The 72,089-nt window shown below is 47.3% G+C and overlaps 1 long non-coding RNA gene across 1 annotated transcript; it reads right to left on the bottom strand.

Annotated features, from left to right (window-relative positions):
- Nucleotides 1-22,214: 22,214 nt before the first annotated feature.
- Nucleotides 22,215-36,751, bottom strand: LOC144333534 (uncharacterized). Its single transcript, XR_013402247.1, has 4 exons — nucleotides 35,961-36,751; nucleotides 31,745-31,947; nucleotides 27,978-28,465; nucleotides 22,215-24,422 (listed from the first exon to the last, which is right to left on the bottom strand). It is a non-coding gene; the product is annotated as an uncharacterized LOC144333534 (long non-coding RNA).
- Nucleotides 36,752-72,089: the final 35,338 nt, after the last annotated feature.

The raw sequence follows: 72,089 nt of genomic DNA on the forward strand, positions 1-72,089 counted from the left end.
ATTTGTTGATGTTTGATCGCATGTAGTGGGGGCCTTAGTGACTGGCTCCTTCCCGAGCTTTCTGGGACTTGTGAAGATCTCATGTGTATGTTCCCATGGGAACTTTGACCCCTGGGGTCATCTATATAGTGAGAAAACTTAGCAGTGGTAACATTTCTATAAGGTTCTAGAGTTATTTTATGCAAAGACCTTGTTTCACCTTCAGCTGCTTTCTCCATTGTGCCCTGAGCTGAGGAGGCTAAGAAGTGCCAGCCAGGACTCTGGGTCTGAGAGATGCTGCCTGTATGGGGACTTGTGCTCTGCTATGTGGACAAAAGGCCACTGTGAAGCATGCCCCTGGAGGCAGAGTGCAGTGGAGGTGGGGGCTCAGTTTAGGGGTCCAGACCTGCTCATTGCATCCTTTCTGTGCCTCTGCTCCTATGGAACTGTGTGGCCCAGGGAGAGTTGTTTAACTGTCCCCAGCCTCAGGTGTAAGATGCCCAGTTGCCTGCTGCCAACACACGAAGTTGACACCTGCTGTCAACTTCGCCCTATCCCACAGCCAGTGGCTGATGCACCTCCACATCCTTTTCCTTGCGATCTGAGGTCACTCTTTTGTAAAACCAAAAATTGCTTAGTCATAGAAATAAAATGCAAGTTCCAGTCCCTCCCCATGCTGGACTCAGATCACTGCTGCTTCAGGCTGCTGCAAAGGAGCCAGGGTGGGAGAGAGGCTGGCTGGTCTGTGCTGTCCACTTCCTGAAGTTCATGCTGGATGTCCCCTCCCCTGGGGCCTTGCTTGTCCTGCACCTGGCTTACAGATGCTGGGCCCACAGCCAGAGGTCAGAGAGCACAACTAACCGGCATCAGGGTCGAGATTAAAACCCATCTCCTGGTTCCTGGGCCAGTGTCACCTGTGGAGGCTGGGAAACAGGCTCAGAGAGAAGAGCCAGAAGGAGAGCTCCCCACCAGCTCTCTCTCCCCCTTTCTCTCTCTGCTACCCTGCCTCTCTTTTCCTCTTTCATCTGGTGCTAAGAAAGCTTTGTAGCTCCCACAGGATGACAGTGCTCAGAGGAATCACAGGCTTGGGGGCTTCCAGATTTGTTTCTAGAACTCCACGTTTGAGCCCCATGAGTGTCTGGGATTTGGGAGTCAGGAATTTTAAACTGACTCCCAAACTGACAGGGTATCCCACCTCAGTCATCGTGGGATACCAATGAGTTAGAAATTTAGTTATGTTGTGTTCATAGCTCAGAAAACAGCCCTTTGAGCTGCAACTCCTCTTCTCCAACCTCTGGGAGCAGTTCTAAGGCGGGGGCACCTGCGGCACACCCCACTCCTGATGCTCACCCAGTCCCCAAGCCTGCTCTGCGTGGGGTCTTTTTGCCTGGTTTTGCAGGCGAGAAGTGGGATGAGGTGAGCTAAGCAGGGCTCCCACTGTTGGTATTACCGATGGAGGGTGTCCACGTTCTTGGTGTTTTGAACAAAGAATTGGACAAAATGCACAAACAAAGCAAGGAAAGAATGAAGAAGCAAAGGCAGAGATTTATTGAAAATGAAAGCACGCTCCACAGGGTGGGAGCGGGCCCGAACACCGGGGTTCAAGAGCCCTGTTACAGAATTTTTGGGGGTTTAAATACCCTCTAGAGGTTTCCATTGGTTACTTGGTATATGCCCTATGTAAATGAAGAGGATGAAATAAAATTAGAAAATCATTGACTTGGTGTACACCCTATGCAAATGGAGAAGATACTTCCTGTCATAGCTGAAGTGTTTCCCTTTGATTTAGTTCTAGAAAGTCAGCGTGAATCGGCCTTGTGTTCCCTGCCTCCAGGCCCTATTTTCCTGCCTCATTTGGGAGAAGATTCTAATCCAGATCCTGTGGCTCTTCACCCGAGCAGAACCAGCTCCACACAGAGACCCCAGAAACCTACAGATGGTGCAGTCTCGGGAAAGTTTGTGAACAAATAGCGAGAAAATATCAGTGCCAGACAAATATGTGGGTGAAAGACCCTGTGAGTTTTGGTGATACTATGATATGGTTTTGATTTACTGGTATTGACTGAGAATAAAAGAGGGCATGGATCTTTTTTGAAAGTGAATTTTACTTTTGTCTCCATGGACTTGAGAAAAAGAAAGTCACTACAGAGACACGCTCGCATCTGCCAAATTCTGGGAAGCAAGAAACTGTAAACTAAGTTGGCCGTGCTTCAAAAACGAAACAAAGCAACTTCATAAATCCTGGGGTTCGGGCTGGTGCTTGTCATCGGAAGAACCACGCTGCCCTCTCTAAGATGTGCAAGGCTCCGGGACAATGTGCTGGGGGCTTAATCTGACCTGAGAGGTGGGCGGGGCCAATCACCTGCCTCAGTCTTGCAGCTGAGCCTCAGTGCAGAGGGGACCCCACCTCCCTGAGGGCATGCTTGCCGGTAATTGGCGGAGCTGGGATTTAACTCTCAGAGTGTCTATCTCCAAAACATTCACCTTGTCTAAATTAGGGAGAAAGAGGGAAGCCAGTGTCATGTAAGCACTGTGTGCCCTCTTCAGTTTCTAAATCTTTCTTCCTGTGAATCCTTCCCAGTTTGAGACCCAACAGGCAACCTCTCTCCAACCTCCCTCCCCATGAGAATCCGCTATCATTTCCTGTGCAGTGGACAGGGCCTGATAACTCACTCTTGTGGCCACCATGGTGGTGAAAAGCAAGGGGTTTAGGGAGTCTGTAGGAGCAAGTTCTTTCCCAGTTCTTTCCCTGCATCAGGTGATGGCCAAACTCTCTAAGCTCTCTGTAAAGTGGAGACCATAGCATCTACAAGGAATCCACTATTTAATAGCTATTATAATAGATTAATAATATTCGTGTATTTTTGCCATTATTTTGCCTAAACTTGACATCTGTACTTTAAGCCTTTCTCCTCTACCAGGATTAAAAGACCTTCTGAATCTGACCCTCATGTAGCAGCAAACGTGTAACTGGAAGGACCCCACTATCACTCTTTGAATGAGGCTGGTCCCATGGTGATAGTCAACTGGCTGGCGCGGCCCAGTCACTGCCCCAGTACTACCCTGTTGTAGCAAATGCTGGCTGGTGCACTGTTCTGGTACATTCCTGCTGGAATGCCAGGGTGTCAGAGTGGTGGACAGCCCAGGGTGTCTCCCCTCCTGCAGCTGCCTCTCTGTGCCTCATGTAAGATGAAGACACCAGAAGCCTGCCTTCCTTGGCTGCAGCAGACCTAGTTCCAGAAGCTTCTGAGGTTTAAAGAAGGCTGTTCTGCTAGCAAAAGGAGTTTTCTTTTTTTTCTGTTTTTTAAGAGTTTTTGAACCAAGTCCCCTTCTCTTCCTCGAATGAATCCTCTTTGTCTAACCTTTCTGGTAAGATGTTAAATGCTGGTTTTGTGCTTGCATGTATGTTTTTATTAGTGGTCGATTTTTTGACATGGTAGATTCTCTTTTCTGGAGGTTACACATTTGCCCCCTATGTTTCTACCCTGAGTAAAAGATTCTCTGGAAACAAATTGCATCCTTGCTTTTAGTAGTTGAAATGCTTGATATGAGCTGTCTCCTTCCAAATCTAAGTCAATTATGATCCCAACCTTGAGTGCTCAGGACAGGAGAAAGTCTGTGCATGTGCCCTCACCGGCAGCAGTCTCTGCCAAGGAGATGCTTTGGCCAGCCCTGGCCTCCTGCCCTCTGAATGAGAGAACCTCTGCCAGCCCTAGCCTCCCCCTGGGGTCTCTACCCAGACATCCAGGGGGACGAGGGGGCCCAGCCTCCTACCAACCGCACCCCTGCCTCCCTTGCTCATGGTGTTATCACGGATCGAGCCTCTGGTGCTGGAATTTCCCGTGTGCAAATGGCCTTGGTGTCATCCTCCTCTTCCTATGTTCTGGGCGTGTCCCAGGGCAGTGGGGCATTTGCTTTGGCCTCCCTGCCCACGTTGCCCTGCAGTCTTCCTGAGCCCACCGTCCACTCAGCGACTCCAGCCAGAGGCCTTGGAACAAACCATGGTCCCCCCTGTTCCTCACACCCCGCATCCACCCCCAGATCGACCTTGTGCCCTTCCACCTTTCTCCATGTGCCCGGGATCCCTGTCCTACTATGTCCTGTCTCTGCACGATAGCCAGGTGACGCCTTGCAACAAAGCCCATCATCTGCCCCCATCCCCAAAGCCCTCCAAAACCTCAGCATTGCATTAAGAATAAAATCCCAACTCCTTGCTAAATCCTGTCCCTTTGGGCCCCTGCCCCCTTATCTGAACATCCCATGGGCCCCTCTTCTCACTCTTTCTGTTTTGAACCTGCTGGCATTCTCTTTATTATTGACCATATCCAGCTGTTTCCTGCCCCAGGATCTCTGCACATGAGGCTGGTGCTCCGTCTGCCTCAGCTCTCCCTCCAATGAGCAGGATCCCTCTTCTCCACTTCATTCCTCGGTGGAGGCTCAGCAGTCCCTCCAGACAGGGCTTCCCTGCCCCTGGGTTTTCCACCACTTGGCTCCCATCTGTTTTTCATAGCAGGTAGTGGGTTTAGTGACTGCCTGTCCAGTGAGCCTGGAAGGGCCACGAGGACAGGGCAGACCCCTTCTGCTCACCAGTGGCCCCCCAGCCTGCACAGAAACTGGCTTCCAGCAGGGCTGGTCATCATCTGTTGATAAAGACACATCACCCTCTGTCCCTGGAGGTGTGGTCAGGGCACATCGACCCTGCTTTGCTTCTGTCCTTCTCACCACAACACGCTTCTTATCACTGTGTCGCTGGAATGACAGGATAGTGGTGATGGGAAGGGACTGAAACACACCTGACCCGGTGGATGTAGCACTCCACTGTCACCCCTCATCTGTGTATGTGTGCATGTGTGTGAGCATGTGTCCATGTGTGTGCATGTGTGTATACGCGTGTGCATGTGAGGACAGCGTTTTTGGCTCTTTAAGTTTGACCTGGAATGTCCACTTTAAAATAACTGACGGCAAACCCAGTTGGTTGCAAAAGCAGGACCCGGTCCCAAATGCCAGCGGGGGTTAGGAGGAGGTGGGACTTGTGCATCCTGGGTGGACAGGAGTCCTGAGATGTGAGCCTGGGGCCTATCTGATGACCGTTCTGAGACCCCAGCCCCACAGCAGCCCCCAGCTGACCCGCCTTCCTCAGCCTGTATGGAAGCTCCTTCATTCCCTCCAGGCTCAGATGGAAAGCCGTTTCCAGACAGGAAGTGGAGAAGGGGAAAACTGGCCATCGCATCAGGCTTTTTGGGTGCGTGGGGCTTGTCAGTGCTTGGATGGGGGCCCAGGCGGCTGGGGCATCCTCCTCAGGAACTGGCAGTCACAGGGTGGCAGCCAGAGCTGGAAGTCAGGGCAGAGGGCGGGACAGTGTGAGGGCCGGGTCAGAGCCAGGGCAGGCCAGTGCGGTGCCAGCTCACTGCAGGCTCTGCCCAGAAGTGTGTGGCAAAGATAGATTTCAGGTGTGGGTGTCTCGGATGAAGGTAGAAAGCATGGAGAACTCAGATGGAAGATTCTGGAATAGGATTCACAGAGTCAAGAGTCTGGGGTTCTCAGTGTAACTGGTGAGGGCAGCAGGGAGGGAGCCTCCCTGGGGACGGGGGTGGGTACAGAGCAGACAGGCCACACCCTGCTGGGCACAGATGGCTTCCTGTGGGTCACCAGGGAGGTTGCAGGAGAGAAAATTACAGGGCTTGCCCAGAATATGACACCCTCTTTTTGGGCTTTTATGGTGGTAAAGCTAAGTCTGCACATTGCACTTAGAATAAATGCAAAGGTATCTGGCAGCATTTTGTTTGTCTCTCATTGCCAGTCTCCTGGCATCAGGGCTGTTGTGTGTTGATCTGGGACTCCCGGGCCCCGCCTCTGCCCCTGGCATCAGCCCGCTGGCTTGTGTGGGGCCTGAACTTCGGAAGCTGTGTGCTGCCTCCTCCCGCTTCTCTATCTGTCCTGTTCTGCAGGATGGGAGGCCTGGGGGCTGGGAGTGTGTCCCCTCCCCTCCTCCCTTGGAGACTGAGCTTGGTCCTTTCAGGAGCATCAGGGCAGGGCCCCATTGAGATAGAGCCACTGCTGACACCTTTTGTGAAATGACCCATAAGCCCCTGACTTCTCTGTCCTGAGAATTTGGGTTCTTACTTTTCCAGGCTCGTTTAAAAGGCGGCACAGTGGCAATTCAGGTTATTATGGAAACTCTTTACTGCAGCAAACACACTTGCTCTTTCTCTTCTAGTTTCCTCATCTGTAAAAACAATCACAATTGTCCCCAACACATCTCCACCGAGAGTTCCTGAATGCCGTGGGAATAGTGTGCTGTTAGGGGAATTATTCTGGTTTCCAGGGCAATGTGTGTGCTGGGAGGGCCCTGAAATGGTGGTTGGGGGTGGGGTGGGGTGGGAAGGATGTGGGGAGGCACCCAGTTTCTCAGGAGCTGGTGCGTCTCCCTGCCCTCCCTCCCACAGGAGGAAGCAGCCGAAACTTGATAAGGGTTGTATTGCTTTTACCAACGAAGGGTTTCTCCTGCCGCCGCATGCTGGGTCTGTCATGGCTCTGCAGACATCACACACACTCCTTCTTTGCTGGGCCCCGCAGGGACTCAGGAGACAGGGCAGTGGTGGACGCTGTGCCAGCAGAAAGGACCCTGTCCCTGCCCATGGAACTGCTGTCATGAGGATGCTCCTCCGGGCTCCTGGTGGTGATTCCAGGATAAAAGAATGTCTTGTTCTCAAGTGGAGAGGGCCCTAGAATGGGGATTTGAGGTGGAGCATTTTGAATTGGCTTGAATCCAGATGATTGCATACTCCAAAATATGACCTGTGTTCTCCTGACAGAAATGACCATTTCCAGGCCTGCACCACCCCATCTCTCTTCTTATTTGAGATACTGATATATGCCCGTGGCCCTTCTAAAAGGTGAGGTCAAAATGCAGCAGTGAGCTGCAGATGCGAGTCGGGGAGCCACAGCCCCAAATCACACTGCCTGGATTCCAAAGCAGCCACAGCACACGGCTGTTTTCCATGAAAAACATTCCATGCCATTCTCCTCCTTCTTAATTCCAATTGGAAATAATCTGCCTTATCCGTGAAAGTCTTCAAAAAGACAAGCAAATCTGATATTCAAATAAATCCCTGCAAAGATGTTTTTCTCAGTGTTTTTTATATGAGTAAAGGATTATCAACAGCCTCATCCAACACGTCCTGCGATACATTCCAACCATTAAAATAAGCTTGTGTGGAGAGATTACAACATGTTCAAGTGACTAAACAATGGGTGTAAAATTAGTCTGAAAACCATGCACAAACATGCTTCGAATGCCTCAATAAGTCAAAACAAACATCTATTCAGTGGCCACCTTTGGGTGACGGAATTCTCTATTATTTAATTCTCTATTATTTTTATTCTATCTTTTTCCCTTTTCTGCATTTCCCAGTTATTATCAATAAATAGGTATTGCTCTTTAATCAGCAATATAAATATATTTTATATTTTAAACACTTAAACGCTCCAGCAACTGTATTCTGGGGATCTGAAAGACAGAAGGAGAGGTATGAGGAAGAGGAAGGGAGGAAGCGCGGGAGGGAGAGAGCAAAGCCACTCCTGCAACGCCAGTGCTTTGGGAGGTCAAAGCAGGAAGACTGATTGAATCCAGGAGTTCAAGACCAAACTTGGGCAACATGGTGAGACCCTGCTCTACAAAAAGTTTAAAAATTAGCCTGGCATGGTGGTGCCTGCCTGTGGTCCCAGCTACTCAAGTGAGGAGGGAGGATCACTTGAGCCTGGGTGGTTGAGGTCAGGCTCAGGGAGAGAATTTCAGAGATGGCTTTCAGCTGCAGACTGTTCCTAGAATGTATGACCTGTGCTATAACAAGCAAAACTGGTTTAAAAAAAAAAAAAGATCCCCTAGTGTAGTGGAGCTCTGGGTATCGCTGGCAGCAAAATACCCACAGTCTCAGAAATGGCACAAAATAAAGAAGGAGGTGCTTGCCAGGGCTGCAGTAAGGGCTTGCGGACAGTCTGGCCATGCATTCACTTCCCAGAGGGGAGGCCAATTAGAATTTAGAAGGTGCTTATGAAGGGGTTAATTATGCAAGTTTTTTTTTTAAACTAATATTGATGGAAGGCTGTTCCAACTGAACGTATATTAGGAAGATGATACCTAGATAAAGATCAAGTCTGGCCGGGCACGGTGCCTCACGCCTGTAATCCTGGCACTTTGGGAGGCCGAGGAGAGTGGATCTCTTGAGGTCAGGAGTTCGAGACCAGCCTGGCCAACATAGTGAAACCTATCTCTACTTAAAAATTAAAAAAAAAAATACAAAAAATTAGCTGGGCGTGGTGGTGGGTGCCTGTAATTCCAGCTATTCGGGAGGCTGAGGCAGGAGAGTTGCTTGAACCTGGGAGGCAGAGAGTGCAGTGAGCCAAGATGGCGTCATTGCACTCCAGCCTCAGCAACAAAATTGAAACTCTGTCTCAAAAACAAAACAAAACAAAACAAACAAACAAACAACAAATAAAACAAGTCTAAAGCCATGAGCCTACAAGTGCTAGGCTGGGACACTGCAGTCGGGCCTATGGTCAACCTGAGCTTCAAGCCCTTGCCTGTGACATTTCTGCTGTATTTCATGTCACTAGGCCAGGGAAGCCCAACGCATCCATGTCCATGGTGAACTTGCAATTGATATTGGCCACATCATGCCTATGCATGGCACACCCTCTCCCCAGACCCTGTTCACTTACTTTCCCTGGGGCCCTGTGTCCTTGGCTCCTAAGTTTCTGCATCTGCCCTGTGCATCCTGTCCTTAGAGGGAAGGATGGCGGAACTGTGTGGGCGAGGGAGCCCTACCTTTCTGGAAAGTGAGGTTTGCACACACCTCAGGCCTGCCCCTCATGTGTAAATATTATAGTCTAACTCTTAGGGAATTATTTGTTTGTCTTTTATAGTTCATATTTTAAGGGAGTGTTCTACCTCCTTTATTGGCGGGGTGGCTGGAAACAACAGACCTTACATTTTCCTTCCAATTTTGAATCCACTCATCTGTAAATGGTTATAAAATCTACCTACAGGATTTCTGCCAGAGTTGTATAATACGATAAATACCACGTTAGGAAGTGGGGAATCTCAATCCTACATTTTTAGCTTTAGATTGCAGAAAATAGACTTGCGGATTTCAGTTAACCACACTGCGTGCTTGCCTCATTGACATTCCTTTCTCCAGCATCTCTCAGAAGAAAAAGGGCCTTCAGGGCTGAAGCATTGCCCAGTGGGACTCAATTAGCAGGGGAAAGCCTTGTCAGTTTTGAAGGGTGGTGGGTGTTGGGGAATGGCTCATATCTACAGTCTGCATTCCACCTGGGCAGAGGCAGCTTTGCAGGACCTGTCAGTCATGACAGTGATTGGAAAGGAGGAATGCTTTTCCTTATCATGGGTTTGAGCCAAGACACGGGAATCCCGCCACTGTAACTGCATTCATGGAAAAGAGGTATAGCCCCTGCCCTCCTGGTCTCTGTCGCCTCCCACTGCCCAGGCACCCCACCAACTCTGTGCATTCCTTTGTGCATTTAGAGTCCTGAAATGCCATCAGGAAAAGACCTCAACAAAGAGTCCATAGCCTCTGTTTACAGCAGAGGAAAGCGTGGCCCAGGAAGGAAAGGAGACCAGCAGGCAGTGACACCCTCACTGAGTCGGTTTCTCATCTGCGACGTGCCACTTTGTTATATCCTGTGGGATTCTTTGCATTTTATAGACAAGCAAACAAAAAGTCAGAGAGTTTGAGCCGCCTGCCCAAAGTCGAAGGGTAGCTAGCTACTTGTAGCCCCTCAAATTCATTCATTCATTCATTCATTCATTCATTCATTCATTCATTCATTCATCACACCGTCATCGAGCTCCTGCTTGGGAGCAGTTGACATGGAGAACAAGGAAGCCTGGGAATCCCTCCTTGAGGAGACAGACGACAGCTCTCCTTGTCTGCAGCCCTCAGTGTGGAGGTTTCCTGGAGTCATGACCCACATCTGCTTGTTCCCTCTTCCTCTATAGTCTCCCTTGTGGGGAATGGTTATCCTCTCTGATGAGTCAGCTCTCAGCACAAGATAGAACGACCTCCAAGCCCCCATCTCCCTGTAGGTTTAGCTGCTGTGCAGAGCTCCTTGGCCACCCAGTAGGGAGTCCCTGCCTACGATGTGGAAACAGAATGTGTTAGCTTCCCTTCAGACACGGGGGCACCTGGCCCGGTGCTGAGCATTCAGCAGGTTCCCCTCCCATAACTGTCCCTGGGCTTGCTAAGGACAAAGGTGCCACCAATTCACCTTCCTCACTCACCTGGGTCAGGAGCCGCCCTCTGTCTCCCTCATTCCCTGAAATCAGTCTCACGGATTCTAGCTCATAAATGTCCCCAGTCCCTGAAGCCTGTGGTCCCCACCCCTGAGGCCACTGCCCAGCCCTTTCCCAGGGGATACTGCAGCTTCCTGGGTGGGGAGTGGGCCCCTCAGCCCTCTGTGGGGACAGTGACCCAGCCGATCTCCGCTCTGAGGAACCAGCCAGGTCAAAGGAATCTTCCTCCCTTCTCTCATCCTGACTTGGGAAAACAGAGAGCTTTGCTCTGGGATTTGCTCCGAGGTCAAAGTCAATGGACTTGGCTTCTGAGATGGCGGCAGCAGCCTTGCCCGAGTCGGCCATGGGCCAACATGATCTGCTCTGGCTGGCGGCACAGGAGAGGCTTGAGTTCTGGGGAACCGGAGCTGCCGCTAACCAAATTAGGATAATCCAGAAGAGATGAGACTGGAGTGACCAGTGTGACTAGGGTGTTGCTGGAGGGGCCTCTGTCCCTCACACACAGGGATGTCCCCTCTGGGTGCCTGTCATTCCACCATTGGGATGCTTGTAACTGAGGTGCTCGCAGCTGTGGCTGGGAAGGGATCTGCAGCATGGCAGACATTGGATAAAAATCTCCAGAGGGTGGCAAAATGCCAGGCGGGAAAGAGGCCAGAGGAGGGAAAAGAGCTGGCAGGAATGCAGGGCTGAGGGAGAGGTGGATACAGCCCCTTCACATGGACCAAGCCATCAGTAGGGGCTCAGAGGGTGGCAGTGGTGCTGGGCGGGCCTGCAACACCAGAAGCCCTGACTTGGGTGGTGTGTTCAGTGCCCTTGTGTCTGCCCTGCAGGCTGGTGGCTCCCCCTCCCCATATTTGCCCTGGACACTTGATGTCCCCGAGATCTGGGGACATCGTCATCTGAGCCAGTGGCTCAGGCTCCCGCAGGGATTAGCCCAGCATGGATGTTCCTGGCTAACAGTGCCTTACCTCTGAGAATACCATCCTAAAGGATATTCTCTCACGAGATTCTTAGGAGTAGAAAAATGACAGATTTCAAAAAGGGCAAAGGAAAGTAGAATCCGGTACTCCTGACATGAGATTCTCAACTGAGGCAAGGAAAGAGGAAAGGGGAGTTCCTAAAAATGAAAATAGTCCCGGTGGAGAAGTGCTGATGGAAGGCACCCAAGAAGTCCAGTTCCACTGCCCAAGAGTCCTGCAAGTGCCCAGGTTCTAGATGATCCAGAACTGCAGAGGTCTGTGGAAAGACCTGGGGAGGTGGGGTTAGGTGGAAGGAGAAAGCTTGTTTTGTCCTGTCTCCTCCAATGAGAAGGATCTCGTCCTCCTGCTCCTCTCTGCCCCTCTGCAGCACTTGATCTAAGCTTTCCTTTTTAAGCCTCTCTCTACCCTGACTTCTGTGCCTGTCCTAATGCTCCTCAGGCAGAGGACACAGCCAGACTTGAATCTAGACCCCATGTACCTTTGTAGTTGGATAATTCTCTGTTATCACTGATCTGTACAAATGGCACAGCCTACGAGAAACACATGAGATGAAGATGCAGAAACATCTCACAGGGCCCTGGCCTGAAGAGGTGCTCGGTGCACGCTGGTCCCCGCCTTCTTCTCTCCTCATTCCCCTCCCCTGTGGCGCCTTGGTTCCTCCTCAGATGGCCTTGATGTCTCTTCTCATCCTCTAAATGAGGGCTCCTCAAACTATGGCCCTTGGCCCAAATCTAGCTACCACTTGTTTCTGTAAATAAAGTTTGAGTGGAACACAGCTACACCCATTCATGTACGTATTGGTGATGGCTGCTTTCCTGCTCCAATGACAGAGTTGAATTGTGGCAACAAAGACTGTGTGATCCTCAAAGCCTAAAATATTTACTAGATGGCCCCTTATAGAAAAAGTTTGCTGGCTCCTGATCTTAACTCATAAAAGTTGGGTACTTCCAAAGTTGCCTTCCTATCTTTTATTCCTTTTTCTTCATACACTGTCTTGGTAGTCTCATTGACATCGTGACATCAGCTTCTTTTTACCATGTTAATTGCTTCCAAATCTAAACTCCAGCTTTTCCCCAAAGTCTACACATACCTTTACAAGGCCTTATTGACTAAGTTCAGCAAGCCTCCACTCAAACCCATTATCATTTTTCCCAAGTCTGCATCTCTTTTGAATTATCCTAATTTGGTTAACAGCAGCTCCAGTTCCCAAGAACTCAAACCCTTTGCTGAATCACTTGTACTTTCTGGGCTTTATTTCTCTAACCTCCTTGATAGAGTATTCATCACTGTCCCTTTCTTCAGAAGGGGAGAATGGTCCTCACAGGGTTGGGAAGTGGGGATAGAATGAGTTAATGTGTATAAGTCATTTGGCACTGGGCGGCCACCGAGAAAAGCTCCATAATGCTTCTGCATGCCTAGATGGGTGGATATGCTGATGGGTGAGAGGATGGATGGGTGGGTGGGGGACTGGATGGATGATGGATAGATGAATGGGTGGATGGGTGGATGAGTGTGTGGGTGGGTGGATGGATGGATAATGAATGGGTGAATGGGTGGAGGGGTGGATGAGTGTGTAGAGGGATGAATGGATCAATGAATGGGACATGCACCAACTGCCACACAACGTTTGAAAAGCGTGATGTGATGAGGACACTGCCTTTGGAAGCTGGTTATGGCACACACTAATTCTAAGTATATAAAGTGGTTTAGAGAGAGACAAACTGAAGAGGAGAGGACCAATGGGAAGAGTATTTCCATATCCCAGGTTAGGTAACATCCTGTGTACCACTCAGGATGACAATAGTGGGAATGGAAGTGAGGGAATGAGCCAGGAAGATGCTGCCAGAGGAATGGACCAGTACTTTATTAGGCAGGGTAGGGAGACAAATCTTGGAAGGTACGAGGGACTTAGCAAAGAAGGCAACAGTGTTTGAGCTCTGGGGACCAAAATAGCCTACTCCAGAAAAGCAGTAGGTTTAGGGGAAATGATAAATAGTTTAAGTTCAGGCATGTTAAATTTAGTAAACAAGTTCTTACAAAGTTATCATGTTCCAAAGTGGTTTAAGGTACCTTACAAAAAATATGCTATGAGAATAAAGGAAGTTAGGAAACTGGGGCTATTGAGAAGCAAGTTGAAGCTTGTAAAGTTGCTAGAAATGAGCCTTGGACTCTCTCATATCTTCTCAATAGCAGCCAGATCCTGGAGGAGAATCTCTCAACTCCCGGGATTTGTGGGGAGGGGTTAGCATGGACTAACGCTTGCAAAGCACTTGGCCCTGGGCAGGCACAGAGAATGGGCTCCATAAGTGCTCACTATTCTTTATTATTCTCTTGACTTTCTTATTTCTACTTTTTCATTTTATATATGCATTATTTGCTTGATAGAGCGTTAAGATCCCAAGGGGGCTGTGTCTCATTGCAGTACCACACTCATTGAATGGCATAGTTTATGCCAGTGGATGAATGAATCCAGGGCCCAGACACCCTTAGGTTGGCTCCTTTCTGCAAATCGGATTCTCCTGGCATACAAGTGACGTTCCTGCCATGAGGAGAGCCCAGCAACAGCTCGGCTCCAAGCAGACCCCAGCCCATCCATCTTCCCACCCGGAGCACGTATTACGCAAGGCTTGGCGTGTTCTGCCTTCAGGAATGGGTTGCTGGGAGCATGAATGGAGGTTCTGGGGCAGGGGAAAGATTTACAAAGTAGGCCGAAGGTTTTATTTAGTGTGAAATAATTTCTCACTTTATTGCCTGGTGTTTTTTCCTTAGCGTAAGCACCTAAAGCCATGCTTAATTTAATAATGCATTTGCTTATTAATGTACTGTGTTTCCCAGTCATAAAGTCTCCTAGAATGGCACTGAAAATTGGCAGATGTAAACACACCATATGCTTTCTCTTCAAATCTGGCCATTTTGAATGTCAAAACATTTATTGTTTTATGTGCTTTATTATTATAACTTTTGTATTTCCACTGGAATATTTTATCATTAAAAATGAGCATAATTTTCTATTTAAAAGATTTTCCAAGTCCTCAGAAATGCACCTAATTCTATTTTTAGATCATTTAAAGATTTGAGTTTTGAACCATCAGTATCTGCGGTACTCTTATTCTTGTCCAAAATTTTGGGGGGCAACTTATGCCTCCTGCCAGGGAGTTGAGTTGGGGGAGAGATATCCAACCAGCTCTTCATTGCTGTGTGCAGTATGAGGAATTCCTTTACCATGCCAGAAATGAGGCCTGTGTACTATTACTTGCTTTGCAATGTCTAATTTGGCCTTTGATCTTTGGGGCTGTTGTTAATTTTATGGTTTACACAATTCAAAGTGTCAGGCAACTGTGAAGAGCTTGCTCAGGAAAGAAAGCCAGAGTGAGACCACCTCAGCTGCTGAGCTGGCCTCTCTAACAGGCATCCTTAGGGATACGTCTTGAAGCATGGAGGGCCCGAGCAAATATTTGCACAGTTGAATTGCATTTTCCTTTTATATATTTATTTATTTATTTTTTATTTTTTAAATTATACTTTAAGTTCTAGGGTACATGTGCACAATGTGCAGGTTTGTTACATATGTATACATGTGCCATGTTGGTGTGCCGCACCCATTAACTCGTCTTTTACATTAGGTATATCTCCTAGTGCTATCCCTCCCCTCTCCCCCCTCCCCACAATAGGACCTGGTGTGTGATGTTCCCCTTCCTGTGTCCAAGTGATCTCATTGTTCAGTTCCCATCTATGAGTGAGAACATGCGGTATTTGGTTTTCTGTTCTTGCGATAGTTTGCTGAGAATGATGGTTTCTAGCTGCATCCATGTGCCTCATCCTTTTTTATGGCTGCATAGTATTCCATGGTGTATATGTGCCACATTTTCTTAATTCCCCCAGTCTGTCACTGATGGACATTTGGGTTGATTCCAAGTCTTTGCTATTGTGAATAGTGCTGCAATAAACATACATGTGCATGTGTCTTTATAGCAGCATGACTTATAATCCTTTGGGTATATCCCCAGTAATGGGATGGCTGGGTCAAATGGTATTTGTAGTTCTAGGTCCTTGAGGAATCTCCACACTGTTTTCCACAATGGTTGAACTAGTTTACAGTCCCACCAACAGTGTAAAAGTGTTCCTATTTCTCCACATCCTCTCCAGCACCTGTTGTTTCCTGATTTTTTAATGATTGCCATTCTAACTGGTGTGAGATGGTATCTCATTGTGGTTTTGATTTGCATTTCTCTGATGGCGAGTGATGATGAGAATTTTTTCATGTGTCTGTTGGCTGTATGAATGTCTTCTTTTGAGAAGTGTCTGTTCATATCCTTTGCCCACTTTTTGATGGGGTTGTTTGTTTTTTTCTTGTAAATTTGATTGAGTTCTTTATAGGTTCTGGATATTAGCCTTTTGTCAGATGAGTAGTTTGCAAAAATTTTCTCCCATTCTGTAGGTTGCCTGTTCACTCTGATGGTAGTTTCTTTTGCTGTGCAGAAGCTCTTTAGTTTAATTAGATCCCATTTGTCAATTTTGGCTTTTGTTGCCATTGTTTTTGATGTTTTAGACATGAAGTCCTTGCCCATGCCTATGTCCTGAATGGTATTACCTAGGTTTTCTTCTAGGGTTTTTATGGTTTTAGGTCTAATATTTAAGTCTCTAATCCATCTTGAATTAATTTTTGTATAAGGAGTAAGGAAAAGATCCAGTTTCAGCTTTCTACTTATGGCTAGCCAATTTTCCCAGCACCATTTATTAAATAGAGAATCCTTTCCTCATTTCTTGTTTTTGTCAGGTTTGTCAAAGATCAGATGGCTGTAGATGTGGTATTATTTCTGAGGACTCTGTTCTGCTCCATTGGTCTATATCTCTGTTTTGGTACCAGTACCATGCTGTTTTGGTTACGGTAGCCTTGTAGTATAGTTTGAAGTCAGGTAGCGTGATGCCTCCAGCTTTGTTCTTTTGGCTTAGGATTGTCTTGGCAATGTGGGGTCTTTTTTGGTTCCATATGAACTTTAAAGCAGTTTTTTTCCAATTCTGTGAAGAAAGTCATTGGTAGCTTAATGGGGATGGCATTGAATCTATAAATTACCTTGGGCAGTATGGCCATTTTCACAATATTGATTCTTCCTATCCATGAGCATGGTATGTTCTTCCATTTGTTTGTCTCCTCTTTTATTTCACTGAGCAGTGGTGTGTAGTTCTCCTTGAAGAGGTCCTTTACATCCCTTTTAAGTTGGATTCCTAGGTATTTTATTATCTTTGAAGCGATTGTGAATGGGAGTTCATTCATGATTTGGCTCTCTATTTGTCTGTTACTGGTGTATAAGAATGCTTGTGATTTTTGCACATTGATTTTGTATCCTGAGACTTTGCTGAAGTTGCTTATCAGCTTAAGGAGGTTTTGGGCTGAGACAATGGGGCTTTCTAAATATACAATCATGTCATCTGCAAACAGGGACAATTTGAATTGCATTTTCTAAGGCTATGTATGCAGGTAAAATTATCTTTCCAAGTCCCTGAGAGACTCATGCGTTCCGGCTACCTGCCTGGGAAAGTAGAAGGGGCCAATCAATTCCCTTCGACTGGCTTTGAGTTGCTCTGTATACACCCAAACAAACACATGGAAAGCGTGTAACAGGTGGATCTGGGTTCTTCATGGGATGATTTGAGGAAAATCTCCAGGGATATCTGTTGCAAACATATTCTTTGTGTTGTGGTGTGGTGTGTGTGTACGGGGGTGGGTGGAATATTTAATGGGCTGCTTCTGCTCTGGCCCAAGTTTAGTGTGCATTAAATCTCGAGAAGGGAGAAAAGGGGGGGTCACTGCAGTTTCAAGGTCTAGGAGGGTACCCACGTCTCCCTCCTCTATCCTCTAAGCCTTGTTATTATTAATACTATTGTTGTTGTTATTGTTATTATTTTTACTTTATTTATAAGATGAGGACGAGAGCTTTGAGGCTTTGAGTGGCAGTGGCTGTTAGGAACAGCTTAGGGCAGAAAGACCTAGGGCAAGTGTCATGGGGAACAGAGAGGAAAGGAACAGGCACCAGCCCAAGGGATGGCTTCATCCTCCCGCTGCCGTGTCTCCTTCTGGAGAGATGGCGAGAAGATGGAAGGATGTAAATAGAGCGTTGGAAGTGACCTTGGGGGACTCTGTTAACCTCTTCAATTTGGAGAGGAGAGAAGCAGGTTCCCACACAGCCCCTGGTTAGGGGCAGAGCAGGACCCTGCCCTTAACCAAGGGCTCTGGTATCTCTGCAGACCTTGGGCATGTCAGAGAGGGCAGGACAAAAGCAATTGTGAAGCTCATGCCCTCCCAACCACTGCTGCCACAAGAAGAGGCAAGGAAGGCACAAGCTGGGGCTGGCATTTGCCGGGTATTGTCATGGGTGCTTTCCCAATAGAAGCCTGTTTGTTTCTCAAAGTAATCATTTGTGGTAAGTGTGACTTGTCCTGTTTTCATTTTATGATTGAGGGAACAGGCAGGGAGATGAATCGACTTGACCAGGACTAGATAGTTTGCAAGTCATAAAGCCACAGTATTTGTTTTGCTTTGTTTTTGAGACAGAGTCTCACTTTATTGCCTGTCTAGAGTGCAGAGGCATGCTCTCAGCTCACTGCAACCTCCGCCTCCCAGGTTCAAGCAATTCTCCTGCCTTAGCTTACTAACTGGGATTACAGGCGTGTGTCATCACACCTGGCTAATTTTTTTGCATTTTTAGTGGAGACAGGGTTTTGCCATGTTGGCCAGGTTGGTTTTGAGCTCCTGGCCTCAAATCATCCACCTTAGCCTCCCAAAGTGCTGGGATTACAAGTGTGAGCCACTGTGCCTGGCCTAACACCACAATTTAAACCCAGGCTGAATCCGAAGCCAGCTGCTTGTAAGACCACCTACAACAGACATGCCCTTCTAGATGAATATGCAGCCTCATGTAGGACTGGGGTGGCAGTAATGTCTGGGCAAGTCAGGGAGAGATGGTTGAGGACTAAGTTTTGGAATGGGGATTAAAGGGAAGTAGAGTAACATTCAGTGAGCACCTACTGTGAACATAAATGGGTTTGACATCTCCTTTAATTTCCACAACAGTCCTTCAAGGGCTAGAATTTCTCCGTTTTGCAGATGAGGAAACTGAGGCATTGAGATAGACATCTTGCCTAAGGTCACATGACTGGTAAATGATCGAGCCAAGAATTGTATTTAGGAGTGTCTGATTCTAAAGTCCCTGGATTTTGCACAGTACTGTTATATGGCTGTGGCTTTCCCCTCGTTGTCATCGGACAACGAGGCTTCCTGCCACTCCTTTCAGTTTCAGGGTGGTTCATGCACAGAGGTTGACTCTCTGAATGGACTGTGCCACTCCTCATCTGTCTGCTAATGGGGGTTTGCATCAGCTCACGGCCTGACCGTTACTCTTCACAGGAGAACAGAACCCAGGGGTCATGATGGCAAACTGGCTACTCGGGGATGGCCCAGTGCTGGGCTTGGGAGCACTACAGGAGTGTCAAAGACAAGGTGAGGGGAGCCATTGATCTAGGGTGAACTTGAATATCTGTCCTTGGGGTAACTCCTGGAGGGAGGTCAGTGTGTGATTTGGTCAGGGGTAGTAGAAAAAGATGTGGCTGTGAGAGTCAAATCAGGATTTTGTGCCTGTGATGGGACTGTGGGTGGTTTTGTCATGGCGTCTCATGGCCTATTACAAGGCAGGCGCTGCCCAATAAGCAGGCCAGGCCCATAGAATTTACAAAGGCGTCCTGAGAGAAGGGATTCTGCTCAAGCAACAGGATTGGGGCCACATGCACATTTCAGGCCATCACGCGCTCTGGTTACTGGAACGTAACTCACGGGGGCTTGGGGTTCGAGTGGGAGTCACAGAGGAGCCTGGAAAGCTGTGGGGACTTGGTTGTACTGCAGTGAGGGGCACGCCTCAGAGCCAGGAGTGAGTACAGGAGAGGCAGCAGCAAGGATAGAGTGGGGATGCAGGAACCGGGACCCAGGACATTCCATCCCCGGGGTTCTCAGAGCCCTGGGCTGATGCGGTGAGGGCTTTGAGGCACCAGGACCCAGGACATCCCATCCCCGGGGTTCTCAGAGCCCCGGGCTGATGCAATGAGGCCTTCGAGTGGTCCATGGTAGAGTATTAAGATGATGCTTCAAGCCCAGGGTACATTCAGGCACAGACTCTGGCGTCAGGAAGACACCATCACCTGGGTAATTGTGTTTGTGGCTCATGAACTCAGATGACAGGGGTGAGTTCTCTGTTCCTTTGCTTAATAACAAGGGGTTTGGTTGTCTTTGGGTCTGTTTCAGTATTCCAGTAACAAGACAGCTTTGTTTAGGACTCCATGAAGGAGCCTAGTTTTTCTGTGGTGTTTCTGTTAGGGTATCTGTCGGTGGATGATGGACAATGCAATATGATTTGAGTTATCTGTTTTTTTCCCATCACTTATTGGCCTTTTGACTAATATCAAATGTGTATTTTGGTGACTGGAAGCAGAAAGGAGCGTGGTTTTATATGGACATTTTTAGCTGACATTTCACTGGATACCTTCAGGTGTCAAAATGAAACAGAATTAACCTCCCTGCCCTGTTCACACATGATAATCACTACCATATTCCCATATTTATGTACACTGCTGGGTTACCATCCCTAGAAGGTCTTAATCAAATGGTTGAAAAAATACATTCTGCGTTAGGTCTGTCAACTGGCCAGTATTTTCCTATTATGCATAGTAATGACGTGAGCCATTGTTCAAGCAAACCTGACCTTTTTAAAGGAAGGTCCAATCAAACGTCATACCCATTATTCAAAAATGGCCTTGTAAAAGGCACTCTCACAATGAAAGCAATCTTGGGAGAAACCATTTCCCGAGAACAGCCAATCTGGTATCCCGTAAAGTCTGTTCAAATTTCTTCTACCAGTTCTGTCCTGGGCTTCCAAGGGGGTTACAGATTACAAACCCGAAGGAAAGCCTTTTCTTAGTTGGAAGAAAAACATGAAATATGCAAGATGTTTGTATTTCTAACAGCTAAAATATGTTTACACACACACACACATACACACACACCCCACTAAGAATATAAACTTTCTAATGAGTGCCTGCAGTCCTGTCTCTTTTAGGTGCTGAAACTTCAGCATAAAAATCAGATTGCGTCTGTCACCGTTCAGCAGTATGCAGCAGTGAAAGCTCTGGAAATCTCTGCTTCCTTGGAGCCTGCACCAGCTCCTTGAAAGTGAACGTAACCTCTCCCGTGTTCCCCGCCCTCCCTACGCTCGGGTCCTCTCCTGGCTCTCCCTCCCTTACCTGTTCCAGGAAGTGGCATGCGTTTACCTCCGGTGGTTACAGGAGACCTATGCAGGTGTGTCTTTTAGAAAGTGTAGCGAGTGAACTCTTTCCAAAGGGATGACCTCATCAATCCTGAAAAACAACCTCCCAAATGGACATTTGTGTAGCACACTTCACTTTGCTTAATGACCACAGGGCTCTGGGTCTTTTTCTGTCCTCAGTAAACCCTGGGCTCTTGAGAACACTTGAGACTGGTTGTCCTCTGAATGGGATATTAAAGACAATGCGACTTCCATCTGTAGACCCTGGGGATGGAGAGCAGAGATGTGCTTGTGTCGTATAACACAGTTCCTTCCCTGTGCTCTTGACAGCTGCCTCCTGTCTTCTCCTACCTGCTGTCTTCCTCTGGGATTCTGTCCACGTGGCACAGCTAGGGCGCTGGTTATTTTGTTCTCTGGTGCCCTTGCTAATGTGGGCCCCAGTCAGGACATTTTCTAAGGTCCACGTCTTCAAAACAGCATCTCCTTGTTAGAACAGGTCTCACCCAGATGGAGAAAGGAATCCTCCACTCACCCTGCCTCCTTGCCCTAACCACCTGCTCCTGGCGGAATTCATCACTCACCCAGTGTGCTCTATTTTGAGTCAGGAGAACGTTGATAACTTGGATGCGCTTACCTGTGGTGTGTCCATCTTCCCACACTAGACTGACCTTCTTGAGGGCGCTTATTTCTCTAATATTTGCCATTCTGCTGAGCACGTAGTACGCTATTTGCTTCGTCTTTATTTGTGGCATAAATGAAGGAATGCATTGTGCCTGAATGTCTGTGTGACTCCTGTTCCCAGCTCTTACAAACTTGGGGCAACTTCAGTTTCATCAGTTGTAGATAGAAATACAGTCATGTTGTAGGGCTCTTGAAATAGCATGGAAAAGGCCTCACACATGAGGTTGTCAAAAAATCCACTCCCTTTCCCGGCTGTCTTCAGCCTCTTGTTGTCTTCATATACAGGCCTTCATTATCAGCCGTGGTGAGTCTCTGTCTTATCTCAGGACCAGCAATATGTCTCACAGGTTTTGGCATTCCCTTACTCCCTTGCAAAGGCTTCAACCATCATTTCAAGTACACGGTGAAGCAGCTGGTTCTTCGGAGCCAGCCCCAGGTGTTTCCTCAGGGACAGTGAGGCAGGGGAAGGGTGGGGCGAAAGGTCCTCCCCTTGTCCCCTTGAGCCTCATCCAGGGCCTGGGCCACCACAGGGCTGTGTCCAGACTGCTTGGGAACTGTGAGCTTTGCCTGTAGGTCTGGCCCTCCCACTCCATGACTGTGGTGAGGCCTGGTGGGTCATTGTCATCCCTGGAAGCTGGCTGCCGAGGGCATGAGCCCCCACAGAGGAAGAAAGACCCATAAAACCCTGTACACAGATAGGCCCGAGGCGGCGTCTGCCCTTGGGAATGACAGCCATCTGTGTGCTTGGAAGCAAGTTGGGGTGAGACACGGACAGGCCAGGTAGCGACCAGCAGGTGGGGAGGAGCAGGTGCATCCTCAGCCTGGATGCGCGCTCACGTCAGGAATACAGTTTACATGATAGCTCAGAGTGTATGCGGGGACACACACACACACACAGTGCACACACACACAGAATGGAAGCAAATGTCTTATAAAAATCACACAAGATACATTCTGATTTTTTCTTTTATTTTTAAGAATTCCATTCCAGGCTAGCCTATCCTATTTCAATTTTTAAATGTTGGTCATGGCCATCTACTTTGAATGGATATCCATTTACATTCATGGTTGGAGATCCCCCATTTGCAAAGTGGTGCCTTAAGCAATTACCTCCAACACCAGTGGGGACTTTTGAGCCCAGGTTTCTGGGCACGAAGGTGAGCATAGGCAGGTGGTTGGACTTCTGGAACCAGTGTGGACACAGGAAGAGCCAGGACTAGGGTGAGGCAAGAAAGATGCCTAATTCAGAGGCATACAATTTGAAGAGGCGGTTACTCTCTGCACTCACAGAATGTGAGAGCAGCTTTTTCAATCTTGTGCCCAAGGCACCTCTCTCCCCTCACTCAGCCCCAGCCCTGGCTTCTAGATGTGATCATCCCATTTTACAGATGAGAACTCTGTCATGGAGGCAACAAAGACTGTGACCGAGCTCCTAGGGCTGAGACAGGATTCCAGTCCGGGTCTGGCTGACATGAGCCCAAGCTGCTTCCCAGGCATTCTGCATTCTCTGCCCAGCCCTGTGGGAGGTCCTTGAGGCAGGATACAGCCACATGAACCCCGACTGAACAGTCAGTCCAGGGGAACACTCAACTTACACGAAGCAAAAAGAAACGACGTTCAAACGTCACTGTGGTACAGAGTTAGGACCCCCGGTGGATAGAGTGAGTTTCTGAAGACAGACCTGGGGGCGTCGGCTGGGTGGTTTCTTAGAGCACACATCCTACTCCACAGTCTTCGGGCTGGACTGGCTCAGCCCCTTGTGCTCATTAATGGAGCCTTTGCCACCTGCCAAGACCTGCAGCATGGTTTGCAGTGGGGAGAATCTGCAGGCTGGCTGGAGCTACTGTCAGTGGGGAAATAGGGCCCACGTCCAGGCTCAGCTCACCCCACTGTTGCTGTTTCACAACTTAGCACCTCCCAGACTAGAGGTCTAAGTGAGCGAGTGTCTGGGACAGGCTCTTCCTGGAGCCCTGGGACTTGCTCATGTCCCTCCGCTCCTTGTTCTACACCCTCCTCCTGCACTGGCTCCTTCCGTTCTACTGCTGACATGCGGGAGTATCCCCATCTCAGGGAAGCCCCCCTTCTGCACTGGCCTCCCCGTCTCCACCAGCTGGGATGCTGTGGGTCCTCTGGAGTCAAGCCGTCTGCCTGGGACAGAGCATGGCCAGCATGGTTAAAAGAGCCTGAACCTGAATCTGACCCACGGGCTGCCAGGCTCACATGAGGTCACATAGGAATCACGGCTTAGCCATTACCTAGTCATCCTTCATTCCATCACCTGCTGCTCAAGGACTGGGGCGCTGTCACACGTGCATACTGCACAGCTTCTCAAAGGCCAACCTATCACAGTGTCATACGGAAAGCAGGCTTGCAACACACAATTGTTGAATTAATAAAGTTCCCATGAGGAGAAAGTGGAGCCCACGGGATGACAAGTTCAATTAAGGAAATCCAGGGGGCACTGGATTTGGAGGTGCAGAGGTGCCCAGCAGAGAAGCTTATGAATCAAGTTGAGAAGAGAGGTTTGTCGTCCCCTGCTTGAAGGTTGAGAAATTTAGAGTGGGTTGAACCTAGATTCAACTCCTGGCTGTGAGACTTTGGTTCATTTATTGAGTCTTTTTAACCTTTAGTCTTCTCATCAGGAGAAAATGGGGATAATGACAGCAGCAGCCTGCAAGGCATGTTTTGGGGATTTAATGAGATGTGAGTGGAAGGCCCATGCATCATGACAAAGGTCAGCAGTTCGTCCTGAAGCCTGGGCTTGCTGTGCTCTTGGCAGAGGGCAGTGGCCCTCTCACACCTCTTTGCAGGTAGCCAGGGACAGAACAGTTCAGAGCTCCCCACAGGTTGGCCTGCCCTTCCCTGGAGTGCAGCTCTGGGGAATGGGGCTGCGAGCCAATGCCCTCACCTGCACCGGGCAGCCCAGTCTGAAATCCGCTGGTGGCCAGGGTGGCAATGACCGTGACTTGGCTGCACCTTCCACAGCCTGATGTCCACGCAGGAGTCCTCACGTCAGACTTTTTAACCCTTCAATGTCTAAGGTAGGCTTTAAAGGCTGGGAAGAGGTACCTCTCCATCTCTCTCACATTCTGTCTGGGATGTCATATATCAGAATCAGACAAATTTTCTCTCTCTTGGCCACCAATGCCATATTTGCTTAGGGTAGAAAATTAGGGAAATACAGAAAAGTGAACACACACATAAACACAAATATACATAGATGCATACACATACACACATCAGCCATCATATCTCTAACAAGAAGAAGACATGTTTAATATTTTGCTTTATTACAATCTGTGTTTTTAAATACATTTTTTAATATAAATGAAATCCCTATATAGGTAATTTTTAACCTGCTTTGGTTGTTATTTAACATTAGAACACAAGTGTTTTCCTGTTTTGTTTTGCTTTTTGTTTGTTTGTTTTTTTGAGCAGGGTCTTGCTCTGTCACCCAGACTGGAATGCAGTATGTGATCTCAGCTCACTGCAACCTCTGCCTCCTGGGTTCAAGTGAGTCTCCTGCCTCAGCCTCCAGAGTAGCTGGGACTACAGGCATGTACCACCACACCTGGCTGATTTTTGTATTTTTAGTAGAGGCAGGGTTTCACCATGTTGACCAGGCTGGTCTCGAACTCCTGACCTCAAATGATCCACCCACCTCTGCCTCCCAAAGTGCTGGGATCCCAAAGTGCTGGGATTACAGGCATGAGCCAGCATGCCTGGCCTGTTTCTCTGGCTTTAAAGATGTTTGATAAACATATAATTCAATGCCTGAATGCATCATGATCTACATACTCTGTTCCCTGATTTTGGACACAGATTACTTCTAATTTTTCTCTATTATAAATATTGCTGTGATAGATATGAAAATGTATTTTATATCAAATTCTGCCTATATTTTTCCTGAAAAATATTTTAACCAGATCTGATGTGGCTAAGAAGAAGGGAGAAATAAGCTAGTTTTTAAATGCTTTTTCTCTGAAAGAGCACACAGTAAACATTTTTGACTAAGTGTTCCATCAAGTCTCCATCACAACTATTCAGCTCTGCCATCGTACCACAAAAACATCCACAGAAATTTGGGTGTGGCTGTGTTCCAGAAAACTTTATTTACAAAAACAGGCAGTGGGCCAGATTTGGCCCGCCAGCCATAGTGAGCTGACCTGCTCTTCCGACACCAGCCTGGTCCACACTCCGCCTGCCACTGAGGTAGCCTCTTTCTTCTTGCCTGGCTAACATCAGCTCTTCCATTAGGTTTCAGTAAATATTCCTTTCCCAGGGAGCTCATTCCTGAGTCTTTAGAATGGACTCTGTCTTTTAGAACAGTTATCCCTGCTGTAATTAAAGAGATCTTTACAGAGAAAATCATAATTCGCTGATTTCCCTTCATCATCTGAAATGTCCGTGGCTTTCTTGGCTCTTTCCTTCTTGAGTCTTCTAGGGCCTACTGTAAATTTTCCACACAGAAGGAAATCTGATGCATCAAATCATGTGACGCAACGTACTTTTCACACCAACAACTGTGAGGCCCTGAAGGTCAGTGCGCTAATCCTCACAACAGGCCCATGAGATGAGCGTGGTTCTCGCTTTTACAGAAGAGCAAATGCAAGATGAGAGAAGCTCAATAACTCACACCAAGTCCCGGGGCTGGTGAGGGAAACGTTGACCTGGAAAAAGCTGCTGGCATGCTCCCCAGAGAGTCCACTCAAAAGACAGGAAGGCACAACCAATGACCTGGATCCCATCGCCTCGCCTGGGGAGGGAAGCTGAGAAGAAGCCACAGAAGGATCGACTCATACTTCCATTTATTAGGCTTGGTCAGAACAAGGAGGCAAACTTGGCCTGGCTTTTATGCAGCCACTCAATTTTCTAATCAAATGACTCCACCAAGTTATTAATTTGATCGACAGATATAAATTGAGCCTACACCAGGTGCCACGCTGAGAATAGCATGGGGAGTGAAGCTGGCTTTCCCTGGTGACTCATGGAGAGGCAGACATTGAACCATCACACACACGCACGCATGCACACGTGCACACACACATACATTCTCTTTCTATAATTACAACTGGGATAACTGTTCTAAAAGACAGAATCCATTCTAAAGTCTCTGGGAAGAGCTCTCGGGGACAGGAATATTTAGTGAAACCTAATGGAAGAGCAGGTGTTAGCCAGGCAAGAAGAAAGAGGCTACCCCAGTGGCGGGTGGAGCGTGGACCAGGCCTGGATTCGGAACAGCAGGTCAGCTCACTAGCTGGTAGGCCAAATCTGGCTACTCTCTGTTTTTATAAACAAAGTTTGACTGGAATATAACCACACCCAAATGTCTGTGTCTGTTTTTGCGGTATGATGGCAGAGCTGAAGAGTTGTGATGGAGACTTTATGAAACACTTAGCCTCAAATGTTTACTGAATGGTCTAGAGAAAAAGTTCAAACATCCCAACTCTGGAGAAACAGGAAAAGGTGGCTGGGGCATGGTGAAAGAGGGGCCATCAGTGGGACCTTATGGGCCTCAGGGACCACAGGAGAGAGTTGGATATGGTTTGGATTTGTGTCCCTGCCCAAATCTCATGTTGAATTGTAACCCTCAGTGTTGGAGGTGGGGCCGGTGGGAGGTGATGGGATCATGGGTGCAGGTCCTTCATGAATGGTTTAGCGCCATCCCTTGGTGCTGTTCTCGGTGACAGTGAGTGAGTTACTGTGCTGTCTGGTTGTCTGAAAGTGTGTAGCACCCGCCCGCCTTGCCCCTGCTTTTGCCGTGTGCTTTTTGCTGTGTGCAAACAGTTCCCCCTTAGCTTTTCCTATGATTGTGAGTTTTCCTGAAGCCTCCCTAGAGGCTGAGCAGGTGCAGGCACCATGAGTCTTGTACAGCCTGCAGAACTGTGAGCCAATGAAACCTCTTCTCTGTATAGATTACCCAGCCTTGGGTGTTTCTTTATAACAATGCAAGAATAAACTAATACAATACCTTTCCTGAGAGATAAGAGAGAACCACTGAAGGTTATGAGCAGACCAGTGAGAGGACAGGTTTATGTTTGTTTTTCTGACACGGAGTCTCTCTCTGTCACCCAAGCTGGATGCAGTGGCGTGATCTCAGCTCACTGCAACCTCTGCCTCCCGGATTCAAGTGATTCTCCTGCCTCAGCCTCCCGAGTAGCTGGGATTACAGGTGCCTGCTACCACACCCGACTAATTTTTGTATTTATTTTTAGTAGAGATGGGATTTCGCTATGTTGGCCAGGTTGGTCTCAAACTCCTGACCTCAAGTGATCCACCCGCCTTGGCCTTCCGAAGTGCTGGGATTACAGGAGTGAGCCACCAAGCCTGGTCTGATTTATATTTTTTTAAAATTACATCTTTGATGTAACAGTCCCTAATACTCAGCCTTAGTCTTGTTTTTCTTGATTTATAGTAGTTCTTAATAAATATTTGCTAAATGAATGAAATAATCTTAGTAAAATTTTAGGTGACATTCAGATATAATGGAAACACAGTCACATCATGAAGTTCTTGATTATTGATATTTTTACCTCAAGCTATTTCTTTTTAGAAAGCGTTCATCCTGTAAATAAACAAACTATTCTCAAATGTTTTCTATTAACACTTTCTACAATTAATTGCTGTCGTTTTTGGCAGTGATATTCTAGCTCAATAATTTAGCTCAAAGCAGATTAGCTGTACGGAGGGTAGGGTTATAATAATGATTACCTTTTTTTGAGATGGAGTCTCACTCTTTTGCCCATGCTAGAGTGCAGTGGCACCATCTCAGCTCACTGCAACCTCCATCTCCCGGGTTCCAGTGATTCTTCTGCCTCAGCCTCCTGAGCAGCTGGGACTACAGGCGCGTGCCACCATGCCCGGCTAATTTTTTTGTATTTTTAGTAGAGATGGAGTTTCATCATGTTGGCCAGGCTGGTCTCAAACTCCTGACCTCAGGTGATCCATTTGCCTCGGCCTCCCAAAGCGCTGGGATTACAGGCGTGAGCTACCGTGCATGGCCCAATGATTGCCTCTTGATTTTGCTGTGCCTGGTTGCTGCTGCCGTGAAGCCCAGTTCCCCCACTGAATTGGGTATCAGTTCGCAATGCACAGCTTCCCAAGGATGCCAGGCTCAATGGGTCCACTTGCTTATTAGTGTCAGGTGACACTTACAGGTCAGAGCAAAAGTGTTAGTTTCCTCTTTGAGCAAGGTTGTCCTGGCCGGAAGATACAAGAACATCCCAATATGACCATCTGGTCAACCTGACAATTAACTGACCCTGCTGAAGCAAGTCCTGGGGGCCAAGGGGCTGCCCCCTGGCCATGACCGTGCACACAAACACATACCCATGCACACATTCCCATGTGCACACACCTGCACACACGTTTTTACCCTTATTCCTAATCACGTGTGTTGCAGTGGTCAGTGTGATGGTTAATGTTATGTGTTGACTTGACTGAGCCATGAGGTAACTAGATATTTGGGCAAATATTATTCTGGGTGTATCTGTAGGGCGTTTCTGGGTGAGAGCCACATTTGAGTCAGCAGAATGAGGAAAGTGGATGGCCCTCCCTTGTGGGTGGGCCTCCGCCCAGCAGCTGAAGACCTGGCTAGAACGAAAGGCTGAGTAAGCAGGAACTCCTCCTGCCCAACTATTTGAGCTGGGCCATGGTCTGTTTCCCGCTTTTAGGCTCAGAATGAAGCACCAGCTCTTCCTAGGTCTGAAGCCTGCCAGCTTTTGGACTTGGAACTACACCATTGGCTCTTCAGGGTCTCCAGCTTTCCTACTGCAGATGCTGGGGCTTCTTGGCCTCTATAATTGCATGAGCCAATTCCTTATAATAAATCTCTCTCTCTGTACACACACCACACACACACACACACACCACACACACACACACACACACACACACACACACAATCTGTTCCGTTTCTCTGAAGAAATGCAGTGTATTAGATGAAGAAATAACAGTGTATTAGATTAGTCAGTATATATAAACAATGGGATATAGGCATAGATATGGATATATATTATTATGGGAATTGGCTTGTGAGATTATGGAGGTGGAGAAGACACACCGGAGACCATCTGCAAGCTGGAGAACCAGGGAAGCCTGGTGGCCTAGCCCAGTCAAAGTCAGAAGGCCTAAGAACCTAGGACCTGAGGGAGTAACTCTCCTTACAAAGAGTCCTGGAGTCCCAAGGCCAGGGACCCTGGAGTTCTGATGACCAGGGGCAGGAGAAGATGTGTGTCCCAAATGCAGAAACAGAGAATTCACCCTTCATCGGCCTTTGGTTCTATGTGGGCCCTCAGCCCACTGGAGGGTACTACCCACATTGTGAGATGGATCTTCTTGACTCAGCCCAGAATCAAATGCTAGCCTCTTCCGGAGGCACTTCATAGACCACCCGGAGATAACACTTTACCAGCCAGCAAGGAATCCCTTAACCCAGTCAAGTAAGCACCCAAAATTAACTCTCAGAAGCAATCAGTATTTTCCAAATGTGACTCAGCAATTCCACCTTCCCAGTTAGCTTACTCTCTGCATTATAATTTCCGTCTTCCTTAAAATTGACTTTTTTTTTTTTTTGAGACAGTCTTACTCTGTTGCCCAGGCTGGAGTGCAATGGCATGATCTTGGCTCACTGCAACATCTGCCTCCCGGGTTCAAGTGATTCTCCTGCCTCAGCCTCCCAAGTAGCTGGGATTACAGGTGCCTGCCACCACGCCTGGCTAGTTTTTGTATTTTTAGTGGAGACAGGGTTTAACCATGTTGGCCAGGCTGGTCTCAAACTTCTGACCTCAAGTGATCCACTCGCCTCAGCCTCCTAAAGTGCTGGGATTACAGGCATGAGCCACTGCGCCTGGCCTGACTTATTTTCATAATACATGATGTTAAGAAGGGACCTTAGTGTCACTGCTTCTCCTTGAAAGCCACCATCATTTACCGCGAATAAAGGCCAAGTCGTGCTGTCACCCTTAGGGTAGTTTCTGTGACCTGCCTAGTCTCAGCCTTCGAGGCCCGCTCGCTCTCTCTGCTAAACTGAAAGGTAAACCAGTGCTGGATGTCAAAGGTGGAGGCGGCCAAGATAGAGACAGAGGCTATAAAGTTCTCACTGTGTGATTTATGACTCGATGGCTTGCACTTGTCCCACACTGCAGAACAGTGGCTGATCCCTGGGGTCAGCCCTGCCCCTGTCCCTGGGCGCTGACCCGTAGCCTCAGCTTCCCTTAAAGACAGAGGTCAAGAGAAAGCCGGGGAGTGGTTCTCAAGCCTTGTTTTACTGAAAAATCTCCAGAAGAGTTTGGTAGAAATGCAGCTCCTGGGGCAGAGGAAAGAATCTCCAGAGGTTCTGATTTGGAGAGAGGTTGAGGAGTGGACATGTTTACAAGCATCCAGGTCATTCTTGTGCAGGTAGCTGCGCCCTGCCCTCAGAGACACAGCAGGGGGCTTGGACAATGATGGTCTGGTTTCAGCGCAGTCTTTCTGGATGAAGGCCTCCAGCCAAACAACAATAAATAGCTCTCAACCAGCCTGAGACAGGGGTCTGGCTTCATTCACACCAGTGTGGTTTAGAAAAAATCTATGCACTATAAATGCGCACACAATTCTATCTGCTTACAGAGTGATTTTGGTTTGAACCACTTTATTGCCAGATTCCTGGAATGAGAAGTTGTTGGGTGTTTACTCACATCAACAAAGAGTTCAATAAAATGTAAAATGCATTTAATACTCACTCTGGGTTAGAGGGGTACGTGCCAGCTGCCTTCTGGGACAGCAGCTACATTCAGGCAGTGAGAACTCAGAAGTTCCCTGCTCACCGGGAGTCCTGAACAGCAGTTCATTTCCACTTTCTGTGGGGGCTTCACAGTGGCCCCAAGAAGACAATGTCCCTTTCCCACTCCCTGAAACTGTGAGTGTTACCTCACATGGCACAAAGCGTGGTTCGGTGAAGGGTCCTGGGCCTTGAGCCTAATGTAATGGCAAGTGTTCTTGTAAGAACGGAGCAGAGGGAGTTCATACGAGCAGAAGAGAAGGGGCCACGGGCTGGTGGTGGGGAGGAGGCGAGACAGGTACTGGAATGATGCTGTTTCCAGCCTAAGAGTCCCTGGAACCACTGGAAGCTCCAGGGAATTCTTTCCTAGGTCCTTTGGAGGGAGCACAGCCCTGCCACCACTTTGATATCAAACTTCCGGCCTCAGAACTATGAGAGAATAAATTTCCGTTGTTATAAGCCAGCAAATACGTGGTAATTTGTTACAAATAGCAGCTTCAGAAAATGAATGCACCTCCCAGGAGGACTCAGGAATGAAACTCAAGGAGCTGTGGACGTGGCTCTCTATAAACAAGATAAACCTCTTGGTTCTCCACAAAGAGGGTCAGACAAACTGAACAGCTGTGTTTCTCGTGGAATATGGATGCAGGTGTACACACACACACATTCACACACTCACAATGACTTTGCTACAAAGATGTGGGTTCTGTGCTCTCACCTGGGCAGGCCTGGCTAAGCAGGCTGTGCAGCCGTGAGTGGGTAACGCCCCCTGTGCTTCTTCATGGCCTGCCAGACGTAGCGTACTTTCCTCTGCCCCAGAGATTGTGCAGTTCTGCGGGGCACCTCTCTTCCCTGACTCCAAGAGGCCTTTGGGGCCAGGCAACGGGGTTGGCTGTGCTCTTGGGAAAATCCAGAGCAGCGCTGCCCAAAGGAAATACGGTGTGAGCCCTACACTCGACCTTAAATTTTCTAGAATACAAGCTTTAGACCTTTAAACATAAGGTGAAATTAATTTGATTGGTCTCAGTATATCCAACATTATTTTCACAGGTGCCCTTTATGGGAATTATGTGTGAAATATTTTACCTTGTTTTCTTATGTTGACTTCTAAATTGGGCATGTATTTTACACTTTCAGAGCATCTCATTTTGAGCATGGGCAGTCCCAGTGCTCACTAACCACACAGCCAGTGGCATCTGTCCTGGACAACATGAGGTCAGTGCTCAGGGAACTGAGAAGGTAGGAGTTGGGCCTCAGGGGCTGCTGGACTCCCTCTGGTACCCCTTATCTCTGGTATTTGATTTTCAAGGCCCCTGATGGCAATTCTTTGCAAATCCTTCCCAGGAGGCTGGCCTGTGTGTGTGTTCATGTGTGGTTGTGTTTGAGGGCTGGGTCCATGCGTCTGCAAATGGGGGAACAGTGCCCCCAGGAAGTCATAGCCCAGATGAGAGAGCAAGGCAGACACCACGGCTATGATGCTGGCCATGGTCCAGAGAGCTGAAAAAACTTCCCATCAGCTCTGAGTGAATGCCTGGGGGACTGCGGGAATGGAGCTGGGTTGAGGTCTGGAGTCCTTAAATCATGGAATCTTCTAGAACAAAATCTCCCCATGTTGCCTCGGTTAGTGAAAGCCCTGGATATTCCAGCCTTGAAGTATCTTTAAGGGGGAGAATGGGAGGAGAAATGGTTTCACCTCGTTTTGAATGGAAAGTTAATTGCTTTTTGGAAAGTTGTTTTCAGCCAGATGAGGACCACACAGAGGAAAAATAAAACACACACACACACACATTGCCCGCGGATGGGAGTTTAGCCAACAGTGACAATAGCCGTCTGCTTCTCCGAGTCTGATGGACACTGAGGGCAACCCGAGGCAGGGCCATTGTTTACCCTGACAGCTTAACAGCAGGCTTGAAGGGAGGGGAGGCTGCGATGGCAGTGGGGAGCTGTGAACACTTAATCCGTCACAGAAACTTCGAGGGCATCAGGCGCCGTGGAGCCCAGACCAGCCAAACCCTTAATTGTTGGGCAATTCGCTGTCTCGGCTGCCCTCATCTGAACCTGTTAGATGCCAGCACAGCACATTAGGCAAGGAACTGCCGTGTGGGAGGGCCCACGGGAGGGTGTGGACGCCTCGGTCCCCGGGAGACGTGGGACATATGATGGATATTCACCTGTCCACTGTGCTTGTCTCATTTATTCAAATTAACTGGTGCCCAGAGCTGGAAAGAAATGAATCTGGACTCAGACAAAGATGAATTACAGTAAAAATGGAAATTACAATTCAGAAAACTAATATCGTCAGGCCACTGGGATTTTATTAGCTAATCAAGGCTGTGATATTGGACTTCTGAAAATGTTGCTTTGATTAAATTTTTGCCTTGTATCCACAAGGACTTGTCAGGATACGTGTCTAGTGATGCGGGGAAGGAGTAGCACAGCCTGTGAGGAGCTGCTAACACCCTTTTCCTTCTCTCATGTTTCCGTTTTGTTGCCCAAGTACATCAACTTCTTGAAGTTGACAATGCTTGAAGTCATATTAGACCCAAAATGACAAGCCACCACACAAAATCACGGTCAAGCATTTTTCAGATTTCTCAGGATGGCTACCCATCTTGTAGCAGGTACTGGGGTGCTGTAGGCCCCCGAGCAGTGAGCATGCAGCGTGTGAAAGGAAACAGCAGGGCCATTAACTTGGGATACTGTTGCAGCTCCCCACATCCTTATCTTGTGCATTCTCTGAATTGCTGATATTCAGCTTTTTCCCTTGGCTATGTCTTTAGCACCTTGACTCCTTGACTGGGGTCATCTACCACAAGCTCTGGCCACTCCATCCTCACCACCCCTACGGCATCAGAACTGACCCTGACCTACACTCCTGCTGTGTCTCTAAGGGGGATCCTACCAGCCCAGGCTCCTAAGCCTGTGCTATCCAACTCACATCCTTCTGAATTCGGTGAGGGGGTATCAAACCATTCCCTGCAAAGTCTCCATACCTGAGATCCTCCAGCGTAAGTGGTGTTTTCCAGTTTCTTTCCAGGGCTTCCCAGCAAGTAGACTCTGCTAGAAACCCATTGTCTAACTAGCAATGTAGATATTTAGGGAGTAATGCCCAGGAGCAACCCTCAACTGCTGAGGAAGGAAGCCAATAGATGATGGCCCCTTAGCCTGAATCCCTGGAGGGGTCCTTCCAAGGGTCTCAGGTGGGATTGAGTTCTCCCTGTCCTTGGTGAGCATCTTAGTAACATACACTTATATTGGCTTTCCTTCCTCTTCTCACTCCCTCTGGTCCTTGGCTCTAGTTCCCTGGGATCATCTCCATGAGAATCTAGACGCTCATAAGTGCTTTACTTCAGGGGCTTTTATGGAGGAGTCAGAGGATAGAGAGGCAAGCCCACCATCCGCTAAGTCCCAAGTCTCACCAAGAGTGTGAAAAACAATGATAGCACATAAATATTGCATACTTCTAAGATGCCAGGTACTGTGCAAAGTGCTTTATAGGCATTATTTTATTTAATTCTCACAAATATTTTACATGGTAAATACTATTTTATCCCCATTTTACAGGTGAGGAGACTGAGACTGAATCACGGAGAAGCAGAGGAACTTGCCCAGCCAGGTTCCATGGCTCAGGCTTGGTAAAACTGGGATTTAATTCAAGCAGGTAGAATTTGGTCTGACCATGCAAAACACTGCCTCCACAATTAGTTAATTAATTTTCTTTAAGATAAATGAATTTGCTTTGTGCTGCTTGAACTTATGAGGCTTTCAGTTATCTGGGAATGATGGACCAAAAAAAACAAACCAACCAAACAATGATGGGAGCCCATTGTTGCCTTGAAATACTGAGCAGGTCTCTGAGACTCTGTAATTCAACCTTCTGCCTGAAGATAGCAAGGATCAGAAAACAAGGGTGACAGTGGGGCTACATTAATATGAAGGAAGGGTTGGCCCATTCAATGCCCTTAGTCTTGTCATTTTTTAGGATAATTGGAAATGGATTGAAACCCAGAGAGCCCCGACTCCCCGCAGGACGTGTGCTTCCTCCTCAGGCAGCATATTAAAGGCCCTCCTGCATTCCTTCCATGTAATTTGATAATGCTGATAAAATCATTTATCATCCCGTGAGCTGCACTGACTATCTTATTAGAGTATAACTGGAGGCTCCGAATGCGGCTGATCCTGACATGCTTTAATTAGGGCTTAAAAAGTATGGGCATAGGTTTCTGTTGCAAGGTGGGGACGTAACACATGAGCGTTTAACTCCTCCCTCCCCTTACTCACACGCACGATCAAAGAAATGTGAAAGAAAAAGTTCTGTATCTTCACTGGAAAATAGAAAGGCTGCCATCAACAGGCTGAAAATGATGAGGAATTTCTGCAGATCAGAGGGACTAAGATGTCTACAACACAACAAAGCAGAATTCCCACCAGACACCCCCAAACTCCGGAACGGTTGTGTCTTCTTTAAAGTCTATGGTTGCACTGCAACGTATCTCAAGAGTTTCACCTTAGGATGACTGCAGTGTAATCACCTGATTACAATGATGACTAACCTCAGGAGTACGGCCTTCCATGCCAGAATCCTTGGAGGATGCTCAGGAATCTGCATTTGCCTGAAGTTCCCCAGGGATTCTATGCACAGACAGGGCAGCCTCAGCAATGTGATACGTAGATTTTCTTATTGTAAGGTGATGTGAAATGCCAGGCTTTGAACACACACGTTTGCAGAACAAAGACTGCCAGAGGCCAAAGCTACCCATTTTGAGTTTTTCCATTTCATTCTCATAGTGGCCAACAGACGCGGTGGCCATTTAAAAGATGTCTGGGCTTCTCTGAAATGCTGTTTCCCTTCCTGCTGAGGTTCTCCCACCCCCAGAAATTGACAAGAGCCGGAACACGTCCCTGTCCGTCCTCTCTCGCCCGGGTCATCTTACCTGTGGTGTGGATGATCAGTGCAACCTGCCAGGCCATTCCCGGCTTGTCTCTCAGCTCACCCTCCTGCTGTTGATCATCTCCCCTCACCAATGCCAGAAAAACCCATCTGAAAGGCAAATATCTTCTAGCACACAGGGAGAATCAGAGAAGCAGGAAGCAACAACATGCCCTGTAACTCCCTTTACGCTTCTTTGTTGACTTGTCCTGAATGAATTGAGGAAAGTCCCGTCGTCGTATGGTTGGTTTGTTTTTTTTTTTGGTCCATCATTCCCAGATAACTGAAAGCCCTCCAGCCGCATCTAGTCCCAAGATCAGTCTCATTTTAATAATTAAAAAATCCTGTGAGTTGTCATGTCAAACCTTTGAAAGGTTTCCATCCAGTTTAGAGTGTCTTCCCTCTCTCCAGCCCCCAGCTTCTGGCTTCCAGGGCTGGAGAGAAGTGAGCAGCTGATGACCCGCCTCTTCCGCCTCTGGTGTGGCCCAGGCCTGCTGGCAAGACTGTCCCGCGGGAGGGTCTGATAGTGCAAGGACTTGGTGCTTACTGTTCTGGACAATGCCCTTGGAAATTTTCAGAGCTCTGTCTCAGGTCTTGGGTTCAGGACAAAGTTGCCTACTCGTTATCAAAACCCAGCACCGCTTCCTTTCTGCTTCGGGATAAACTCAGTATGTCCCCACAGGACTTAGGACACTGGTCTCTCCCAACCCCATAGGCCGTGCCTTCTATCCCGTCCCCCCATTGCCAGAGCCTCGCCCAAGGTCTTCAGGCCCTTGTTGTCCTTTACCTGCTACTCTGTCACTTGCTGTTTCCTCTGGGTGGAATGCTTCCTGCATCTCTGGCCCCTGGCTGGCCACTCCCATCTGGCCACATCCTATTTTTTTTCCAGGCCTCTGTTAGCTGTCCCTTCCTTGAGGAGGCTGCCCACCTGGGCAAATGTTCTCCAGCGTGACCCTGAGGACCCCATATTCCCCATCATAATGTTCCTCCTGTTATAGCCACTGTCTCTCTCCCATGCAGAACTGTAGGATTGTTGCCAGGCACAGAATCACAATAGGTACCTAAAAAATAATTGCCAATAGAAGGAATTAAAGACACGATTCTGCAGCCCTGAGCAGCAGCACCAGGCAGGCAAGCCGTCATTCAGCCTGTCTCAATAGGGCCTTTGGGGAGCTGGGTCAGTGGCCTTACAGGAGGTCCTGCAGTCCATTCTCGCAAGCGTTGATTTACAGGTTTCTCTTCCCAAAAGTTAGTGAGCCCTCTAACGCGTCTGCGTCTTATTCATCTTAGTAGGTACCACTCACGATAGTGCCCTGGGGTCTCTAAGGGTTTGCGGAAAGATGGATGGATTAATGGAAGGGTGGGAGAAAGGAAAGGAGGGAGGAAGGGAAGGAAAAAGGGTAGGAGGAAGGGAGCGAAGGACAGATAAATGGATGGAAGGATGGATGGATGAAGGAATGAGTAAGTGCAAATAGAAATCTGATCTGGGAGCATGCAGCCCATTTCTCTCTGTTAGGACTCAAGTCCTGTGTTGGGTTCAAAATTTTATGTTTTTAATAGACTGTATTTTATGTTAGTTTCTTCTGCATTAATCCTTACTCCAAAATAAAGATACGTATGATTTCTCTGAATCCATCTAGTCATTTATTCATTCAACACACATTGGGTGAGGTCTGCCCCAGGGTTCCTGCCATTGCCCTGGAGAAACTGAGCACTAACCATTAAGAAAGCTTAGCTCTGGATTAAATTTGTATCAGGCTTTCTCTGTAGAATAAAATTCAGGATAAGCATCATCTAGAGTGCCTTTTAATTCATCAACAAAGAAATAGTTTTTAAAAGAGTGACTTATGGTAACCGAGCATATTTTATTGTTATTTTCATTGTTTTTGTTTTTTAAAAAGCATAATGTACCATTTTTCCATTTAGTAGTTTATTAACTCTTATCTTCGTTCTATTTTTCTAGTACTTGTATATGTATGTCTCTCTCTCATCCATCCATCTCCATCTGTCTATCAATCATCTTTAGACTGCTTAGTCTCATGTTTCTACATATCTTGTTCTTTTATATCTTGCATACAATATTCACACATATATAACAGTTCTCTAAATATAGAGTGCTATATTGAAAAGTATAAAGTAATAAAGCATACCACATATGTACCTGGCATTTTCAAGTGTGAATAATGAAATTTTGCTAATTAGCCAATTCTGGTTATCATAGATACAGGTCTCCGATTATTTGGGTGCTTCTATTTTTAGCTCATGTTTAAGTTTTTGGACACACGTGAAAGTCCTCCGGGCCTGCGTGAAGAGTCATCAGATGCACCGTCAAGGCGGGTCTGATCCGGGAACAGCAAAACATGCCCCTTCCTAGCCTGGCAGCGGCTCCCTCCACGGTGACTCGCGATGATGTATAGCCATGCCCAGGCTTGTTATGGCACGTCCCTTGATAACTCTGTGTAATTAATTTGATGCCATCTGATGCGGCAGCAGGTTAGACATTTAAGGAATAAAAAGTTGTCCATGCCCCACGGAGCACATCTGTTTAATGGCATAATTCAAATTAATTTCCAACAATTCCATAAGAGCTCGTGGCACTGTTCCACGAGTTTCTGCCTGACGGCCTCTCGGGTGCTGCAGGCAGGCTCCGGAGAGCCATTCAGTCTGGCAACTCTTGAGTCTGTTCACAGGAGGCATGCCTTTCTTACACTCTTATTTTTAAATAACTACATACCTACAAAAAAATTATAAAAACAGTACCCAGAGTTTCTAAATCCCTTTCCCCAACTTCCTCAAATGTTCAGATCGTCATACTGTAATGATGTAACCAGAGTCTTATGATCAATACAACCCTATTCACTTGTATACAAACCTTATTTGAATTTTACCGGTTGTTCCCGAGATCATTTTTCTGCCTCAGGATCCAACCCGGGGTCCCTCATTGCATTTATTTCTTATGTTCCTTTCTCATATTTAATTTGGAACAGTTCTTCTATCTTGCTTTGTCTTTTATGACCTTAGTGTTATTTTTAAGAGTACCGGCTTTTTTTTTTTTAAATAGACTGAGCCTCAATTTGGGTTTTTCTGTGTTTTCTAGTTAGGTTAAGACGATGTACTTTTGGGGCTGGGCATGGTGGTTTATGCCTGTAATCCCAGCACTTTGGGAGGCCAAGACTGCTGGAGGTCAGGAGTTCAAGACAGCCTGGCCAACACGGCGAAACCCCATCTCTACTAAAAGTACAAAAATTAGCCGGGTGTGGTGGTGCATGCCCGTAATCCCAGTTACTCAAGAGGCTGAGGCAGTAGAATTGCTTGAACCTGGGAGGCAGAGCTTGCAGTGAGCCAAGATCCTGCCACTGCACTTTAGCCTGGGCAACAGAGCGAGACTCCATCTCAAAAAAAAAAAAAAAGAAAAGAAAAGAAAAAAAAAAAGTTGATGTACTTTTGACAAGAATGCCACAGAAGTGATACTGTGACCTTCTCAATGCACCGTAACAGAAGATACGTGATGTCACTATGTCTCATTACTGATCATTACTTGGTTAAGGTGGTATCTGTCAGATTTCTGCACAGTTACTATTTTCCCCTTCGTTTTTTATTTTTTGTTTTTGTTTTTGTTTGTTTTGAGATGGAGTCTTGCTCTGTCACCCCGGCTGGAGTGCAGTGGCACAATCTCGACTCACTGCAAGCTCTGCCTCCCAGGTTCATGCCATTCTCCTGCCTCAGCCTCCCAAGTAGCTGGGACTACAAGCGCCCGCCACCACGCCCGGCTAATTTTGTTTGTTTGTTTGTTTGTTTTGGTATTTTTAGTATAAACGAGGTTACACTGTGTTAGCCAGGATGGTCTTGATTTCCTAACCTCATGATCTGCCTACCTCAGGCTCTGAAAGTGCTGGGGTTACAGGCGTGAGCCGCCGTGCCTGGCCTCCCCTTTGTGTTTATTAAGTATCTTATGGGGAGATGATTCAAAACTATGCAAATATCCTGTCTTTTATTATCCTTTTTGCCTACTCAGCATCTATCGGTGATTCTTGCCTATGACAATTACTACTGTGATGTTGCAAAAGGATCATTTTCTATTTCTACTTTCCACTCCTTCTACATTGGTTAATTGGAACTCTCCTGTCAGGATGAGCTTAGTTACGTATTCAATTACTTCTTTGTATCACTATGAATGGATAGATATTTCTTTCATTCTGTGGGTTATAATTCACTGATGTAGTTATTTATTTTATTGCTCAAATCGTCCCAGATTTGTCTATTGAAAATGCCTTCTTCTTGTTTTGTTGGTTTTTGTTTTGTTACAAGCCTCCATCATTTTTTCAGTACTTACATGGAGCATATCTTAAAATCCCTAGTTATGTTACTGGCACTATTGTAGGTCTAAAGGAAACTAAGATGAGGCAATGTGGCATTTTTCTTGACATTTAAACTGATAACAATATCCCTAAATATAATATCATTATCATTTCTTATTTTTAAACAAAGTTTATTTATGTATTTAGTTTTGAGACAGGGCCTCACTGTGTCACCTGGGCTAGAGTGCCATCTCAGCTCACTGTAGCCTCGACCTTCTGAGCTCCAGAGACCTTTCCACCTCAGCCTCCCTAGTAGCTGGGATTACAGGTGCATACCACCACGCCTGGCTAATTTTCTGTATTATTATTATTTTTTTTGTAGAGACAGGGTTTTACCATGTTGCCCAGGCTGATCTCAAACTCCTGGGCTCCAGGAGCCAAGGCAATCCACCTGTGTTGGCCTCCTGAAGTGCTGGGATTATAGGCTTGAGCCACTGTGCCCAGCAAATAATATTATAATTTATTATTAACTAATTGCTTTTCCATAGCTGGAAGGATTTTCCATTGTTGCCCCACTTTGAGTAAAACAGATTCCAGGCCAAAAGCTTATTTTCACATCCTTTATATTCCCAGAGCCTTGTGGAGTGCATTCTACATGGTGGGCACTCAGCACATGTGCAGTAAGGGTGTGGACAACTGAATGAGGCAGTCAGCAACGGAAGGAGTATGTGGGACATGGGACCAGACTGTTGGTTGTCAAACCCCAGCTTCCCCTCTTCAGCATGCACATATATATTGCTTGGGATCTCGTTCAAGGGTAGCTTCTGATTCAGTGGGTATAGCTGGCGCCCCGGATCCTGAATCCCCAACAAATCCTCAGGATATGTGGATCCTGCTTGCTGAGAACCGCACTTTGGATGGCAGGATGCCAGGGCTCACATCTGCTACCTGCTAACCTGGCAACTTGCCTGAGTCATTTGCCCTCTTTCAACCTTGGTTTTCTCATCTGTAAAATGGGATACCATAGTTGCACCTCCCTCTGAAGTTTGTTGTTACCAAAAATAAGAAAGATTGTGCATGTGCTTGGCATTTAGTAAGAGCTGATTGATGCTTATATGTTGACACTTGTTTAGTTGGCAAAATAAAGAATTGTTATTTTGGTGACTGTTTGCTTCTCTAAACCGTGGTTCTAATGAGCCCTTCTCAATCTTCCTTCAGATATTTCTGATGTCCTGGAATTTGAGGGCTCACCACTGAGTCCTGGGGAAGCAGTTGACAGAGAGCCTGTCTGAGCATGAGGACCTCCAGTTCCCAACAGAGTACCTGCTTGGAACCACAGGCACAAATCCGCGGGCATGGACGCTGATGGAAAGTAAGGTGAGAGGGAGTCAGAGGGAAAGGAGAACACACTTGTTGTGCTTGCCTTTTTCCTTGATGGCTTGAGGGACAGCTTGACAATGAGACTGGAGAAGAATGGGAGCTTGCAAAGCAGGCGATTCCCTTCGCTCTGCTAGTCAGCGGTGGGTTCCGGAGCTCTGCGTGGTGGGGGTTCTCCCTACTGCACACTCAGCGGGGAAGGAGAGGCCACTTGGCCATTACTGTGCCCAGAATTGGGGCTCCTTCTCTCTGGCAGAACACAAGCTGTTTACTGAGAAGAACAGAGAAAAAACGCTAGTGGGTGTTGGTAGACCTGCCATACCTGGTTTTTCGCAGGTGCTTCACACCTGGGGGCAGGTTAGGATGGAGTGGGCACATCATAGATGCCATGCTCCAAGTGGAGCGGCCTACACACTGCCTCTTGGTCTTCACAGTGCCCCACGGAAAGAGTAACTAGAGCAACCACTCGGCAGAGGAGGGCATTCTGGCTCTGAGAAGGTGAGGAATGTCTGAAGTCACACCTGTCATTCTTGTCTGAAAGTGGCAGAGCCAAGATTCATCTGATTTCACCAGGTCCCCAGAGCCTGCTCCTTCAGCCACACTAGCTGCCACATGAGGTAGGATGTCCACGTCTGTACCTGTCCTCCAGGACACAGAGCACACGCGGCATAGTGCAGGACATCCGAGGTGAGCTGTTGTGGCAACATCACCAGCGGGACATCCATCCTCACGATGTCCCTGAGCCCTCCCGTGAGCCGCTTTTGGAAAAATGTGACCCACCCCATCCAGGCTGCAAGGCATACACTGCTGTGCTTGTGTGGGGCTTAATTATCAACGTTGTCCTCGGCCAGGAGGGACACATGTCTTCAAGGAGTGGCCTCTCCATTCGATTCCACTTGATACGATTTCCTCAGACCTCACAGCAGCTCTTCACTGGCAACGCTCCTCCCTCTTGTGTGTGCCCCTTAATTGGGCTGCCAAGAGCACAAGTGTTTCCCCCAGTGCTGGGCCCATAACCCTTGTGGACGGGAGGACATAGACTGAATTAGTGTTGCCACCAATGGAGGGGCCCAAGGACCACAGGGAGAGGTGAGGTCCCCCAAAAGCCCCCACAGGAGGTGTCCCCCAAAAGCCTCAAACATGTAGTGGATAACAGGGGAGAGACAAACATGCCCTCATTTTTTATTGAGCAAATATTTAGGTTCCAGGTGGCAGGGGTTCAGCAATGAAGAAGACAGATGAGGCCCCGAACTCATGGAGTTTATGTTCTGGGGTGGGTCAGGCAATTATTAAATAGAGGTATAGTTGCAATACAAATGTAGAACAGGATGACCTCACAGAGGAGTTGGACGGGTTGGACTAGGGGTCAGGGAGAGCATTTCTTAGGATGTGACATTTAAACCTGATTAGTGTCCCCAGAGGTGGCTGGCCATGGGAGTCTAAGGAGCGGGCCACTGTCTGCAGAGATGGGATTCAGGGCTGAGTGTGAGCCAGCCTGGCATGCTCAGGCTGTCCTGGTGCTCTCTCTTAGATGATGCATTCACTTGGCGCCTGTCCCCATTCTGCCTGTCCCTCTGATAGACCTCGACCCTCTGTTAGGCAAAGACGACGTGGCCAGTGCGAAGGACAAAGGCCTGTGGGTCACACACAGGCAGGTTCACTTACTGCCTCCATCACTGTCTGTTTGGGTGACCTTGGACAAGTGACTTACTTGTCTCTTAGCCTCAGTTTTCTCATTTGTAAAATGGGAAGAATATCATCTTGCATAATCGTGAAGAATATAATGATACACATAACTTAGCACAATGCCTAGTATACGAAGCACACGGAATAAACATACGCATGTACATACCGTGATGCCCTCATACGCTCATGACATGTGCATTTATATGTGCTGAATGTGCGCGTGTGCCTAATGCTTCACGCACGTCTATGCACACGCACGCCGACGCACTTCTTGAACCACAGATTCAATTAGAATTTATGACGGAAACAAGGCACAGGAAACAAACATTCATTAAAATCTGATCATTTCTTGCTTCCGCTTAATGCTGTTTTCCTGAGCCATCTGGGAACAATTTATTGAAGCTATAATTGTGCATTAAATATTGCGATTTGTTCCAGACTCTGTCTAGGAAATGAACGATATAGAGATTTAGTGTCTAGTCGGCAAATCGAGGGGCCCGGCAGCTTTTCTTCCTGACATGCTTTTCCTTGTCCCCACACTCGCTCCCCTCTTTCAGGATCCCATCACAAAAGTACATGCTGCGTCTCAATGCTGGCATCGAATACATCACGTAGGAGAAAGCAGACGGCAGGAGCGAAGGCCGCTCTGTGCTCAGCGACAGTGAAGGTGGCGGGGGACGAGGTCTGCAGAGAGACATTTCTCTTTATCAGGTTGAGGGTTCTTGGGCCCCTGAGCACCACATAGCTCCCTCCTGGGGAGAGAGGAGGGTGGACAGTGCATGGACCTGCCATAGGAGAGTGTCACCTGGCGCGGCCCGGTGCCCGAGAGCTGGGGACTGTGCCCGCGGCTCTGTGTGGCTGAGCTGTGGGGAAACATGATGGCAAGGTGGAGCAGAAACGTAGCTGGTCCCTTGGTGGTGAGGTTTCTGGGTGGGTCCAGTTGCTGTCAGTCAAGTGTCTGAGGTTCCCCCAAACAACTTTTTGTTGTTGTTGTTTTGTTTGTTTGCTTGTTTGATTGACAGAGTCTCGCTCTGTTACCCATGCTGGAGTGCAGTGACTCACTGCAACCTCCGCCTCCTGAGTTCAAGCGATTCTCCTGCCTCAGCCTCCAGAGTGGCTGGAATTACAGGCACCCCACCACCACACCCAGCTAATTTTTGTATTTTTAGTGGAGATGGGGTTTCACTATGTTGGCCAGGATGGTCTCAAACTCCTGACCCCGAGTAATCTGCTCACCTCGGCCTCCCAAAGTATTGGGATTACAAGTTTGAGCCACTGCGCCCAGCCCCCAAACAATTGTTTTTTTTTTCAACCCTGAATTAAGATTTAAGCAAAGAACAAAGGAAAAATTGTCAATGCTGAAAAACTGTATAAGAAAATGAGTTGAGGCTGCACACGGTGGCTCAGGCCTGTAATCCCAACACTTGGGAGGCTGAGGCAGGAGGATGGATTAAGCCCAGAATTTTGAGACCAACCTGGGCAACATAGCGAGAATCTGTCTTTATAAAAAATTTAAAAATTAGCCAGGCATGGTGGCAGGCACGTGTGCTTCCAGCTACTCTGGTGGTTGAGGTGGGAGGATCACTTGAGCCCAAGTGGTGGAGGCTGCAGTGAGCGGTGATCACACCATTGCTCGCCAGACAGAGCGAGACTCTGTCTCTACTAAAAATTTTTAAAGTTAGCTGGGTGTGGTGGTGCATGCCTGCAGTCCCAGCTAGTTGGGAGGATCAACGCCTCTTCACTCCAGCCTGGGTGACAGAGCGAGAACCCATCTCAAAAAATAAAAATAAAAAAGGGGAGAGTCACCAAAGCTTTGGGGAAAAGAGAGCACAGAGAAGGAAAGTAATATTTGCTGAGCATCTACAGTGTACAAGGAGCTTTAGATGATATTTCCATGCAGTACAACTGATCCTCACTTCACACGTGTGCACGCCAGGGTCCTGAGGATCCAAGGACCTTGTTCTAGTTTCCACAACTAGCAAGTCCCAGAGAGAGATTCTAACCTCAGCTACCTGCATCCAAGCTGGGCCGTGTTCTTTCTTCCCACTGTTTGGCTCGCTGCTGGGTGGCGTCCAGGGTGGGAGGGGTCTCTGGGGTGTCCCCTGCCTCACTGCTCTCACCCCACCTGCCTTTTCATGCCTTGGCTGCCCGGTGCCATTGTCCCCTATGTGAGGGTCTCCCTCTCCCTGTCACCGTATCCTCTGTGAGAGGCAGTTCGTTCCCCTCCCTGAGAAGCTTGGCTCGATGCCCATGTACATTTGGGGTGAGTTAGAGATCACCCACTGCCTGGTGAAAGGGGGACTAAATCAATGAGTGACTGCCCATGGCCCTCCCGATCTTTCGTAGATTTCTGTCGTGCATCACTGGCCTAGGCAAGCACTTCATAGTTAAACGGTTTCTCCACTCCCAGCCGTTTTTTGTTTTCTTTCCTTTCCTCTCCCACCCACCCCGTTTGTCGTGGTGTCTACTTTGAACTTGTCATCAGCAATGGTGAATTCAGGAATAAAAGGCGATGGAAGCACAGGAACGGGCACTTCTCTGTGTCCCTGGGCAGTGCCTGGCCTGGTTTTTCTGCCGTGACCTTTGGCCTATGACACCAGGATGAGGACAAATAGGTACACAGTTCCTGCGGCCTTTGTGAACAGAGGGCATTTGCAAAAGACAGTTTCTTTCGGAGTAGCTTCCGTGGAGTCCCACTGCCCTGGAGAAAGAGGACAGGATGTGGGGGCCTGTGCAGCAAGGGCCGAAGGCAGTACCTGCTCCTCATTGTCAAAATCTGAGAAGGACTTGCTGGAGGAAAGACAAACCCCTGGGGTTGGATGGGAACCAGGACAGGGAAGGAGCTGCAGCAGGTGGGCGGGCGAGGGGGCAGGATGGGAAGCCAGGGCCAGGATTGTTGCTCCCTCGGCACGTGCTGGCCCCAGTGCAGGGAGGACTTGCTGCAGGCTGAGAGAAGGATTTCCACCTGCAGGATCTTGGCAGACCCGCTCAAGGCCTTCTCTGCTCCTTCCCCACCTGCCTGGACGAAGGCGTCTCAAAGCTGCTGGAATCTCAGAGATGGGCAGAAGCCCATGGGCTGGGGGGATGTGTTTCTACCACGCTTTGCCTCAAATGCTGAGTGGATGATGCTGCTTGGGTGTCTGGGAAGCATGTGTAAACCTCAAACTTTTCTAAACCCTGGCACTGTCGTGGCAGCCTTGTGGAACTGTGTAGTCGTAGTGTACCATTTCTGTAATGAGAACCATTTCTCGAATATTAACCTGGGCACAGATCGCATTTCTTAACAGGTAAGAGAAGAGTCTCTCAATTTTGTTAAATAAATATATTTAACAAGAGTTTAGGTACATAAACACATAGATGCACATATGTCTACGAGTGTGTGTATGTATGTATATACACCTGCGCAGGGAAAACACTCTAGAAAGTACTATACCACAAAGTTAAACAATTTTACCCTTGGTGGCAGTTGTTTTCCCTTTATTTTCCATTTTCAAAATTTTCTAAAATAAAAATAAGCAAATACGGTCAAAACGAACTATCAGAAAGAGGATATTCAATTGAAAAACATTATAAATGTGCTTTAGATTGTTTTTTGAGGGTGGTGTGTTAGATTCCTTGAGTTCCAATTCTGTTTTCCCCACAGCGTCCACCAATGCATGATCTTGAATTTCCCAGTGCCTCAGCTTCCCTAAGTGAAACAGAGAAGGAATAACAGCCCCTAGCAATGTTTTTCTGAAAGTTTAAAAGTTAGTTTTTATACTTATGAAATGTATCACTGAGCATTAAACATTGTTTATTCACATATTAATAATTCATTAGGTTTTAACTATTACATTCCAAACTACTGATGCAGCACCTTAAAATAATTAGGCTGATCATTAATGGAGAAGGATGGGGATAAATGGTGAGTGCATCCACAACTTTTTTTTTTCTTACGGAAACAGCAGAGAGTAACGGTGTTGTGACAAGGAGGCCATTGCTTCGGTGAGATTACAGTCTTTGACCTTAGAAACTGCCACTGGGCTGTGAGTCTAGAAAAACGACCTGGCTTCTCGCTGGGGCAGGGAAGGCTGGGGTCAGAGCAGGCTGGCTGGAGTTCTCTGGGCACCTGGGGCTGCCAGCTCAGCTGGCGTGGCCTGGCTCACATCCCTGGGCACGGTACTGTGAAGTCACAGGAGCTGTGGTCCCAGCCACTCTCCCACCTTGACAATTCTTCCTTCCCATTATTGGTCCTGCTAAATCTGCGCTGAGGCTTCCTAAGAGAAAACAAGTCCCCGGGGTCATCCTCAGGCCCTTTCGGTCCCTGTGCTGGCTGCGCACAGCCTCCCAAGCCAGAGTTAAGGCACCCAGGGCTGACAGATTCAGCAAATACAAAGATAGGAGCCCAGTTAAATGTGAATTTCAGATACATTACCAATAGTGTTTTAGTATAAGGGACACACTTAAACTAAAAATAGTGACTGGGCTGTTTCTCTGAAATTCGATTTTAATCGGTGTCCTGTATTTGATCTGGCAGCCCCTGTGCACCACAAATCCAAGCACCCACTAAAAGATGTATTTCAATAGCATTTCAGGCATGTGGTTCGTAATGCAAGGGGAGGCCGGGCGCCGTGGCTCACGCCTGTAATCCTAGCACTTTGGGAGGCTGAGGTGGGCGGATCACTTGAGGTCAGGAGTTTGAGACCAGCCTGGCCAACATGGTGAAATCTCGTCTCTAGTAAAAATACAAAAATCAGCTAGGCGTGATGGTGGGTGCCTGTAATCCCAGCTACTCAAGAGGCAGGAGAATCGCTCGAACTTGGGAGGCGGAATTTGCAGTGAGCTGAGATCGTGCCACTGCACTCCATCCTAGGTGACAGAACAAGACTCTGTCTCAAAAAAAAAAAAAAAAAAAGAAGAAGAAGAACATAGAAATATATGTCCACCTCTGAGGGAAGTTCAGATTTAATTTAAACCAGGTGTTGGCAAAGTAAAACTCATAGTCCAAATCCAGCCCATGGCTTGCTTTTGTAAATGAAGTTTTATCGGAATGTCACCGTGCCCATTCATTTGCAAAGCATCTATGGCTGCTTTAGTGCCACAATGGTAGCGTTGGGTAGTTGCATCGGAGACCACATGTGGCCCATGAACCTGAAAGGTTTAATACTTGGCCCTTTACAGAAAAAGGATGCAGACTCCTGATTTTTAAGGCATGGTGGACAGCTGCCTGGAGCCGGCCCTCGTCAGAGTAAGAACGTTCAGGCCCTGGGATGCCCCTGGTGTGCTGCGCCTTGCAGCATTTTTGTTTGCATTTGACCCTGAGAGAGAAGAAGAACCTAATCTAAGCATCTAGGACTCCCAAGCTGGGAGCTGCAGATGGGTCATTGACCCTAGAAAGTAGGATGGCTGCGTCAGGCAGACTGCCTCGCCTATTCAGGACAGTCATGCAGGAGTGACCTCGTGAAGATCTTCAGAGTCCAGGCCCCAAGCATTTATCATCTCACCGGAATGGGCACATCACCCAAGAATGCTGCTAGCCTGCTCACCCCTGAGATGAATATTGTGGGGTAAGAAACCATCGTGCAAGGCGAGGCCCTGCCACCTAGCATTTGAATCCAGCTTAACCTCGTCAGAAACAGCAGTGGGTTGCACAGGGCAGACCATCACGAGGTGCTCCTTGTCCAGGCAAGGCTCCCTAGGGCAGTTTGCCAGAGCCAGATCACTTACTAGGATAAAGGGCATGAGTCACAGGACCAGGGCACGTCGCCTGCTGGGAGATGCGTCCTCATTTGCTGCGCTACCCTCAGCAAAGGCCGATCTGTGTCTCCTCAACCTGAGGGTCAGGGGGATTATCTTTCCTTCTTCTCTGACCAAAAGGCCATATAAACATCATCTGAGGGGAAGCAAACCAGAGCTGCCTTTCATGGCATGGTCCTCCCGGGAGAGCCTGCAGGTTGCATAAGCAGCTCAGCTGACTGCAGCAGCTCAGCACCGGATTCTCTGGCCCAGGCTCACGGTCCATCTGCCAGGAAATAGAAGCTCTGCTGCATTGCTGGGAAGAGATGCCACGAGAGGAAAAGGGGCCGAGAGTTAAAAAAGTTTGAAGAGAACAAGTAAATTACATTAGAAGAAATAATGCATGAGAGTAAGTTCCTGGCCTTAAATGCACTGAAGTCTACCCAAGGATGTCTTATGTGGCAGCCAGTGACTCAAAGTGGCTAATGACTTCGTGGTGGTTACCTGGGCTCCCTTCCTGGGGGTCCACCTGTCTAAGCCAGAGCTCATGGCAGGGAACACTTTAGCGCTATGTTGCTTTGGGCAGGTTCTGTGTGGGCCCAGAGATTCAAACGACACCTTTTCTCTTTAGTTCCCATCTTCAGGTGCACACCAGGACCATTGTAACCTGCGGAGGAAGGGATTCCCTCACTCCGTTACTCTCTCACCCATTCATTCACTTTTTAATATTCTTCTCATTCATGTATTTGATATCCTACTGTGCTGCATATGGTTAGATTTAGTTCATTTCTCTAGGACTCAATGGTTTTTTAAAATGTAAGCAACAAACCAACATCTTACCCAGAATCCCAATATGTCCAACAGATAGGAGGTAGGCAGTAACTTTCAGGCAGATCCAACTTATTATTTATGTATCTCTGTATGCATGTATTTGCATGCATCTGGAAATCTTCATGCTTTGTAGAACTCTCCCTGCGTCCTCTCGCTGGGTTCCTTACTTCCTCCTCCCCTGCCCCTCTCCAGGTTGGGAGAATGTGTCTTGATTATTTAAGCTGAATTTGCAGCCCTGAGCCCCAGGGATGGAAGGCGTGAGTCCAGCATTGTGAGAGAGCAGTGCTGAGAGCCTTCTCCAAGTAAGGCAGGAAGCCTTCCCAATTCCAGTCTCCAAGTTTGATTCTTTTCTGAATCAAGGATAATGCCAGCCTCTTGGGGATGGAGGCCCTCTCTCCATGAATTCCCATATGAGGCTCTTCTATTTCAACAGCTCCCAAATTGGAATGTATTTAGAATCACCCGCATAGCCCCCTGTTGCCATTGACCCGAAATCTGCAGGCACAGGAAATTAGTTCACACCCTGCTCTGTATGGCTGCCCTGCAAGTGTTTGAAGACGGTTCTCTCATTCTCCTGAAGTCTTGGGGTTTCCCCCTCTCCTTCTCATCATCTTTTCTTTCCATGGCTTCTCATGTATGGTGGATTTTGAACTTTTCCTGGACATGTGCTTTGAACCTTTTCCAGTCTGCCAGTGTCCTTAAGGCCTGGTGTATGTAACTAAACCTTGCACTTTGGATTTGGATTTTCTGGAACGGAGCTCAGGTGATCCAGACATCGCACTCAGGGCATTGTTAACCAGCACGAGATGGCTCAGTCCCTAGCAGCTCTGCAGCCCTTGAAGTTGCCTAAGTTTTCTCACATGCATGCTTCTCTCAGTCACATCTTTTTCACTCTGTACACATTTAAGTGTATTTTTGAACCCAAGTTCGAAATACACATTTTGAATGCACAATGCACAATGCACATTTTTTAATGATCACTATTGAATGTCCTTCTCTACATTTATTCTTTGCTCCAGTTATCAAGATGTTTCTAGACTTTCCCTTGGTCATTGTACTGAGTTATGTCCCCCCAAAATACACGTTCCACGTTCAACCCCATACCTGTGAATGTGACCTTATTTGGAAATAGGGTCTTTGTGGATGTAATCAAGTTAAGATGAGGTTATACCAGAACAGGGTGGGTGCTAATCCAATGACTGGTGTCCTTATAAGAAGAGGGAAGTATGGGGCCGGGCGCGGTGGCTCACGGCTATAATCCCTATTTGGGGAGGGATTATATTCCCTATTTGGGGAGGCCGAGGTGAGTGGGTCATGAGGTCAGGAGTTCTAGACCAGCCTGGCCAAGATGGTGAAACCTCGTCTCTTCTAAAAATACAAAAATTAGCCAGGCATGGTGCTGGGCACCTGTAATCCCAGCTACTTGGGAGGCTGAGGCAGAGAATTGCTTGAACCCAGGAGGCGGAAGTTGAAGTGAGCCGAGATCATGCCACTGCACTCCAGCCTGGACAGAGTGAGACTCCGTCTCGAAAAAATAAAATAAAATAAAATAAAGAAGAAGAAGAGGGAAGTATGGACACAGAGACAGAGACACTCAGGAGGTATTGACACCACGTGATGACAGAGGCAGAAATTGGAGTGATGGAGCTGCCAGACAAGGAATGCCAAAGATTCCTGGTAGCCCCCAGACACCAGGAAAAGGCAGGAAAGTGTCCTCCCCTAAGGTGGCCCTGCAGACACCTTGATTTCAGACTTTTGTCACCCGGAACTGTGGGAGCCTAAATTTCTGTTGCTTTGAGCTACCCATTTGTGGTACTTTGTTACAACAGTCAAGGAAATGAATACAGTCACATAGTACATGGGTCTTTCTTCCCAGTTTTGTATCATCTATCAGTTTCATTATTTGACAGGTTTCCATGCTGCTTCCCATGGATGTCTCTGGGTTGGTCAACTCTGGAAGCCATTCTCCTGGACAGGCTGGGACCCACGGGAACTGGTCTGTTGTGGCCACCTGGGAAGTTAGCAGTGAGAGCCATAGCTTTGCCTGCTGCTGTCCACTAATAAAATGAAACTTCTCACATTTCTTGTCAGTTATTCATCCTACCCTCCTGGGAAAGACACCTAAAGGCTGTGATTGCACCCCGAGGTGACAGTGTTGCTTTCCTATATTCCCACTCTGAATGGCATTTGCAGAAATCCCAGGGATGGAGAAGAACACTCTAAACTGCATGATGGAGAAGAAACTTGTTTCTTTACAAAGCATGGTATTTGACACAAAACCCTGTATCCGTACGATGATACCTGATGAAGTTTACAAAATCAGGGCATCCCTATTCTTCAAGCAATAGAATTGCGTCAAATATGTTATATATTATACAGTCACTACATAGACAGAACAGAGCAGCTAGGCTGAGATCCAAGCACAAGAAGGACAGACTGTATATTCTCACTTGGAAAGTGTCATGAACTTTCATTGTCTCCAGTTTCTATTACTAATATGAAATTTAGTGTTAGAGTGGTTCCATCATTGTCTCCGGTTTCTATTACTAATATGAAATTTAGTGTTAAAGTGGGTTCCATGAAAATGCAGTCCTACCAGACATTCTTTAAAATACAGTTTGTGGTCAGATGAGTTTCGGAAACAGCACATATTATATTCTCCTCCTGGAGATTCATAATTCACATTTCAGTATTAAAAACTAAAAGAAAAAAAAAAGCTACTGTAAATAAAACTACTTAAACTGTGTTTAATCAGTGATTTACAAGCCTGCTTGAGCACCGGGCTCTTGGTTACTTACTACCTATCGCCGGCCTGTGGAATTACTGCTCTGAAGGATATTCCTTGGGAAAGGCTGTGGTCCAATTTTCTCATGGATTAGGACCGTTCTCTTTGTTTCCAGATTCCTCCCTTTACCAGGGCAGCCCGGTCACAGGTGGCCCTGGTCACTGTGGGGCCATGTGTGAGGGTGCCGGGCAATGCTCCTTTGTAACTTTGTCAAAAGTTCATACAAACAGTCTAATTGAACCAGAGGTCAATGATAATTCCATTAAAAAAAATCCCATCAGCAGTAATGCTTTTTAGAAGAGGAAACATGATACACAGTTCAAGTTGATAGTAAAATCCAGAAAGTTTGAATTCCTTTTGCAAAATAATTCAGTCAGCATTATCCGTGAACTTTCACCAATGTGGCTAAACAGGAAAGAATACTGTAGCCCGAGAGCCCCGCCCGCCTCGCCCCCCAGCTAACATCACCGTGGATGGAAAGTCTTACCTGTGCTTTGTCAGCAGAACCCTGCAACTTCCTTCTCTCGTTCCTCTTCTATCTACTCAGACTCAGCCCAGTATGGAGCTATTGCCTGTTCAGATGAAAGCATTTGCTGGGTTTTAGCATTGTTCATGCCTTCTCTGCTTGTGGGTGTGTATGTGGCAGGGTAGGGAGTGGCTGGGGGGAAGCCCACCTTGCTGGTTAGTCACATGGGCTGTGTGTGTGCTCACGTCCACAGTGTGCTGGTGAGGACAATGTCAGGACTGACCCAGAGTCAGATGCACACAGGAGCTTTCAAAAGTGGGATAAGCTCCAACGCGTGAACTGGGATCCAAGGAAAGAAGCTGAGGAAGGGATGAATGGCAGCGGGAATCTGGGAAGCTACTGCTGGGATATGGCCAGTGGGATCTGCAGGGAAGCCAGTGAGTTATGGGTAGTGATCCCCACCTTGGAGTCTGAGCTCACTTCTCACATTCTGGGGGACTCTCTCATCCTTAGATATCCCTGAGGCATCACTCAAAACACACCAATATGTCAGACAGTGACAGGTGTTTGCGAAGACCTGGAGAAATCAGGACCCTCATGCACTGCTGGAGGGAATAGAAAATGGTGCAGCCACTTTGAAAGACAGTCTGGAAGTTCCCCAAATGATTAAACACAGAATTACCATGTGACCCAGCAATTCCACTCCTGGGGGTATATCCAGGAGAAATGAAAACAGGTCTACACAAAAACTTGTACAAAAACATTATGACAACATTACTCATAATGGGCATAAAGAATAAAAAACCCGAATGTCTATCACCTGATGAATAGATAAATAAAACACGTTATATCCATTCAATGAGATACTATTCAGCCATAAAAAGGGATAAAGTACCGATAAATCTACCGCATGAATGAACCTTGCAAGCATTATGCTAAGTGAAAGAAGTCAGTTACTAAAGACCGCAGATTGCGTGATTCCATTTATATGAAATGCCCAGAATAGGCAAATCTCCAGAGAAAGAGATTAGTGGTTGCTTAAGAGGGGTAAGGTGTTGGCAACTGAAGGGTTCAGGATTTCTTTTTGAGGTGTTGAAAGTGCTCTAAAATTAACTGTGGTGATGATGAAACTTATCTGCAAATATGCTAAAAATGCATTGAACTGTACAATTTTAATGGGTGAATTGTATGGCATGCATATAAATCTCAATAAAGCTGCTTTTAAGAATAAGCAAAACAAACACACACACAACTACAGCATGTCCTCTAAGGGCCAAAGTGTGTTAGGCCCAGTAGCTCAAAGATGAGAAGAGGTCCAAGGGGCTATTGAGACCCCAGCCCTTAAAGGAATCCAAGTCTGTGCTGTAAGGAAAACATCTAATTGCAAACTTTAGTAATATTTATTTACTCTAAAAGACTATAAAAAATGTATGCACAAAAGAAAGGCGAGGGTATTATTTTGAACTCCCGTGCTTTCAGCAGGATATAAGGGTCACCTAGTGATGGGCAGAAAAACAAGTGAAACAGAACAGCAAACACACACTGAAGCCCAGGTATGGAGTGGACACGGGGCTCTGACCTCTGCACTGGGACCCTTGGCACAGAGCAGCTACTGGGCACACCCAGGCCGGGGCTTGGCTTTAGTGAGTGAGGATAGAGTAGATGCCTCTCCTCTCATGCTCTTGAGGGTTGTGTGAATGGTGACAGGGAACGTGCTGGGGGTCAGTTCCCCAGCCTTTCGGTTCCTGCTACTGTAGGTGAGGATGAGGACTGGCAGGGATAAGGACTGCTGGTAGCCGGGCTTCCCTCTCCAAGTGCCCAGCAAAGCTATGCCCTTGGGGCAGCCCATCTCCAAGTTAGGAGGTCGCCCCCCTTCTATAAAGACCCAGCGCTGTCCTCCAGCCTTCCCAACATGTCACCTTCTGTCTCTGCCCTCACCACCTGTGCCATTCCTTCCCACCCCTCCCTGCCATCTTTTCATGTGACCAAGCACGTTTTTTCTCCCCTCCAAGAACTGAAGGCTCCTTGAGGTAGGGGCCACGTGCCTCTCACTTTTGAGGCTTCCCCTGAGCAGGTGGTGCAGGGCAGAGAGTGGACCATGTGTTTGCCACCACCCATGGTAAACACTGGCAGCGGACGGTAATGATTTCTACTTGCCCTTTTAAACTGTATTTTGTGTTGCTTTGCCAATCTAATCCTTAATTTTAAAAAATGTATCTAGACATTGAATACATTTGAGGGCATGGCCAGCTCCCACACTTTCTGTACTGAAAATATGTCTCCCTTACTCTCCTTCCACCAAATGTTAGCTCTTGTATTTCTTGCCTGGTTAAATTTCATGTTAGTTTGTTCATTTATTTGTTTTTCTGGCCAATTTTCTGTCAGAAGGAAGGTGGCAGAATAGAGGGATGGATGGATATGTGAATAGATGGTTGGATGGATAGATAGGTGAATGGATAGATGGAGAGATGGATGGACAGATGAATGAATGTGTGGATAAGTATTACAGATGAGTGGGTGGGTAGATGGGTGGATAAGTGGATAGTGGATTTGTGTATGGATGGATGGTTAGATAGATGAGTGAATGAATGAATGAATGGACAGATGGGTGGGTGGACAAATGAATGTGTGGATAAGTGGACGAGTGGGTGGGTAGATGGATGAATGGGTGGGTGAATAGGTGGATGGATGAGTGGTGGATAGGATGGATGGATGGATAAATAGGTGGATGGATAAGTGATGGACTGGATGGATGGATGGATGGATGGATGGAAGGATGGATAGATGAATAGGTGGATGGATGGATGGATGGATGGATGGATGGATGAATGAATGACTGGATGGATAGGTGGATGGATAAGTGATAGATAGGACAGATGGATGGATGAATAGGTGGGTGGATAGGTGGATGGATGAGTGGTGGATAGGATGGATGGATGCATGGATGGATGGATAAATGGGTGGATGGATAGGTGGATGGATAAGTGATGGATTGGATGGATGGATGGATGGATGAATAGGTGGGTGGATAGGTGGATGGATAAGTGATGGATTGGATGGATGGATGGATGGATGAATAGGTGGGTGGATAGGTGGATGGATGAGTGGTGGATAGGATGGATGGATGCAGGGATGGATTGGTAAATGGGTGGATGGATAGGTGGATGGATTGGTGGATGGATAAGTGATGGATTGGATGGATGGATGGATGGATGGATGGATGGATGGTTGGGTAGATGGATAGGTGGATGGATAAGTGATGGATTGGATGGATGAATAGGTGGGTGGATAGGTGGATGGATGATTGGTGGATAGGATGGATGGATGGATGAATGGATGGATGGATGGATGGATGGATGGATGGATGAATAAACGCATGGATGTGTGGATGAGTCAGGGGTAGATGGACAGATGGGTGGGTGCATAGGAGGATGAATGGGTTGGTAGTTGAACAGTTGGGCAGAGAGAAATTCTTAGAGCTGGAAAGGACATTAGCCCAAATGACCCCTTTCCCAGGGACATCACATTGTCTGGTAACAATTGTATGGACATCACATTGTCTGGTAACAATTGTATGGACACTGGGATGTGACTGCCTTGGTCTAAGCCCCAGCTGTGTTGCTGCTCTGCTGTGGCTCTTGGGTAAAGGACTTACTGTCTTTGAGAATTCATTTCCTTATCTGTAAAATAACATAATGACAGTATTCACCTCCTGAGCTTCCTGCAGGAACATCAGGAGGTAATTAGCACAGTGTCTGATTTATTAATAACTGCTTAAGGTGATAGCTGTTTTTCTTTTTTATAATTGTTATTTACAATTGAGTGAGGAATTGTCCAGAGAAGTTTGGGGGAATTACCTGAGTCCTGCACAGTGAGATCATGAGAAATGAGGTCTCTCTGGTTCTCAAGCAGTGCCTTCCATTCTAAAATGGTGTCTCTCTGGGTCAAGACTATTCAATGGCCAGAAACCGAGGAAAACAAACAGATGCAAGTGTCTAAGCACTATGATAATAAGGGTGTACCCACATATCTCAGGTCTACAGGAAGTTTCTTCATTTGTTCAGCAAATATTTCTTGAGTGCTACCATGTGCTCAGGGTTACCAGGTGCCTAGTACTGATCTAGATGCTGGGGGAAAAATGAAACCATATAAAATCTCTTTCTTCATGGAGCTTATATTCCAGTGGGGTTGGAAGGATGGAAAACAAAATAAATAAAAACTAAAATGTTGAATTGTGCTAAATGCTAAGAAGAACAGAGCAAGTAAGAGGGAAGTAGGTCAGCGTGTGTGTGTGTGCGCGCGTGTGTGTGTGTGTGTTGGGAAGGCTGTAATTTTAGACATAGTGGCCATGGAAGGGGAAGTGACAGAGGGAGCCATGGGAAGATATGCGGGAAGAGTATTCCAGGCAAATGGAACAGCAAATGCAGGTGCCCGGAGTGTGGAGAGAAAGCAGAAGTCAGTGTGGCTGGAGAGAAGTGGGAGAGGATGGGGCAGTGACCGAGGGAGGAGCTGATCATCTTTGGAAGGATTTTGGCAAGGCAGGAAGCCACTGGGGGTCTTTAGATTTTTAGCAGGAGACTTGAGCTCTCTTGTTATTGTAGTAGCACTTTAATCTTTCATTGGGTGTATTACCATTCTTTCCTTTTTCCCCTCTTTATAAAATTGCTTTGAGAACAGGCCAGGTATTTGAAAACCAAAGATAGAAAAAGGGACTTGGCTCAGGTCACACTCATCTTTGAGGAAAGACATCCAACCCATCTCCTTTGATTACACCTGGAATCACCAATCCAGGTACTGCCCCAGACCTGACCCACATCCCACCTCCCGCTGGACCCTGCTGCAGGAAGTGCTATCTCCTCCCTCCCAGGAAGGCCTGAGAGCTCCCCTGAGGAGGCTCTCTGAGTGCCTGGAGAGGAGAGGGAGACCAGCAGGTGAGGGGAGGGAGGGCTTTGCAGGGCTGGCAGGCTCCTGGTGCTCCCACGCACTGGGGGCTTCCTGGGGAGATAAGTTAGGCCTGGGGGTAGCCTGGTCCCACAAGGGCCCCATAGGGCACTCACTCCTAAGGCACCTTCTCTTCAGTTACTCACCAGGAAAGTCTAACTTCCAGGGATTTAATGTTTCCCTCCAGAACTGTAATTCCTTTTTTAAACTAACCCTGCTTCTCAGTGTGGAAGTGTGGAGGAAGCTGCAGGGCCTCCACATTGCTTCAGCACCAGGGCTGGAGCAGGAAAGCCCACCCCACTCAGGGCCACGGGATTGCCGTGGCGGGGCCTTTTTCTCCAAGTGATTTTATACTGTGTGTTTCCTTGCCTCTCAACACATGGAAATGGTGGGTTAAGTTCTACATCAATTGTATTTCTGTCCATTTCCTCTTGATATTTGTACAGGATTTGCTTGGTATAATTCAGAGCTATATCACGAAGCAATGAAGGTTCATGGCTATGATGTCTTTGTCTTGGATTGTGTATTTAATTACTATAAAATGACCAAGTCATGCTTTAAATGCAATGATAGTGCCGTCCTTCCTTTCATTTTGCCTAAATGACTGATATATGCTTTTGCTTTTTCATTTTTCCGAGTCATTTTGTTTAATGAGTCTCTTGGAGGCAACATTTCATCAGATTTACTGTGCAACCAAATATCTGTTCTGAGACCCCTTCCTAAGATGCGGAGGTGAGGGGAGCCTGAGCTGCTAACAGCATTTATGACACTGCAGTGCAGTCTTTAAGTAATGACATAATTTTTCAATTCCCTTCTTCCCCTGGACCCCCCACCCTGTCTGACCTCCCAGGAGAGCTTCATACATAGTTTCATGGACTGTTGGTAGAGATTATATTTGGGGCTAATTTCACACTCCTCTTGAATTTTCATTGAAATAGACTCTGGAGCAACACACCTCTAGGATATTATGTTATCTGCTGAGAATGCAATCATTTTGATGTAAACTGCTAATAGTAATTTTCTTTTTTGTTGAGATGGAGTCTTGCTCTGCCACCATGCTGGAGTGCAGCAGCGCGATCTCGGCTCACTGCAACTTCCGCCTCCCGGGTTCAAGCCATTCTCCTGCCTCAGCCTCCTGAGTAGCTGGGATTACAGGTACCCACCACCACACTCAGCTAATTGTTTTGTGTGTTTTTAGTAGAGATGGGGTTTCACTATGTTGGCCAGGATGGTCTCGATCTCCTGAACTTGTTATCCGCCTGCTTCCCAGAGTGCTCGGAGTACAGGCGTGAGCCACTGCACTGGGCCAATAGTAATATTTTAAGGGTAAGAAAAATTCAGTATCTTATAGAATATCGATGTGCTTCCATGGACTGGTCTTGTACCTGCAGGTATCAGCCATTGAATTCGAGTAAGTGCTTCAGCCAGGAAGCCCCAACAGAAGCCTGCCCTTCCATGTGAAGATCTGTAAACCACTGGAAAATCAGACTTCACCAGCCTATGGGAAATACACAAGACCCATTCCAGCAGGGAGCAACTCCATTACATCTCAGTCCATGTGGCTGACTCAGAAGGCTGTGGAAGCAAATATATACTCACATGCGCCAGCATGAACTCAGCTCAAGAAACAAAGTGACCTTGGTTGTGCTTTGGGCATAGGTGGAGAAAAGATGGAAGAATAAGACAGCAGGAAGTTGACCCACAAGAGCAGGTTCTGGGGAACTCTAGAGCAAGATGTGTCTCCTCTGGTTTAGCAGAGAACAAATATGAAGAGTAGGAATTACCTGTAGGAGCCCCTGTAAGAAGAGCAGAAATGGCCCATTATCTTCACTGCTTCTCACCACTAATTACATAAATCTAGAATTTACTGTAAATGGCTACTTTTAAAAATACACCATTTTCAAAAAAGCTTGGCTGTGATGTAGGGCCTATGGCTCCAAAGGTTAACACTATAGCAAATAAATTAGAAAGCAAGAACACAGAAACAGAAGAAAAAAACATATTCCTCAGAATGAACAATACATTGAGAATAGGCATTGCATTTGTTTCTGAGCATCCCAGAAAATAGAGGGAAAAAAATGGGGCAAAAAGTTATATGACAAGGTTTCCATTTTCAGAAAATAGGAAGTATTTCAGTTCCTCAGGGTTGACTCCATTTTCTCTAGCAATGAATTATTAAAACCAGAATTCCACTGCAGGACAATGGATAACATAATGAGAAAAGGCCTAAATAGTGTTTTTACAACAAATCTAAGAGCTATTTTCTTATGACAATTTCTTGCAATAAACCAAAGGCCAGGCAATGGCATGAAAGTGTAACTCAGTAAATTAGATCCTGGATTAGGTTAAATTTCTGTGGTCCAAATATGCAGCCTCTGATATAATGTGATCCCGAGATTAATCTGAGAGAAGCCAGAGAGACACAGGGCAGCTGTGTCCACGGCTCAACGTCACTTCTTTTAGTTGGGACCTGTTTGGAGCTCCCCGGAAAGGCCTGAGGTCTGCAGTTCCACACGACTGACAGCACAGCTGGTGTACTAGGAAATCCAGGGGTGGGCTGGCAGGACCCACCAGCTCCTTCCAACGCTGAGAAGTCCGTAGAGTGGTGTCCCAAGGGGAGGCTGCCTTCCTCGCCCCGGGGAGGGTAAGGGGAGGCTGCCTTCCTCATCCTGGGGAGGGTAAGGGGAGGCTGCCTTCCTCGTCCTGGGGAGGGCCATCACAGGCAAAATCTAAGAGTCTCTTCAGGAAGTATTTTTGGAACTGGTCTGACTTTAAATCTTGTTCTTAGTGAGACCCCAGAGTTCCACACTTTGTGGAGTCCAGCAGAGACAGTTAGGACCTGAAACATCTAGAGTGTAAGTCTTACCAATTGTTGTCATTGGAGACCTCAGAAGATTCTGGAGATAGCTTCTCCTACGTGTCTTGGAGCAGCTAAGGACGTGGAGGCTCTCACCAGGACAACCGAGCTTAACACATCAACTAGCTCATGAACTTACAGAGTGGCGACCTATAAGTTGTGGAGAGTGTCTGCAAAAACAATGGTTTTAGGTTTAACATAATTCAGCTTGATTCATTCTTCCCGGCTGTGGTCAGATCTTTTGAGATCACTCCTAGTTCATGATAATAAAACTGTGTCATTAGCAGAAAAGAAGAGATTTATCTTCGTTCTTACTATATCAGGGGACACACACGCAATTCTTCAAAATCTCTGTTAGACTATTAAGATACAAGTTCATGGGTAAGGATAGGAGGAGAAAACCCAACTGCAACCTGGTGTCACTGTCTGTTGGGCACCTTTTCTGTCTCTTCTCATATACGTCACGGTTTGAAAAAGGAGATTGTGCCAAAGCCTGCAGAGCTGAGGAATTGTATAATTGCTTTGTTGGGCTGTACACCTTTGGCTTTGAATATGCCTCAGATTCCTAAGTTACAACCCTTCGATTTTCTTAGCTGTTGGTACTGAAAGAATACCATGCTACTGAATTCACTCTCAGGGCTGTCAGAAAGAATCCCGAATGAAAATAATTGAAATTCTTCCCGCAAATACAAAAATGCTTCGTGAAAATCACCAACACATCCCATTCACGAATGCTTCTGTGTGTCAGCTGTACTTCATTAGCTGTAGACATTTCTTAAGCGCTTCATTTTGACCACAAATATGAAGTTGCTGACCATTGACTGTTCTCTTGGAGAGAATTACTGTGTGCGGTTGCTGAGTCAGCGCACAGACCCCCAGAACAGACCCCTTGGCCGAGAGACAAAAGAGAGGGGCTGCGTGCATTTATCAGTGCTTTAATAAGGCCTGCAGATTCTTCTTTCTTTGCCAAAAAGTGGAAAACAAAACAAAACAGGGTTAGAGATGCAAAGGCAGGAAAATCCCTTCATTCAGAAAAAACAAAGCACAATAGTTTCTACGGAGATACGGAGAGATGCAGCTTGCTGCATTTTTGAGGTTTTTCCCTTTAAATACATTATTTTGGTGTTTGCCTCAGATTTCCACTCATCACTGAACTTTGGCTAATTGCTCTGAGGGCTAAGAATAAATACAATATTCACACAAGCCTGGAGTGGGCTGGACAGCCACTCAGTGTCACTGCCATGGGTTTCCAAACGCACATTCGTGACCTCCCCGTTCCCCACCCTCAGGTACCCCATGTCTCCTGGAGGATGTTGCTTAGTGCTGAGCTTCTGCAATGGAATTTAGCCTCCAAGCCACAGTTGCTATTTCTCTTCTAGCTAAAAACTTCTATTCATCAACCTGGGTGGTCTTTACAACATAATAGCCATAAGAATGTGAATTATTTACAGAATTTGTACACATTATCACCAAAGGAGTAAATCAACATTTGCTTCCATTTAGGACCTAGGTATTTGGTAAGAGATATTCTTGAAGTACCATTCTTAGGTTGCTGGAGAGCATCTTCAAGGGTAGCTAATTTCAGGAAACACATTAGTAGGAATTTGTTTCTATCAGTTCTTCATGACTTTCCCTCTCCCTGTCTCTAGGAGGGCTTTATAAGACTTTCTGAATGGTCCTCCTAAAGAAGTACTCTGGGAAAATAGATCCGCCCGACTATATCGATGTGAAATGTCACCGTCACAGATTTGAGGGGCTAGTGCAGTAATTTCTTGAAAAAAATCATTAGGGATTTCATAGATTAGTGGTGGTAGATTTTGGGGGTACATCTGTCTTCTATTAATAGAATAGCAATGAAACTTAAATAATTAACTAAAATTCTAATTTAGATTAGAATTTCTTGATGTTTGGTTGGACAACTAAGATGACTTTGTGGGGTTAACTAACAAGTACCCAACAAGTCCCAATTAACAAGGAAGGTTATTTGCAGGGAAAGTGGTGTAAAGGAGATCCGAAATAGAGGGCCAGGCTCCATGACTCCTTGGGCTGCCACTCCTGCTCTGGATGGAGTGGTATAAGAATACAGAAGAGCTGGAAGCCCCTTAGGCTAGAACCCAAGATTACTTTACTTTGGATCTAAAAATGAAGTTCCAAATTCACAAAGTTTATACCAGGAGTTTGTGTCTTCTAAATAAATTCATTTTAGTAATTCCTCCAGACTGACAGTGTCTCTGTGTTTCTTAAGACAAAGGGACACACGTTCCTCTTCACCCCCAGCTCTAAATAGAAAAGGTGAAAGATTTGCTTTTCTAATTGTGTTCTGCATTGCTTTCTGTGTTTGCCCAAGTACCTACCTGTCTGATGAATAAGCTCTCCGGTAGGAGGGCTGAGGCACAGTGAACAGTCCCCAGGGCGTGAGACACAGAATCTCACCAGTGGCCTGACTGCCACCCAGCTATGAAATACAGGCAGGCTCATCCTGTCAAGACTGAACCTGTTTGCTGAATGCTGCGAGCTCCCAGGCCAGCACGCGGGTGGCCAGGTGGGGAAGATAACTGGGCTTGCGTGCCAGCTCCTTTGCTGGAGATGGCTGAGGCTTTGTGGTTGTTTGGAATATTATTTCCACGTCTTTTTTTTTTTTTTTTTAACTAAAATCAGCTGTGTTGGGCTCCCACAAATTGTTCTTAACTCAACAGACCAAGAAAAAAAAGTCAAATATTGAAAGTGTCATTCGAGTCCTAAAATGGGGAGTGGGCTTTAATCTTGTGTCCTGTAAAGATATAAAAATAGAACTAGGCAGAACTCTGTCTGAAGTACAAAGGAAAGAGAAAATCAGTGCAGAAGACAGAGCAGGGGATTCAGCTAGGATGGGAGATGAAAAGACGCTCTTGGTTTTCTAGAAGCTTTCCCAGTTACTGTTTTGTTTGTTGTTTGTTGTTGTTATTTATCTTTTTAATATCATCTCTTCTTTAAGTCAGTCCAACAGAAACAGAAAACAAAAATTCCTTTCAGTTTTATCAAATCTGGAAAAAATCATTTAATCATGAAAAAAAAATCTACCGTGCTACTTATGAAAACAAAAAAGTTGACAATTTCCCTCTTCACTGCTCTCCCCTCTTGAGATCAAGTGTACAGACGTACTTCGACGATCAAAGCGCGTAGCCCCATCACATCCAGAGATGAGGATATCAGCTCCTTTCTATTTATTTCCATGGACAGGAATAGTGCTGTTATGTTGCCTCATCTCGATGGATTAATGGAAAACATTATGGTCTTCACAATGACCATCAATACCCTGGGTGAGAGGCAGGGCTGGCCTCAGCAATTCTTCCAGGTTACGGCCCCTAAGCAGAAGCTTGGAAGGGACGGTGCCATGGCAAGTTTGACGGTGCCATGGCAGAGCCAGACATCTGGGAGCTTGCGAGTCCAATAACCTGCCCCCTGGGACCCACAACAGGGAGGGTCATGACCCGAGAGCCACACTAGTGAATCGCTCCATCCGCCTGGCAGGACCACCACGCACGGTCCCTCCATCTCAGAGCCCAGCACCGGGGCTGTGGGGCAGGCGAGGCTTTGGGTAGTGGGCAGGGCTGTAGAAGGACATTTCCTGGATCCCAAGACCCCTCTTCCCCTCACCTAAGCATTTCTCTGAAATCCAGGATGCAACTCCATTTATGTGGTAGTGTTTCCTTATTATTTCTATTTTAAAAACATTGCCAAAGCCCCTTATCAAATCAATGGGGTATCTGACATAAACATGAAACAGTCAGATGCCATCATGGTGTGGCAGAAAGTGATGGGAAGATGAGGGGGTCGATTTTTATTCCTCCATTAAATGTCTGGGTTGACCCTGAGTGGAACTTAGGTTGCTTACCTGCCTAATTTACTGTCTTTATCTCTAAAATGAAGAGGTTAAATTGGATTATTTTTAGGGTCTTTTTCGAACTAGCAAGCACAGGAATCCACACATAATTAAGCACTGCAAATGTGGGGGCGCGGATCAGAGTGGCCAGAGGCAAAGCAAGTTGTGTGAGGCTGATGGGGGGCAGTTCCCGTGGGATGGGAGGCCCCTCAGAGGGCCTGTGGGGAGCCCATGGAGCTCCGTGGGGACAGGCCTGAGTGCTCTGACAGGGCGATGGGGAGGTGACAGAGGGAGGCTGGGCACTTGGACCTGTGTGAGAAGGAGAAACATGAAAGCAACTCTGTACCCAACAACAAGTAAATAAAAACGTGGTTCCCCCACCATGTGCCATCATGATAAAAGCAAAAGATGATGGCACTTTGTTGTTTTTAAAAGGATATTCCTTGCAACCCAAATATCCCCTAAATAATTTGTCACCCCTTCAGTTATGCTCCAAGTGGCAGTTACGTTTCCCTTGGCACACAGAGCCACTGGAGAAATGGAATATTTGGTCTCATCCTCCTGTAGAGGGAGGGAGGCCTGAGGGTACTTGTGCTTCCAGGAAACAACCAGTGCCTCAGCGCTGACCCCACACCTGAGTGACTATCCAGGTCTGGGCAAAGGGAAAGCCGGCATTAGTGTCTGGGTACAGCGTGCTCACTGCAGCCTGAGGCCTCATCCTCAGCCCACGCACTGAAGGTGTGAGACGTGCAGGCCCCCGCATGCGGACAGACCTCCTTCCTCTGCTTGGGCAACCTGTGCAGCTCTGCTCACTGCTGCTGGAGTTTGGGAGCTGGGACCCCCTCTCTACCATGCACACACAACCCCTAAGCCTCGGACGTCCAGAAAATGCCACCAGATCCCTCATGTCTTGGTTCTGTTTTTTTCAGGCCACCAGCAGGAGATGGCTGGCTCGGGAGGTGGTGTCTCAGGTACTGTGGGAGTCATCCGTCTTCTCTCCTGCACTGGGGAATCATTCTCTGACCTTAGGTTTGCCTTTCAGAATGCTCCCAGCTCTGGAGACAGGGCTTGGTGGGGACACGCTTTGGAAGTGTCACCCTGAGGCAGAGCCAAATGCCCCAGCAACCGCCTCTCCTCCACCCACTTCCTCCTTCAATGCAAGATTTCAATGAGATTGGACCATAGGGTGGTTCAAAGAAGCAAAAAGTTATGATTAGGAAATACCGGTATTAAATAATTTCCCTTGGTTTCATTTCCTCTTACCACTGAATCCCACCAGAGCCTCCCAATTCTTTTCCTGCAATTGGCTGTTTTATGTCCAATTCCAGGACAGGCTGGGTCTTGGCTGTACGCATCCCCCAACCCTCCCAATCCCTCCTTTGAGTCCTGGCCATTTAGCCCAAGATAATTTTAAAATCACAGAAGCTTAAGGCTGGAAAGCATTTTGACAGGTCCCCCAGGCTAACGTTAAATGCCTTTTCTCCTGTTTTGCCTGAGTGGAGCCAGAGGAGGGCTGAGCGCCCTCTGTTCCCCTGCAATATGTGGGCTCTGGAGGTGGCCAGGCTGGGCTGCCTCCTTCAGGGACAGCCCTGAGGCTCCTTCCCTGCAACTGCTCACCCTGCAGCTGGGCTGCTGCCTGGACTCTCAGGGGACACCTACAGTGGGCCAGGCATCGTATGAAGGTAACGAGGACTTCAGTGGAAACAGCAGCAACGCTTTGCATGAAGTGATGTGGGCTACCTTACCCTCCAGAAGGGAGAGCATGTCCCAGTCCACACATATTTCAAAGAGTATCTTTTTAAAGAAAAATGGTACAGCTAGAATACTCAGGGTGTGGCCTGGCTGGTGCCCAGGGTGACAGGGCCATGCCTCCGTGGGGATGCCACATTTGTAACTATGCCTGCATCTAGACCTATCTAATGTTTTAGTGTGTGGTTGATGAAAGCCACTGATATTTTTCTGCACCATGCTTTTGAAATTTGATGTTTGGATGAATTATTCAATTCCTCTGATATTTCTGAGCTGCCTTTTCTGAGTCAGGCACTGGTGGTTTGGTGACACACAGGGAGACGTGCTCCAGGCCCCCGTGGCACTCACAGTGCAGCAGGAAGACAAATCACCCTCTTCACACAAGCTGGTGTTTGGTTACAATTGTGGGAAGAGTTTTGAGGAGAGGAAAGTGTGCTTGCTGAGGAATCATGGCCAGGAAAGCCTTCCTGAGGAAGGGATATTCACATGGAGACCTCAAGGATCACTGGTGTCAGCCAGGAAGTGAAAGGAATTCCCAGGAGAGAGAAGAGCTCATGCAAGGACCCTGAGTCCTCACACTGGACAGAGAGAGACTCCGAGTCCCCACACTGAGCAGAGAGAGGCCCCGAGTCTCCACGCTGGGGGGAGGGAGACCCTGAGTCCTCACATTAGGTGGAGAGAGACCCTGAGTTCTCACAGCGGGCAGAGAGAAATGTGGGTGGAGTCAAGGCACACAGGGGCTGAAGACCAGGCAAGGACATGGCTCCTCATCCTAAAAGCAATGGGAAAACCAGGCCTTTAGTCTAGACTTAGCCCATATTAAATTGGCTTTTTCAAGGGTCAGTTGGGACACTCCGGAGAGACTGGTATGGTCCGGAGTAGGAGGAAAAGACAGGAGGCAGAAGCTGGATCCAGGTGAGTCAGGAAGGTGAGGTCTCAGAGGGCAGGTGCATTCAGAATTCCAGTGGACAGGACTTGGTAATGAACTGGCTGACCAGCTTGTAGACTTGGCAATGGAGGAGTCAGATGCTCTGAAAGGGATCAGGAGAAAGGAAGAAGGCCTGGGAAAGGGATGAGGCAAGACTTACCCAAAGTTCAGTCTGATGTGCCTTTGAGTCCTTTGTATTAGCCCATACGTACTGCTATAAAGAATACCTAACACTGAGTGGCCTATAGACAACAGAAATTTATTTCAATGGTTCCAGAGGCTGGAAAGTCCAAGATTAAGGTGCTGGCAGGTTTGGTGTCTGATGAGGGCTTTCCCGCTTTCCGGTTTATGGATGGCACCTTCTTGCTATGTCTTCAAATGGTGGAAGGGGTGAGGGAATTCTCTGGGGCCTCTTTTGTAAGGGCACTAATCCCATTCATGAGGCTCCACTCTCATGATCTAATCACCTCCCAAAGGCCCCACTCCTAATGCCATCATTTTGAGGTTAGGTTTTAATGTATGAATTTGGGGGAGAACAAACATTCTGACCGTAGCATCACCCACGGGAGATGTCGAGCAGGCTGGCGGCTATGCTGGGAGAGAATCAGCGAAGTCAGAGAAGTTCTCTGTCAGTGGAGAAACCCGGGTGCTCAGCGGGGATGCCTGGCCAGAGACACAAACGTGACACTTGTTAGCAGGAGGATGTACTATCAGCCTCCAGCAATCTAGCCTTGGACAGGATCTGGAGGAGAGCTTACAAAGGCAGAGGAGAAAGCCAGCACAGAGCCTCAAGCTTCTCAGATCTTAAAAAGGGACTTGCCTGATGCTAATGCAGGCCACAGATGGAATATACACCTACATCCCCCGCCACCCTGTCTTCCTGTGTCCTGGGTCCCGCTCTAATCACTTCACCCATGTTACCTCATCGACTCACCCTGCAGTCATATGAGGTGATATGCCATCACTCCCATTTTACAGGGAGATCAACTGAGGCACAAAGATTTTCTGCAACCCAGCTTGGGCAGTCTGAGTTCTTCACCCCTGCCCTCCCTGCGTGCAGCAAAGCAGCCCAGGTAGGGGCTGGGGAAAGTGGAAAGGCCATGACCTCTGCCGAGGACAGAGGTGACCACTCAGTGCTGGTGTCTTTGCCCCGGGGCGGAGGGGGCGGTGGTGTGGGATCTGGGCCTTTGGAGTTTTCAAGAGAATCTGGATTTCTATGTGTAGTTTCCCAGTTTTTAAATACTAGCATTTGTTCACATTTTTAAAAGCACTGTTGGGGCAAAAAAAATTTGGGGGAGCTGACTTCAGATGGTAAGATTTTAAATCTGCATCTAAGTTGCTAAGTAAGAGAAGAGATTTTAGGCGCCCTTACCATAAAAAGTAGTCATTCTGCGAGGTGATGGATACGCTAATTTGCTTGACTGTAGTAGCCATTACATCGTGTATACCAAAACAACACCCTGTATGCCCGCCTTATAAATACGCACACACACACACACAAAAAGATTGAAGAGAAGGGGCTGTCCCAGGATTTGGAGGAATAGGGGTGCCCAGCGGAACAGAAATTTGAGCCCTGCCGTGGGCTGAAAGCCAGGTATGTGTCTGCCCGACAGAACTTCAGTTTATGGTTGATTTGCTCTGTGCACTTGATGCTGGTCAACACAGGGACTAGTTGAAAAACTAGGTTTTTTCCCTTCCTGTAGTCAATGCTCTGAATTTTCTTCTTGTTTTCTTTGTGCAATCCCTCATTTATTTTGTATTCCAAGGCAGAAGTCACTGAGAAGTTGCTCAGTGACCAGGGTCAAGGGTTGGCCATTTCTAAGGCTGAGTGTGGCAGAGGGCACTGGGAGCTTGTCCTGCTGGTGGAGCCAGGGCATCCCAGGACCCGTGGGCCTCAAACCTGGGCCAGGAGTGAGGACCTGGCCTGCCATAGGCCGAACTTGACTCAGACAGGTTTGGTGTGGGCCATCCAGTTGAAAGGAGTTGTCAATGTTTAATTGTGCTAGACTTCACATAAAATTTAAACTTGGAATATTTTTCCAAAAATGTGGATGATCAGGACCAAGTTATTCTGCCGCAAGGCCACAGTCTGCTGGAGGTAATTGGTGCTCACCCCGTTAGTGGGTCTCCCTCTCCCTGGTAAATGGCAGCCTCCCCTCCCCGGCTCTCTTCTCTTTGACTTGCTTTACCCATTTCCTTTCCTGCCTGGACTCTCTGCACAGGTGCCTTTAAGACATTGCAGGAAAGCTCAGCAAACTGAACAGTGCCCCAAAGCCCTCTTCACTGCAGGAGACACAGGTGGAATGAAGGGATGAATAATCAAACATAATCCCTGACAGCTCACACTGGCCCTACCTCATGTCCCTAGAATCACTGTCTGGGACCCAGGTCTCTAGAATCACAGTCCCTTGCATCAGTGGCAGAGTTGAAGTGTGATTTGGGGGCTCTACCCTATTCCTGGTCCCCACGTTGGCTTTTGGGCTCTTGGGCTGGTACTGTCTGGTACTGACAATGGCCACTGGCTGGTGCTGCCTACTTTCACCCTGAGTAAAAAGCTCTGGGCAAAAATGAGGTATCCAAAAAGCAGTGAGTGGTGAGTATGCCTCCCTCTCCTTCCCCCGCCCCAAATCCCCTATAATGGCACCAATTAAAACAGGAGTAACAAAGTCACCTGAGGGCTCCCTCTCCTCCAGCGTCCTTGGCTCCCTGCAGTACTTAATTCCCATTCGGCCTCATTGTCTTTTAGACCCAGGGTTGGGGTCTGGGCTGAGCCCTATCCCAAAGTGGTTTCCACGCTCAGACTGAAGCAGGATCTCTGCCTTCTCAGTCCCCAGGGAATGAAATCTCCAGCCAGCTCTTCTCCAGAGAGCCCTGTTTCCTCTCTCCAGCTTACTCTTTGAGACTTCCCTTTGATGTCACCTGGTCTGTGAGACAGCCTTTCCTGGGACCCCCCGCGGAGAGACAACCCACTGATAAGACTCCAAAAAGCCAAGGCGCCCAGCTTCTCATGCCCACCTCTGAGCTGTGAGGCAGAGGCCTGTTTATTTTGGGTTGATGAGTAAATCATGTGGAACAGAATCAAAAGCTCTGCTGAAGTCAACACAGATGACATCTGTCACTTCCTCTTAATCCATCAGTCAGGGGGAGAGGGCATTGGATTAATTAGACAGGCTCTTTCAAACGTTTGCCAGCAATGACTCCATGCCCTCTTTCTCTCATGCACTGGTGAAGGAAAACAATGAGTTTTCACCCTATTGTTTATCTTAGAAGGGCCAGGTTTTGAGGTCAAACATCAGTGTAATATTTTCTCTTAAAAATGCACATGCACTGTAACTGCTAATAGCTGGTATGCCGATTATTGAAATCAAAGTTCTTGTTTCTTTACAAATGTGCCCACTGCAAGGATATCAAAGCATTGGCAGACATCAAGTCAGTGGCTTTGCCTAGGCCAGGCTTTCTCTCATTGAAAAGGGAGGGATCTATTTGGGGAGAGAGTCTCTAGGGGCTGTGATTTATTCAGTTTGATTACATGGCACACTGGTCTCTGTTTATTTGTTGAAACATGGCATATGCCTTGGGAGGAGATGCTTCACAGTCAGCAAGAGCCTCTGCCAGCTGTGGCCACTTGTCTTTAGGCTGCACCTGTGTGAGTCCCTTACTCGGCTCACTGGGCATGACTCCTTCTGACCTCAGGGAATGAATGGCCTGTTTCCCAGGCACAGGACAGACCCTGAATTTCCCCAGCCCTGAGAGTGCACGCGTCCAGCCTCCTCTCTTGCCTGATCTCATCCTGGCCCTGCCCTGGCACGTGTTCCTCACTGGCTGGTTCACTAATTTGCTGTTCAATATAGAACTTTGTCCTTTCCTAACATGCTTGGAGTCCCCTGGGTCTTTCATTCTATTCAGTTTTCCTGAAACTAGCCTTGTCTTCATCCAGCCTTCTGGGCCTATGTGAGAGCTGCCTGGATTCCTCAGTAGGGGGAAGTGGAGGCAGGAGACCAGAGGCCTTGGGCGTGAATGCCAGATCCTCCACTTACCACCTGGACCCTGCCAGAGCCATTTGACTCTCTGAGCTTCTGCGTGTTCATATTTAGAGTGAGCCTAACACAATTGGCCCTTGAACAACATGGATTTGAACTGCAAGGGTCCACTTATACACAGATATTTTTAAATAAAATTTACACCAAGCATGCCTTTGTCTCCCGACTCCCCTTCCACCTTTGCCATCCCAGAGACTGTAAGACCAACCCCTTCTCCTCCTCCTCAGCCTCCTCAACATGAAGATGAGGAGGAAGACCTTTATGATGATCCACTTCCAATTAATGGATAGTAAATATGTTTTCTCTTCCTTATGATTTTGTTAACAACATTTTCTTGTCTCTAGCTTACTTTATTGTAAGAATACAGTATACAATACATATAATATAAAAACCATGTGTTAACTCACTGTTTAAGTTGTCGGTACGGCTTCCAGTTGGCAAGGCTATTAGTCGTTAGATTCTGGGAGAGTCAAAAGTTATGTGTGAATTATAAACTGCTCAGCGTTTGGTACCCCTAACCTCCACATTGTTCAAGGGTCAAGCGTCTTATCTTTCTTAGAGAGTTGCTATAGGGATTCAGTTAATATAGAAAAATATG

The sequence above is a fragment of the Macaca mulatta genome, chromosome 12, assembly GCF_049350105.2.
Source record: "Macaca mulatta isolate MMU2019108-1 chromosome 12, T2T-MMU8v2.0, whole genome shotgun sequence".
In the NCBI taxonomy this organism is placed as follows: domain Eukaryota; kingdom Metazoa; phylum Chordata; class Mammalia; order Primates; family Cercopithecidae; genus Macaca; species Macaca mulatta.